Raw genomic sequence first — 72,089 nt, forward strand, 5'->3', positions numbered from 1 at the left:
TTTAAATTCTTCTTGCTTCTCGACTTTGATCTACCATGTTTGTGACTGCTGTTTTGGCCACGTTCTATTGATCTTCCTCTCATCGTTGTCAACGCTTCTGCTTGTTGCAGATTTACTTGTTTGTCTTCCTTGTTCTTGCACCGATTTTCCTCTTGTAGAACATCAGCTGCAACGTCATCGAAGACTAGACTGGTGACATTATTGTTTGTCAAGTTGATGATGAGTTGATCATACGAATCTGGTAGACTTTGAAGTAGAAGTTTAACACGTTATTGTTCTCCTATTTTACAGCTTAATGATGTAAGCTGAGAAAATAAAGTGTTCAGTGTATTTAAGTGTTTCGTCACTGAAGTAGATTCTGGCATACAGAGAGTGTACAATTTCCTTTTAAGGAAAATTTTATTATGCAACGATGTGGCCTTGTACAGTTTGGTAAGATAATCTCATATATCCTTAGCTGTCTTTTTCTCCTTGATGCTTGACAATACTTCATCTGCTAATGCTAGATGAAAGTTTGCCATATCATTCCCATCCATTTCGATCCATTTGTTATCATCTGTGAAATCCACCGGCCTTTCACTGATAGCTGCTAGACAACCGTATTTCGTCAGGATATCATTCATCTTTAATTTCCACAATGAGAAATTTCTCCCATTAAATTTTCCAATATCAAATTTTGTTGTCATAGTTTCTTTTACGGATAGCTCCCACTATTTCACTATCGTGAATAGTTCTCTGGAGCCTTCAAAGAATGAGTAATACCTTCTTACTTTCTTATGTTGGATGATCTACCTTTTGGTGGCAACCACAAAGATGATAAGCATATATTACACACTCAAATCTGGCTCGGATACCAATTGTTGCGGAAGACGGCTATCGGATAGAGCAAAATCGCAACTGATAATTTGAGAAAATAAAAATAAAGATAAAAGAAGACACAAATTTTATGTGGAAAACCCCTAAATAATATAGGGTAAAAAACACAGGCAACGGTAGAATAATTTCACTATGAGAAAATATGAATTACAACTTCTCTCGATCTACCAAGGAGAAAACAATGACAATTCTCTCTTGATAAAAAAATGAGAAAACAACTCTCAAGAAACTCTCTAAATTCTATATTAGAAGAAAGCTAGAATGCTTTGGGATGATTTTGAAGCTAAATGAGCTAGGATATTTATAGTTGAAGCTTAAGGACTAATTTATAAATACCCTAAATTTTAATGACTAAATGTGAATTATCCCATGCCAAATAATTCAACATTTTACAGCTGATTTTGTCTACCCATTCGATGTATTTATTACACCAAAAAAAATCTGATTTTTAAGCCACAAAAACTGACTTTTGACAATTTTTAGTTTAAAAATTAAATACAGAACTAATAAATTGGTATACATTAAATTATTTTTATAAATATTTTACAATTCATTGAATCTATAATATTTTACATCGGTCATTGACCAGACAATAAGTTCAAACCACGTGTAAGAATGTTTTTGATGACTTTTGTTTTGTTTGAAAGAATATTCAATTATGATTGTTAAAATTGGTCTACAATTACATGACTAAATATTATAGTTTCATTGGTAATATTTGTTTAATATTTTTTCAACATTTAACAAGGCACACACCTTACAGATGAATTTGTTTGAACCTGAGATCTTTATAGGATTATTCAATCAGTCAATTCGGTTACATTTTTTCCTCTTAATCGTTAACCAAATTGATTTTTTTTAAATTTTTTAACTGAATCGAATAAAGTTCGATAATCAGTCGGTAACTGAATTAACATAAATTTATAAATAATATATATATATATTATTTAATATTTAATATTTTCGTTTAATCCGGTTGATTCAGTTAGAACTGAAGTTTAAACCCTCTTAAGGTTAAATAATATATAATATTAAATATTTAAAAGTTCAGTTAATTTAGTTAATTAGGTTAATTATCCGATTTCGAACTGAGTTACCCAATAACTGAAGTTAGAAAAAAAATTTAATCGTTAACCGACCGAAAAAAATTAACCAAAAAAACTTCAGTTCGGTTGGTTAATTCAGTTAAAATCGAACTTTGAACACCCCTAAATCTCTAGGGAGAACATTACTCCCTCTAGCCATCGATATCAACTAATAAATTTAAATATTTTAAACTTTAATCTTTATATTAATATTTTTCATATAATATTTAAATTATATCAACTAATAAATTTAAAAATTTTAAATTTTAAATTTTAAATTTTAAATTTTAAATTTTAAATTTTAACTTTAAACTTTATATTATTATTTTTAATATAATATTTAAATTATTTCAATCCTTACGCAATCTCTTAAATCAAACTATGTTGTGAAACTACTCATATATCGTTACTGCTGATATTATATTGAAAAAAAATACTACTACGTCGTGATAAAGGGAAGAATATTGGTTTGAATTTGATGGATTTTGATAAAATCTAATTATATAGAGTTACATATTTTTTTGAAAATCGAGTTTGAATTAAGTCAGGTCAGATTTTTTAAATAATAAGACCGACCAAAATAAATTTATGTTTATGATGAAAAATATCTGACCTGACCCGACCTCAAATAACAATATAATTATTTTTTATATAGTTAAGTATAGTTATTATATTACCTCTGTATCTTTATATTTTTTCAATTGATCATTGTTTTACTTAATAAAAATTAAAATTATATAAAGATCTAATGATTAATTTTATTTTAAAATTGAATCATAAAGCTTATTTAAATTTATATCAAATTCAACCAGACCAGAAACCCGATCAACCTATGAACATTCTTCATCATAAAACAATGAGTTCATGATTTAGTTAGACACAAATTTACATGATTTAATGAGATACGAACTTCTAAAATTTAAAAAGAACTGATAAAAATTATAAATAAAATATTTAAATTATATAATAATTTAAAATTTTCAGCGAAATGAGTACTTATATGTGCTCTTCCTTAATCCAAATATGGGTTCATGATTTAGTTAGACACAAATTTACATGATTTAATGAGACATAAATTTACTTAGAAGTTATATTTAGATAGTATTATTTCACTCATTTAAATTTTTATATTTTAAATAAAATTATTTTAATTTAGTTTTATAATTATCAATGAAATAAATTTCAAATTCATTGTATTTTTTTAAATAACAATTCAAAAAATTTAATCAAAACACAGGTTGGGTTCTTGATGAAAATAATAACTTTATCATTCAAACTTTGACTAAATGTTATATAGATATAATGTAAAGTACTCTCATCTCATGCCATCATATGCTTGAATCATGTTAATTATAAATATAATATAGTAGGTTTAATAGCAATATGTTCAGTAAGTGTCCCAATTACTTTATTTTTTGACCTAATTATAAAAAGGGCGAATTATACCTTTAGTATCTCAATTATCATTTTTGTTCCATTTTGATCGCTAAATTATTTTTTAAATCATGTATGATGTTATATTTTAATTTTATTTCTGTCATCCTCACTAAAAAATAATAAATTATTGACGTGATATTTTTTATTTTTTCAAGGATGACATGACTTTATCTTATTAGTGACATGTCATCATAACCTTTAATTTTTAATGGAGAGTAATCAAAATAAAACCAAAACTAAATGTTATGTATAATTAAGAAAAACAATTGGGTGATCAAAACAGAACAAAAAAAATAATTTAAATACCAGACATGTAATTTACCCTAGAAAGAATTCTCCAATAATTCCCGCTGTTCGAATTTCGACAAACATTTTAAAAGAAAAAATTCCACCAACTAATATATATATATATATATATATATATTACGTGACGTTTACGATACTAGCGTAGATAAGAAAGATGAGTGCCATAGCCAGCCATCGAGCCGCCATCATCTTCTAAGTTTCTCTTGCTTTCCCTCTTAAATCCGCTCTCGAATCCGCTCTTCTTCTTTGCACACTGAACACTATATTCAAGTACCGACCAGGCTCGGTGAATCTATCGCTCTCTGTCCGAGTTTGTTGGTCTCTATATATGTCGTTTAAGATGGAAAATTTCGAGGGATTTTTCTCTGGATCATCATCGTCATCAACCTTGAACCTTACGAACTTCCTTGGTTATGGTGAAGCTCAAGGTGAGAGGGATAACGGGATATTGGGATTAATGGAGGAGATGGGAGTTTCTGCTGTTAAGGACGACGGTTTAGGCGGGACGACAGGTGAAAGTGCAGAGAAAATAGATAAGACGAAGAAGGGAGGAAATAAAAAGACGAGGAAGCCGAGATATGCTTTTCAAACCAGGAGCCAAGTTGATATCCTGGATGATGGTTATCGATGGAGGAAATATGGTCAGAAAGATGTCAAGAACAACAAATTTCCTAGGTATTTCTTATTACTCTTATATATATATATATATATATATATATATATCCAACGTTTCAGGTCGTAAGAAACTACAAACTATAACGCGAATGCTTAACTTCACCTGTGAGAACAAAAAGGATTAATTCATCCCTGCTATCCTTGAATAAACTGTTCCTATGTTAAATTTATTATCTATTTAGTTTATTAGTCTACAAGTAGCTATAAGCTTATAATGACTCTACATTTGACAATAGCATTAAAAGAATCACTATAAAATTTTTCGATTAAGACTAAAAGAGAAAAACTTTCTTCATCCCTTCTATTTCTCTTCTATCTTCTTATGTAGATAAAATAGACCGAGAAAAGGTTGTCTATCCCTTCTATTTCTCTTCTATCTTCTTATGTAGATAAAATAGACCAAGAAAAGGTTGTCTAATTATTGACGGCAATGCCCATCCAATAACAAGTATAGCATGTGATACATCACAAAGCCTCAAAAATGTAGGAGTCCTACACATGAATTTCATTTAGACCCGTCCATGTACAACCTTTACAATCTAACAACATTTCGTTTGAAGGGAAAACACACTTCTTGTTTGATTCTCCGAAAAATAGTAGAGAAAGTTGTAAACAAAATGTTGGGATTGAAGAGGCTCAAATTTACAAACGAAAAATATTTACCAAGAGGAGCAAATTGGCTTTTTGGGAATTTTAGGGAATAAGGAGTAAAAAGAGATAGAAAAATTGATGCACAAGAATTTATAGTGGTTCAACTCCCTCAATGAAGTTTATATTCACTACCTAAGCTCTTCACTCAGGATTTTCCAACAAATCCACTAATTTGTTCTTTTTTTTTTCAAGGACAAAGAGAGAAACTTTACAAACTCCCTAACTTTTCAAAGACTTAGCTAGAATCAAAACCCCTTTTCAAAAAGATAAAATAAGTAAATAATAAAACCTCTATAAGGTAGGATGTTTAGAAATTAAAGCTCACAGAACACTAATATTTGCAAGAGAAAGAGAATAAAGAGTGAAAGAGCTTTTCTATTGTTGATCAATGCTTGGATAGGTGTTCTAACTCTTCTTCAAGTGTCTTGATCTTGTATTTATATGTTGGAATAAGGTTGTGGCCGTTTCTAGCCGTTGGGGATGATTTCTAGCTGTTTGAGGATTTTTTCTCTGCAAAATAAAATTGCTCAGGACAGAGGGTATCGGTACTCCTATAGGAAGTATCGATACTACCTTTATAATATTTAAAAAAACTAGCCGTTGGGCTTGACGGTATCGATACTAAGCCTATGGTATCGATACTACTATGTAAGGTAGTATCGGTACCTATTTTGCGTTCTGGAATTTGAGCAAGCTGGTAGTATCGATACTACCTTGAGAGTATCGATACTTCTCTTACCTTTCCATATGAGCAATATCGGTACTGTTCATATAGTATCGATACTGTAAGAACAGTATCGGTACTACGTACGTGAAAAACTGTTTTTGCTCAAATTCTAAGTTAATTGGACTTTGAATTATTTTTGAAAACTTTGAATAAATTCAATCAAGTCCAAAAATATTTTGCCTTAATTTGTTATATCAAATAATTATAAACATGGTTCAACACAAAGATTTTTACAATATCTTTAATAGATTTCCATGATGAATTTTGATAAAAAGATCTCGTAGATCTTTATAATTTCAAAATTGATAAAATAATATCTATTATAAACTATTTTAACAATCTTATTTTAAAAAGTAGTTCATATCATTTAGGATGGATCTATTGGCTGGCGGTAACTCTTTATCCAAATTAAAAAGAATGATTGTTTACGACCATCATAAATCATTTGTTCTATCAACAAATAACTAAATAAATGATCTCGAACTTGAACTCAACAATCACTGAAATTCCTCCTGAAGTGATCTCGTTTACCTTTTAAATTCAATTGCATGTATGGTACTTGGACAACCATGCTTGCTTCAGCAATGGATGTCGTGAAGTGTATAAATTTATTCAAAGGAGTATGTGTGAATGTGAATCCTTCAAAATGACAGTAATTCACTGTTTCAAAGCCAGCATGCATGAAGTGAAGTAGGAGCTATGTCTTTGTGTATAACCATCGATATCCGATCTATTAATTGACTAATTCGGATCATGTATCTCAGAAGCAAGAGCGACCCTCACAACCCAATTGAACATTAAAACCTCATTGATAATAAGCTAATCACAGCTTGTTAATACTTTGGTTTTGCAGAAGTTATTATCGATGCACACATCAAGGATGCAACGTGAAGAAACAGGTTCAAAGACTAACTAAAGATGAAGGAATTGTTGAGACAACCTACGAAGGCATGCATTCACATCCCATCCAGAAAACTAGCGACAACTTTGAGCATATTTTGAGTCAGATGCAAATCTACACTTCTTCCTTTTAAATCATATTTATGTTATATTATTGTAATACTCTTATAAATTATGAAACAATTACATATCATTGGATTTAAATGATTGAAATAATATATTAAAATTAGATATGGATTGAGTTACTGTTTCTTTTATCAAAGAACAAGTAGCGCAACAAATGCCATCTTATTATATACTATTACAAACATAGAATTTCATATTAAATAAGAGTTTTTAAAAGTTTTAAAAAAAAACTTATAAAGTTTTAAAGAACGAAAATAATTTATTAATAAAAATATTTAAATTAATATAAAAATTAAAAATTTGGACGAAATCAAATTATTATAAATGTAATGAGAGTGGGAAGAGATCAAGGCATTTAGCATTATATAAATCGAGTTCGTCTTTTATTTTGGGTGAGACTGTGAGCATTTGATTTGAATTCGATAAATTTTGATTTGCTACTAGAAGTCATCTCCTGTAGCCATGTGTTAATATAATGTATAATAACTATTTCAGTAGTACTGCAATTAGGTATACAGAGTGCTCTGACCATCTACTTGAATTAGTAAGCACGTGGATGGAGAAATAAAGGGGTCAGGATTAAATATTTGTGAAATAAAATATCATTCTCGGTTGGTGATGTGTGGTTCGAGAGAACACTGATGGTCTCATAGTTAGTCTTCATAGGCCAGGGTTAATCCTTGAATAAAAACCAGACATAATTTCTAGTTTTAATTGGCTTATTTGCGCACCTTCCACCCTATGAAGGTGCCTTTTGAAGAAGTTTCAGAACTTGTAGCTGGTCGCCGGGTGTTTATACATAAAGGGCATGCCTATGTTGCAATGAATCAGGTAATAACTCTATTAATCTTTAAATCTTATCTAAAAATTTGAATATTATGAACACTAATTGGTATTCATACTTACTATCCCCCATTTCCATCTGATTTTTTTCAGGTGGTTTCTCTTGTTGTCACACAATTTCGAAGTTATCTATCAAAAGCTCTCATTTTGAGAAACAGGTTTCTTATTTGTCCATTCAGGTCTCATGAAGGTTGCCTAATATTCATTTTTGAACATCTGCATTGGTCTTTGTCAAGCATTGAATACGTCTGTTATAGGTTGGAACTTGTGTGTCAACTTGATCTGTATAACCTCTTGCATATATCCCAGATTTTACTGGCTGAATTACATATCACGGCACATGTAGTTTGGACAACAATCTGTTACTGCAATGTCAACGAGTTGCATGAAAAAATATCATTACATGTGTTCTTATTTGTTGGTAATATGTTTTCATGAGGATGACTAGAACCATGTTTATTATAATTTCTTGGAACATATCTAAGCTCTGTTATCATGATCTCCACACTCACCAGAAGAGTCGTTAGTATTCTAGCCATCGTCGTCATTTTGATAGGCAGCAGTTATTTTGGTGCTGAGGGGTTACTTCACTCATCCTCGGTCATATTCCCCAAAACGAGGCAAAACATTTGACATTTTCTTTCATCATTTGTCATTATGCTTATTTGTATGTTATGAAAAAGAGGTTTACCCGCATAGAGTTGCTGAAATCCATCATTTAATTAATTTAATCTCTTGTGATGAACATTATATTGATATTCTTAAAAGGTAAAGAAAGATTATTTATCACATCCAGGTGATGAACTTCTTTTCCTTCTCTGTTTTGCGATTTTTGCTTTGTTCATACAAATTTTATGTTGTTTACCAAGTTCCATTCTTTGCAATCTTGCTTGCAGAAACTGGACATCTACTGTCAGAGAACAGGAGAAGGATCGCCTGACTCCAGTAAGAATTGATATGTGAACCTTGTTATTGAAAGATTGTTTTGTTTGATATTGACTGTATGCGTCACTTATTCGAGAAGGTAAGAAATTGGATTTTGAATTAGGGTTAGCGTTTTTTTTCAACTCTCTTCTTTTTTATAGTAAAATAATTCTTCTATATCTTTTACTTTTCTGGTCAGAGAGGACCATCACTTAAAGCATGGTGGAAGGATGCAATTAGGTCTTTTCTTGAAGGTTGTACTTCTCTTACATGATTTGTCTTCAGTATAGTTACCTGTAACGGTAGCATTATAAAGATCTTTCCACCTGAAATCAGACAATGGCACCATACTCCTGTCTCATCGCTGGATATGCATTAATGCTTGTGTTCAGACATCTTGTTTGTGTTTTTGAGTGTATTGTGGAAACCCGAAACTGATTGATAATAGGTGAAGAGGTTCGGCTTCTATTAAATTTCAGTGGGAACTCTAAACTTGTTTGATATGGGGGTCAATAGTAGCAGCTGTAAATATTGCATGCTGATAAATCATGAAACTGTCCTAGTTCTTTCCTCTTTTCTCATATTCTGTAATTGTTCTTCATTCCCTCTGCTTAGAGTGTTGGGCTGAAGCTTGATGATGCCCTCGCATTTTGGAAAGCTGAGTTTGCACCAAAAGTAAGTGGTTTGCTGCACAGGTATTTTTTATTGTATGTATAGTGCTGCAGAAGTATGTTAACCTTTTCATTTTCTCTGACTACTTGGTTTTTATTGTATGTATAGTGCTGCAGAAGTATGTTTACCCCCCCCCTTTTTGGAACCTTAGGTTGGATTGTAATCTCATCTAATCATGTGATAATTTGATGGTTATTGCAGGATTATACACCTTATTCCTGTCAAAAAATTACCTCCTCAACTCCTGGTGTTGGGGATCATCATGGTTGTCCCTATGGGCATTTCAGGTCAATAATATTACTAGCTTTCTTTATTAAGGAGAGTTTCCTAGGCTTGGTTGTGGGCGGTGTTCCTCTTGGAAAACCTCAAATAGTGTCCTTGGATTGAGCTATACCAGTTTGGTTATTCCTAATAAAAATAGACTTGGAAACTACAACATATAACAAAATAAGTTTAGGCATGAATTTATTAAAATTTAATCAATTTATCAGTCCTATTGCAGATGCTTGATTGTTGTTGATGACATAGCTTAAGCAATTACTATATAGGCAGCTTCACTATATTTTACACCTTATATTGCTTACTATTTTTACAAGACAGTGAGGAGAATTAAAGGGCCGCCCTTGTAAGAATGGGAGTAAGCAGTCGTGGAGTAGAGGATGTAATGGACAAAGTGCGCAATAAGCATTATCGGGTCATAAGATTGTCTTTTTAGCCTCAACTCCGACGTGTTTTTATCTAAAATGGTTTATTTTCACGGAAAATCATAATTGTGAGCAATAATGAAACCGTGTGCACTTAGCATGTTAGCATGTACATTAACATTTGAATCTGTTCATGGCTCATCATGCGATGCGGATATCAATCATCCGAACCAATATTTCATTGACAGCCAAAGGATCCTGCAATCAAAGGCAGATGATATCCTGCAGTGAGGTTCTAATTAGTTTTAAGATGGTGGAGCCGTCGATCAAAAAACACGAAGGCGGTCGACCACTTTTCTTATCCTGGTCTTATTATATATTCTAGAGAAGTTGCCACGTGTTCAGCTTTGCAATGAATGAACCTTTATGTTTTATTTTGGTTGGGTGGTCAGATTGAAGGTTAGTTGTGGATAGGTGGTCTCTCATTACACTAAGCTTTTATTGTCATATGTAAGCATTTGGCATAGAGTTCTCCCTTACCTTACCAACTAATTATTTATATCATACTACTTTTTTATTATTATATAGTTAGATTTGATTGTTTTGAATTGTTTATTACCATCCAAATAAAGTATTTTTCGTATATTTTTTTTATGAAATGAGCACATAATCTCATATGTCCTACACAATTTCAAACGAACAAAGTTCATTGGACTACCTATTTCAAACGACTAGACAATTTCATTAAAATTACCTGTAACAAGCCATGATACATCATTGGCTAATAAGTCTAAAGTTAGGAATAAGATTTCAACACTTAATTTAGTAGATTAATCTAATGATCTTAATAAATAGCATTTAATAAGTCTAAAGTTGTGATTTTTTTTCAATATATGAAAGGGGTAGTGGATCAAATTCTTTGGGTTAGGTAAAATGCCTAATTGGGGTTGGCAATTTATTAAGAAAATTATGCTTTTACCTTTCAGGTATAGTACAGAACTTGATTAATCAAAGCGGATTAGGCTTAAGAAATTTCCATGAAGCTAGAAAGAAGAAATCATTTAACTACTTGGAGGGTCCGGTGAGGCAGAGAGTATGTGGTGCAACACGGTTTTAGGCAACGAATATATTCCTATCATTTAACTACTTGAGTCCGATTTTGTGTTTCCTTTTCTAGATTATGGACGGCGACGCCCAACAAGGCTTCTTCATCTCCATATCAATTTCAAAACCCCACCTTTTTTTTTATCATTTCACACACAAAGAACTCCTACTTTTCAATAATAAATTAAGGGTTCATTGTTATTGGTTTCTTTAGTCTATTAAAAGTTGAAACTAGATTCTGACGGTGATGGAGATTGTTGGCCAAACAATTGGATAATCATCATGTTATGCATTACATTACCCACATTGCAATGCTCCCTATATATACATGAGAGTTTGCCCATCCAACATCCAAACTTAACCATCTCCTCTCATCTTGTTCCACTGAAAGAGCTTGGTCCTCCTGTGTTTCATCGTTGTTCACATACCCCAAAATGGAGACAGCTAAGAAGAAGGGTCTTTTCGGCAAGCTATTAACCAAGTCGTTGTCTCGAGTCACAGCCAAGCCACGAGCCACCACCAGCCATCGCCAATCCAGCAAGGTGGTTCCCTTTTCATATGCTAGCTCCAACCAACCTACTGGTTCCTATGAACACACGAGTGTTCCGAATCGGATTCCGTTCTCAACGCAGAGGGTATCGTCCTACGCGAGCTTCGACCCACCGAGTTCTTCCGACCGGATCAATGGGTTTGCGAATAAGGCTTGGGGTCCTGCAGACGAAAATGTGGACCTCAAGGCCGCCAGCTTCATTTCGAACGTCCGAGAACGTCGTTCTAGCCTCGATAGAGTTGATTGAATGAATGATCCCATGGCAACACGTACCAGTAAATGATATAGAGAATGGAGTCTTTCCGTAAATTGTATAAGCCACTTCTTGCATGCGTTAGGATTAGTCGTTCTAGTGATCATATCTTTTCTCTGAGTTTTGATCAATCTTGGATTTATGTTATAGATTCTGCATGTAAACACTCTACTTTATTTATTTATTTATTTATTAATTACTGTCAAATCTCATTAATTACTACTTAATTCAAATTTAATTAGAAAATAAAAGTCGAATTGAAAAAAAAAAAGACAGTGAAGCTTGAATATATTTATGCTGTTAACAAATACACAAGTAATGGAGCTAATTGGAAAAGCGTGAATTGGTGAAAATAAGGAAGAAATGGGGTAATTGTAAATCTAAGAGAAACTTGGATTTCGCCTAAAAGTTACTTATGATGGATGGGCATGGGTCGGGTTTTTGGTCTACCTGACTCGATCCGACCAAAACAAGGTTTCACCCGACCCGAGAATAATAAAAAAATATTTTTATTCAATAAAAACAGTGACTTAATTGAAATAAAATTATATATAGAAGAGTATTATTGTAATTATTCATAAATATATAAGGTAAAATTATATTTTTTCGGGTCGGGCGGATATTTTCACCCTAAACCCAACCCGACCTGACCCGAACCTAATTTTTTTTAAAAATCTGACCTGATCGGATCGAGTCGGAATCCGTTGGGTTCGGGTTGAGTACCCGTCCCTTTATGACCGCAAAATTCTGGTACCTAAAAAAAAGTACTAGAATGATCCTTATTTACTTGGCCTACATTATTCTCGAAGGTACACAAATTTACAAGAAATTTCATGTTTGATTTTTTAATCAGGACGATAGAGATTCTATTTAACTTAGGTTAATCTAGGCCAAAAGCAGACCTAAGTCAAGATAATCATTCATTTCTTTGAATAGATCGTTTGATGAGTGAGAATAGATGATTGAGATTGATTCATTTTTCAATAAATATTTTCACATTTCTTACTTTTAATCTCAGTCATTTGTTTTCACTCGTCCAACGGTCCTAAATTTGTGTAAAACTAAAAGAATTTTATATTATGTAAGGGATCATGCACAAGTTTAGGATTAGGATTCATTTACACAATGTAAAACCCTTTAGTTTTATACGGATTTAGGATCGTTGGATTAATGAAAATAGATGGTTGAAATTGACTTATTATTTTCTTTTCCAGTAAATATTTTCATATTTCTTACTTTTAATCTCAACCGTCTATTTTCACTCATCCAACAGTCCTAAATATGTGTGAAACTAAAAAAAATTATATATTCTTTTTTGATATTTTAAAGATTTTTATATTATATAAGAGAATCATCTCTCTAAAGTTTATGCATAATTTTGATATTTTTATTGTAAGATTATTATTATTTTTTATATAATGAAATTTTGAATCATATTATTTATATTAATATTTAATTCTTTGATTAAGTTTAAAGTTTATGCATAATTTTGATATTTTTATTGTAAGATTCTTATTATTTTTTATATAATGAAATTTTGAATCATATTATTTATATTAATATTTAATTCTTTGATTAAGTTTAACATCAACGATTGATTAGACATCAGTTCCCCTAAAGAAATTATTAAATTATTCTTATTTAAATGTATAACAAATTATCTGAAAAGAGTTTCTATATTTTCAATTTTTAAAATTAATTTTTAAATAAAATTATTAGAAAATATTTATTTGATGTTCAAAAACAAAGAAAAATAGATTTATATATAAAATTTTTATCACTACATTTAGGAGTATTTGAATATACTTAATTTGAAATATTCGAATATTGATTTGCTAATCTGATTAAAATTTATCGAGTACTTTTAAAAAATATTCAAATTTTCGAGTGGGATTTAGGTTTACGAGTGAAACCCGAAACACAAAATTTTTCTCCCCCAATCCAATTGATTTTGTGAATCAAAACATACATATTTTTTTTTAATAATCTGGGACAAGTACAAAACAATATATGTTTAAAGATAATTCTCAATCATTTGATATTGAACGCTCATACCCTCCTGATACTCAAACCCAAAACCTTAAGGAATAACAACGATTCATTTACCAATAAGGTTGCTCGGTTCGTACAAACATACATATTTTATATTTAAAACTACCATGAATTTAAGAGAAAATAACCTCAGTGACCAAAAATCTTAGATAATATACGATTTTAACCAACTTTTTTTGGATTTGCGAAAATGACCAACCCACTATCGCAAATTCGCGTTGCATTTCGCGTTGCGATAGTTGAAAATCGCGTTGCGATAGTTGAAAACCGCGTTGCGATTTTCCATTTCGCGTTGCAATAGTCTACAGTTGTCGTTGCGATTTTCCAAATTCGTTGCGATTTTCCAAATTCGTTGCGATTTTTCAAATTCGTTGCGATAGCGAAAATTCGTTGTGATAGTAAAAAAAAAAGATTTTGTTTCTTAAGAATTTTCTCTAAAAAGATAGTATCCGCGCGGACGTGTCGAAGACACGTATTACCACGACCACGACCACGACCACGACCACGACCACGACCCGAGACGAGACGAGACGAGAAGAGACGGACGGCGGCGATGGCGCGCGAGAGTCCCCCTTGTTCTCTATCACTCAACAAGAAAGTGGGAAAGCCAAGCCTTAAATACCATTCCCAATAGTATTTCCAATACTATGTGGGATTTGAGCATTACCAACACTTGTTCTCAATACTATGTGGGATTAAGCCTTAAATAATGATATTATTTTTGAATGTTTTGCTTAAAATTGCAATAATCGCGATTGATTGTAGATTGACTTTTAATTATGACATATTTAATCGTATAATATTAATGCAATTGGTTGCTGATTCAGTTGTTTTAAGGTACATGATTGTTAATTGTTTCCTGAATAATCACATTGTATTGGAAACAAGTGTTGGTAATGCTCAATCCCACATAGTATTGGAAACACTATTGGGAATGGTATTTAAGGCTTGGCTTTCCCACTTCCTTGTTGAGTGATAGAGAACAAGGGGAACTCTCGCGCGCCGCCGCCGCCGCCGTCCCGTCTCGGGTCGTGGTCGTGGTCGTGGTCGTGGTCGTGGTCGTGGTCATACGTGTCTTTGACACGTCCGCGCGGATACTATTTTTTTAGAGAAAATTCTTAAGAAACAAAATCTTTTTTTTAACTATCACAATGAATTTGGAAAATCGCAACGACAACTGTAGACTATCGCAACGACAATTGTAGACTATCGCAATGCGAAATGGAAAATCGCAACGCGATTTTCAACTATCGCAACGCGAAATAGAAAATCGCAACGCGATTTTCAACTATCGCAACGCGAAATGGAAAAGCGCAACGCGATTTTCAACTATCGCAACGCGAAATGAAAAAGCGCAACGCGATTTTCAACTATCGCAACGCGAAATGGAAAATCGCAACGCGATTTTCAACTATCGCAACGCGATTTTCAATTATCGCAACGCGAAATGCAACGCGAATTTACGATAGTGGAGATCGCAATGCGAATTAGAGATCGCATTGCGATTTTGTTGGTCATTTTCGCAAATCCAAACAAAAAAAATGGTCAAAATCATATATTATCTAGGTTTTTTGGTCACTGAGGTTATTTTCTCTGAATTTAATGCAGAAAATACTGTGACCTTACCCCCACAAAAAAAGAACCCAGCAACAACTAAAACCAGATTAATTGCTTAACCTTAAACAGATCAAAACAAAATGTCCATAATTGAACAAACCTCATTTCCCCTCCTCTCCTTTAAATGCCCAATCAACGAATCTGGCCGTCGGTATTAGATTCACAATCAATAAAACCTTCCTTTCAAGTCTTTAAATAACTCGTTTATATTTTATACATGATCAAACGTTTGGTGCAATGATAAAATATATTATATTCTTTTTAAAAAAATAAATTCAAACTAAGAGTTGTTATTGTTAAAAAATAATAATCACGAACAATAAAACGATCAATTTTCGTGAATAGTCATATCAAAAAATTTAAATTATATTAAAATTTATTTATATTTGTAAATAATTAATCTAAACTCATTTATATTGCACGAACCAAGTAACTTCACTGATTAAGAATTTATTGTTATTATCGTATATACCACGAGTGTAAACGTTTATGGTCAAATAGTTAAAATCTTTGTATATATATTATTTTATATTTATCTCAAATTTATCAAAAGTAATTTATTCACGTTATTTATTTATTTATTTTTATTGATTAATATGGAGTAAATATAAAACAATATATGTTTAAAGATAATCATTTGACATTAAACACTCGCACCCCTAACATTAATGGCGTTTCAATCCGAGAACTTTAAGAAACAACAACAATTATCATCGAGATCACTTAATTCATGCCGTTATTTATTTATTTTCTGAATATTTAGTAATTTAGAATTTTCTGTTAACATGTGCATTCAGAGGTGAAGCATGGCAGGCAGAGTCGCCATGGACCCAAAAGGTAAAAATTACATTCAAATCCTTTATATTTTATGGAATTATAATTTAGTGTAATTGTAAAATTTTAGTTTGATCCCCTCCGAAAATTATAATTTGAAATTGGCCCCTGTTAAAATTTATTCCAGCTTCGCCACTATGTACATTATACTATTATATATTCCATTCCCATAGAACATAAATTACATAATATATAAAAATAAAAGGAAAATATCTTAAAATTTAAAAATGGGTTGGATTGAGCTCAAGCATTGAATATTAGAATTAGAGTTCATAACTGAGGATCTAAGAACTATTTAAACTAAAATATTAAAGTTGATTAATTATAATTTTAATATTTAACTTTCCAATCGTATGATAATTAAAAATTCTTTTATAATAAAAAACTAAAACAAAATTTTAATTATATTAAAAAGATTAAAATGATTTTTTTGGTAAAAATGCATGAGAGCCCATGTACTTAAAAAAATCAATGTGATCATTGTATTACGTTTTCTCTCCTTGTGGCCCTTAAACTCAGAAAACAAACATAATATGATCATTTGACCAACGTTTTTCGATGATGATCGTTACGGTGTTGACATGATAGTTCATGATACTGATGTTACAGTCCATGATATTGATGTGGCAGTTCACGATGACTAATGATGTGGCAAATGCCATGGCAAATGGACTAAATTGATTTTTTTTGTTCGAGGGTAGAATTGGTTTTTTAAGTTTAAGGGCTTATTTTTTTTTAAAAATAATAGAAGTTATTTTAAATTGTAAATATAAAATTATTCAAAATTTTAAATATAAAAATATTAAGAATAAAAATTAAACTACTAAAAAATTGAATATGCAAATAAAAAAAATACTAAACCTATTAACAAATTTTAAAAAAATTGAATATATATAATAGGTTATGAAATATTACTTATAAATTATTAAAATATTAAAAATTGAATATATATATATGTATATGTATGTAATCAATACTTATACAAAGTATTTTTACTAGATTAATCAAGAATTACAAAATTTAAATTAATCGAGACTTATAATTATTGGATTAGTCGAAACTTATTATGTTTTCTAATTATCATTTTATAAGTATCCACTAGTTTAAAATATAATTATATAATAAGTTTCGACATAAAAGATAATTAGAAAACATAGTAACTTTCAATTAATTCAAAATTTGTAAGTTTCGCTTAATTTAAATTTTGTAAGTTTCGATTAATCCAATAAGAATACTTTGTATAAGTGTTGATAATATGCTTGTACACTACATGTATATATTATGTATAATATATTTTAAAAAAAATATTTTTAATAATTTATAAGGTATCATTTTACAACCTATGATATATATTAAACAAAAATAAATTTTTGTAATAGTTTTAGTATTATTAATATGTATTTCAAATTTTAGTAATTTAATTTAATTTTTGGTATTTTTATATTTAATTTTTTTTAAAAATTAAATCATTTTATATTTAGAATTCAAACAACTTTTGTTTTTTTTTTTTAAATATTTAATAACCTGTTGAACTTTAAAAAATATAATTTAACCCTTGAATAAAATCAAAAAATCAATTTAGCTCATATGTCATGTCATCAATTACTGTGGACTATTATGTCAACACCCTGGATCGTCATGTTAATATCATGAACTGCCACATCGTCGTCGTAATGGTCAACGACTAAAAATGTTGGTTAAAGAGACACGTTGGATTTATTTTATGAGTTATATGGTCACATTAAGAGAGAAAAATAATACAAGATATACATTATTTTTTAAAAAATACAAGGATCTCTGATATCTTCTTGCCTAATTTTTCTTATAACAAAAAATTAAATATATTAGAGATTTATAATAGATTTTAACCTTTGCTTGTTTCAAAGATTATACTTTGATGGCACAAATCAAATGCTCTCGTGGTTAAAGGAATAGTTATTTTCCTAGAAGTTCTGGTTTCGAACACCAACGACTATAATAAGGGTGATTGAGCGTTCATTACCACATAATTAAGAGTTTTTAAAATAAATATTATTTTATAATCCAACTCTAACTTAATAAAAAAAATCATACTATGGTGTCAAAGCATTATTTTCGACAAGATAATAAGTAGATTGTTAATTTTTTTTATAAAAAAATTGGCTTAATGATAATAGGTCTTAATGTATATTTTATATTAATTCAACTTTTATCTTTTCAGTTAATTTTAATTCTTAATATTTAAAATAACTAATTTAACTTTTCAATCTTTTTTAAAAAATCAATAAAGTAATTAATTAAAAATGTTAAAGTTTTAGCGTAGTTCACATGATATCTTACATGACAATTTATTTGTTCATGTAATTTTATTTTATTTTTATATTTAAAATGTTAAAGTTTTAATGTAATTCACATGATATCTTACATGACAATTTATTTGTTCATGTAATTTTATTTTATTTTTATATTTTTATAATTTTAAATTATTTATTGACATGGTATATATGATAAATATGTATACTATTTTTTTATTAATTAGAAAGGTATTATATTTTTAAGATAAATGTCAGGATTTAAACTCACACAAAATAAAACATGAATATCATTAATCATTAATATAAATATTACTATGTTAATTTAAAACATGAATATCATTAAACATGAATCCTGTCACCGTCACTCTTGGTGGGTAATCTATAAATTCTTATGTAAATCCTAATTGGGTTTAGGTATACCTTAGTCATGGACTGAGGGAGCCACCCTGACCTAAATTTTTTATATAAAAAAATACTATAAAAGTATATTTATATGGTCTAACTTAATTTACTTCATTTATAATGTCTGAATTAAACCTTTAAATTTTTCTTAAAAAACTAATGTATCATCTCGTTATATCAATAAGTTGTTGATAGTTACTGTTCTGTAAATATAGTTAATTTTATTTTTTTAAAAGGATTTCATGCCAAATTTAGTTAAAAATATAATAGTCAATTTGATCAAATAGGTAAACGTTGAAAGTTAAATTTATTTTTGTTCTCTTTATTTTCTAGGTTTTATCTATTTATCTTACTAAATATGATATAAATAAGTTTATATATAAATCTCTTACCACTCCACTCCATATATAATTAGGGAGGATTATAAGTTAATTAGGTTTTTGTTCACTCGAATTCGATCAAAAAATTATACTCTTTCATCTGCATTCGATCCGACCCAAATTTAGGAGCAACCCAAAATTTCACTTGAAACTCCTAAGGTTAAAACTCGCACTTGACCCGTTGTATATATAATTTATTCTTATTAAGTAAAATAAAAACCTAATTAAAAATAGTATTGTAATTATCTCTAAATATATAAAAGATAATTATAATATTATATTTGATCGAATTTTTTTCACCTTAAATTTAAATTTGAACCGATCATATTCTTCGAAAATCAACCAAAATCTAAAATTTTAAAATAAAGAAGGGCTCGATTAGATCGACCCGAGTCTAAATAAAATGCTTATTCCTATGTATAATTGTTACTTTATTAAATATTTTTTATATATTCTTTAAGAAAATCTAATACGGCTAAACTTGGCAAAATGGTTGAGATAATGTAAGTCGGATTTTTTTAATTCCCAATATAATCCACCCCAGGGATTATTTCCCCATCTAGGGTGAATTGAACGGTACCAACCTAAAGACGCCATGTGCTCACGCGTCTTCAAGCTAAATATAAAGACTTCACGATTGCATGGCCTCTTCAGGCAAATGAAGAAGATCCTACGACTACATGGCGTCTTCAGGCAAATTGAGAAGATTCCCGGGGTGCACGGCGTCTTCAGATCAATAAAAAACCTTAGTTCAGGAAATAATATGGTGGATGACTTATATAAAATAATTATTTTTCCCACAACCCTACCTGATGAAACCGGCTAAACTTTAGGTTAATTTGTGGGCGATACTAAACATAAGTACATGAACATGATACGTATAGTGGCGGCCAATGAAAGTAGGCGAACGTGGTATGCGCAAAATGGCTCAAAGCAGTGCATTAAATTTGGAATGTGCGATCCTTGTTACTTTCTGGCTTTCCCCCCTAACCCATGTGCGGTGGTTGAGAAACAATGTCCAAAAGTAAGCATTATTGAACTAAAAGTGGAACAAGTTTACTATCACCGAATAGTCTGATTCAACCCAAAGACGGTGGGATCGTATACATTTATGTTAAATTTTTAATTTTATCAATTATCTTATCAAGAAGTGATGATAAATTAGGTGATTTAAATAATTTCATAGACAAATCACTTTGATTTCGAAAATATATCAATCTTTAATATATTAATATAATTATATTTATGTAATTATACTCGGATTTAGTTTTATCGAGGCTCCTAAACAATTCAAATTTAAAAGCTCAATCACTGTGTATTTTGATAATCATATGTGAAGATAAAATTAATTCTTATTTAATCCATTAATTTCGTGTTTATTATTATTATTTTCGAAGATGAAGCTTTTTTAGTTGCTAGTATTTTCAGGGATTGTTTAGACACTAACCATAATTCGCAATGATATTGTCTTCAACAAGAAGCAGCTGGAAGAAGGGTGATTAATAGATTTAACCAGGGATTCAAATAGCGGAACGCAACTGTAATAGCGGCCGCTATTTCGCGGTAGTGTCGACGTCCAAAATCGATATTCTGGAAAATCACGGTGGGTAACGAAATCACGTCAATAGCGGTCAGTTATGCCCGCAATTTAACGGGTAACAGTGTATAGCGCCCATAATGGGATGATATTACTGTTATATACCGCTACTGTGAAAAAAAATGTAAAACTGAAACTTTACGTGTACCGTCGAGCTTCTCCGCCGGTGAAAAAATTAAACAGTAACGACGGGCTTCCACGTTGTAAAAGATGAAACTTTAAACTTTTTTTCTTTGTTTCAGAAAATGAAAGGTCGGGAGGAGTTGAAAGTGATAGCAATTTTTATTTTCAAACAATGAAGAGTCGGTGAAAGGGGAGGGGAGTTGACATATTTGTTTTATTTTTTATTTTTTAAATATAATTTTAAAGGATATATTAATTTTACACTTCTCACCTTTTAGAATTTATAATTTAATCCCTAGTTTAAAAAGTAAACTTTAATTTTTTTGTAATTTAGTCTTAAATTCATTAATCTAAATTTTTGCAATTTAAATTTTTATTTTTATTATATTTAATTTAGTCATTTTAAGGCAAGTTGTGCGACATTTAAAAAAAAATTACGACTGCGACATCAGCAATGACTGCAATGGCATCCATTATGTCCGTAAACGTGATAAATATGACGCGACCGAAAACATGACCGCAAACGTTATTTAAATCCCTGGACCTAACTTTATTAAGAATTGGGTTCTGGTGTAAAAACATACGGCCAAATTGTTTTCCTTCAATTCAAGAATTTATTCGACATCCCCAGGCAATTTCTATTAAGTCTATTCCTAAGCAGAGACCTATCATCGGAATCAGCGCTCGTCCTCCTCCCAGGAAGTACAAGTTCAACGCTGATACAACTGTAGAGATAATGTTGGCATTGGTAGGATAGGCGGCGTTCTTCGAGATCATAACAGTGTTATTTTAATCAAATTTTCAAGAAATATTGGTTTGACAGATTCAATGGAGGCTGAATTAACAGTAATTTTGGACCCTTTCGAATTGTTCCCGAGTTCTAAATGGTTTGGTCATTCAATCTTAATCATTGAAACGGATAACGATTCGGTTGCAAAATGGATCGCCAACCCAAGGTCTGTTCCCCCTTTTCTGATCTCGTGTCTAAATGTTACGATTACTGTATGTCATATTCCTGGGCAGTTTGCTTTGAGTTTAGAGAGACAAAAACAGATACCCACAGGTTTGGTCAAAATGGAATTGGAAGAAATCAAGTTCTTATTTGGTTGAGAGAAGTTAGATAGTAATCGTAGTGTGTGGTAGACCTAACCTTGTTCTGTCATGTAATTGTGTTCCAGGTAGTGGTTAGCCTAGTTGCAAGGTTTGGCTAATGTCAAAAATTTTTGTTGCCGCTGTTTAGTCGGTTTGATTGATGTAATTGCCTAGGGATGGTTCTTGTTTTTGTGCCCTTGTTGCCATGCTATTGTTTCCAACAGTGGTTAGTGTAGGAGTAAGGTTTGGCGAATGTCAAAGAGGTGTTTTTTATGATGTCTTGGCATATTAGAGAATAAGAGTTGGTGTAGCTGAAGTTGGTGTGTTGCGTGAGCTGGTGTAGCTGAAGGTGGTATGTTGCATGTAGCTGAAGGTGGTACTAAAAACTTGTGAAGTTTGTTAGAACTGTTATCAAAACTGTTATGCTTGCCAGCTAAGAGTCGGTTATGCCAGTTAGGTTAATAGTTGGTTAAAGTTTTACCTATATAAACTTACCATTGTATCGTTGAAAAAGTGTGAACGAGAATATACACTTGTTATACTTGTTTTGAGTTTCTTAACATGGCAGGGCTATCTGGTGTAATCACTTAGGGATGGTTTCGAGCCTTGAGTCCTTATATTATCGGTTTGAGTTGAGCATCGGTACATTGCACTCTTTTTCTTCTAAATAAACTTAAGGTTTTTTAATAAAACATGTATTGTGACTCTACTTCATAAATAAATCATCACTTATCCTTTTAGGGAAAAAAATTGTATTTATTGAATTGGATTATATATATTTTAGGGTAATTTATGTCAAATACCACTCATCTTTATGCTCGGGATCAAAAATGTCACTGACGTTTCAATTTTGTCAATTTTAGCATAGACGTTTATGTTTCACTGCAATTTTGCCACTCCGCCGTTAATCCGTTAACGGGATGATGACATGGCAATTTTATTCCGTAACGGCGATGACATGACTCCCTCATCAAAACGACGTTGTTTTGGCACGACCGTTTTGATGCTCAAAACGTCGCCGTTTTGTTGATGAAAAAAATGTTTTTCATGGGATTCGAACCGTAGACCTTTAAACTACAAAACTAAATACCCAACCACCAAGCTAACTTAAACTTGGTATAATCTTGACAAAACTATTATAAATGTTCATCACTACCATTGTCACCCTCATTATCTAGATTCAATCTTCTCTCATTGTGCACCATCAACGACCATCACCACCGAGCCATTAGGCTCTTCAGTCTATCTTTGCCAACGAGACCTGCTTCAAAAGTTCAACCAACAAAACAAACGGAACAATTCCTTTTCCGGCAACTCTTTTCCTTTTCTTTCTCCGGTGTCGACGAGCAACTACTCGACTCCTCAAAAGAAGAAGCAATACAGAGGATTGAGGCAAAGACAGTGGGGGAAATGGGTGGCCTAAATTAGACTACTGCAAAATAGAATGCGGATGTGGTTAGGGACTTACGAAACAGCTGAAGCCGTCGCTTATGCATACGATCGTGCTGCTTATAAGCTTAGAGGGGAATACACGAGGTTGAATTTTCAAAACCTCAAGGATCCAAGTAAACTGGGTTTTGATGACGGTGCTCGTTTGAATGCTCTGAAGAACGCGGTGGATTCTAAGATTCAGGTCATTTATGAAAAGCTGAAAAGAGAGAGAGCTTAAAAGAAATCCAAGAAGGTCAACTCCAATAGCCCTCTACTGTTGTTGCTTCCTCCCCTGAAGTTAAGGTAAGTGAATCGTGCTCTTCGTCTTCATCAATATCGTTGGTAGTTTTGAGTGACAGTTTAAGCAACGACTGGCTGTCACCGAGTTTGTCTGAAGGTGGGTCTTGGAGATGTGAGAATTCGGCGTCGAATGATTATCCGATAACGATGGTGGAGGAACAATAATACGATGAGTGTTGGCTTGCAAAGTGAAAATTTTCGGCAGATAAACACCATGAGTGACTTCTTTTTCTTTCTATTTTGTGTTTCAGTATTGTGAAAATGGTAAATTTCGTTGTTGTTTTTAATGTTTTCTGGTAGGAATAAAATTTCATCAACAAAACGACGTCGTTTTGAGCATCAAAATGGTAGTGCCAAAACGACGCGAAATAAAATTGTCATGTCATCATCTAGTGGAGTGGCAAAATTGAAGTGAAACATAAACGTCCGTGTTAAAATTGACAAAATTAAAACGTCAGTGGCATTTTTATTCTCGACCATAAAGATAAGTGATATTTTACTAGATTACCCTATTTTTTTTTATCATTTATACGTAAAGTAAAAATATAGGATTGATCAGACGTATGTAGTTGGTGATAAAGACGTCCAATATATGGAGAAAGCCGAGTAGACGTGACTTCCATGATGAGAAGCATCCGAGAAAGGAAAAGCATCCACGTGTCATGCTGTTGACGTTGACAGTGTCTTCCTTAAAACGGAAATAAAAATCTGACATTTGCTCACCCCATCCCTCTACCTTCAATTATTTTACCTTTACCCTTTGGATTTTTCAATTCACACCTCCGATTCCTTTTAAAATGGTCCCCCCAACCCAACTCACACACCCTTCCTTTCTATGTCTCCAATTTGCAACTCCGATTGTTCGAATCGACGATCATAAAGTAATCGTCGATTCGGATGAAAAAAACATTTATGTCGGGTTGGAATACGGTGACCATCCAGCTCAGTTGGTAGAGCACAAGGTTCTTAACCTTGAGGTCGTGGGATCGAGTCCCATGGAAGGCATTTCATAATTTGGAGGTCTCCTACGGAGGATGCTCTCAACCTAATGTTGGGGGCAGCCTACTATCTTCCCTCCCCTTATCTCATTATATATGGGAACACAACCATTTTTTTCCACTATCAATGGGCCATCGGGGTTGATGATTGAGGCGATGTAATGAAGGCACGGAGAGATTGGTTAGATGTCGCTTTCAAATGGGGGAACTCTTTTTTCTCTCTCTTAAAAATAACTTAGAGAATAAAGTACATAAATAGTCGCTCGATTATAATATTTTATTTTGTTTAGTCATTTAATTATTAAAAGTTATAAAATAATTCTTTAATTATTGGATGTTGCTTTGTTGAGTCCATCGATAATTAAAAGTTACAAAATGGTCATTTCGACTATTTATATGTTCCAATCTCATCATTTTCCATTAAAAAATTGATGGTAGTCTGATATGAACATTAACAAGTTTTTATAGGAATATGATAATCACTTGAGATTCTGATTAAATTGTATCATATCATAGTTCGTGAGTTAACATCCAGTTCAAACTGTCATCAATTTTTTAATCGGAAAGGACGAGTTTGGAGCATATGAATAATTAGGTGATCATTTTGTAATTTTTAATAGTTGGAGGACTCAACAAAGTAATGCCATATAATTAAAGGATCATTTTATAACTTTTAATAGTCAGAAGACTCAATAGAGTAGCACTCTATAGCCGAGGATTACTTGTGTACTTTACCCTAACTTATATATCTTAAAATTTAATATATATATATATATATATATATATATATATATATATATATATATAACTGATGGATAAAAATAATTAATTAATGGGTGTATTAATATTTGTGTGAGACATAAGCCACATCCCCATTGAACATTGATGGCAGCAAGCCAATATAGTGGCTGGTCGTGTAGGGGTGCATGATTGCAGCCATGGAAACTTGGCTTCACTTTAGAATACAAAGAGGAACCCGCATAGTTTTCGACTCTTGATTTTGTCTCTATGCTCTACCCTTTCAAAATCCACTCTCTCATGGTCCCTTTGCCTTTATAATCCCCTTTAAATGCAATTCAATCAAGGGTGCATAATTTTATGGCTTATACCAGTACCAAAATATATCATCTTTTTCATTTAAGTATTTAAAGTATTTTTTTGTCAAAATAAGTACATAAAGTATTTAATCTTTTTAATCTAAGTATTTAAAGTATTCTTTAATTAATATCACACTTTAACTTTTTTAGAACTTAGATGAGAAAAGATAAATGCTTTAGGCACCTATTTTGATAAAAAAAAAATAAGTTTAAATACTTATAAATTATGCATAATACAAATACTAATATTAACTTTAACTTAACGAATATTATTATTATTGTTCGGATAATGATAAAATTTTAAAATGTAGAAAATAAAAAGAAAATAAAACATATCAGATTAAAATATAGATTTTAAATCTATAATTTTAAAATAATATAAGCACTAAAAAAATTTAATCATTTTAATGATAACAGTTCATATATATATATAGAATAATAATGGAAGGAAAATTATCTAATACATCAATAATATAAAATATGAACTCCATCAACTTATCTTTTCTTTTAATAGTTATCGAATAATATTTGTTCATAATCTTTCTTAGCATTAGAAACACACACCCTACAAGCGTAACGTATCGAATCCAAAACTTTTAGAGAGAACAACTATCCCTTTAACCATTGAGATCATTTGACGGATTCATCATCATATCTATTTTAATCCTGAACTCTAACGTTATAAGCCTCAAACAAATTATACGACATTTTTTTAAAATAGTTTAAATTAATTATAAGATAATAATTATTCATAATTTCCAAATCATTGTTAAAAAAAAGTTTTTTACATGAATAATTATTCATATGTGAAGTGCATTTATTAACATAAGTTGATAACCCTAGATAGTTTTCCAATAAAAAAAAACATGGAGCATATGGAATCGGATGCCATAATGAATAAAGATAGGGAAAAAAAATTGCAATTCGAGTACAAAATCACGGTATATACCTATTATCTTGTCTACCAATTTTAAAATTAATAAATTAGACCCCAATTCTCATTTTTGTTTAAATACTTTCTAAGTCCTTGTTAATTTTAAAGTTAAACAATTTAATCCCATGATATCATCCTAGTTTTATCCTTTGAGTCAAGCAAGTAATTCTCATATATGTTTTGAATTAATCACATATGCATCAACTAACGCAAGTAATCCTTTCAACAAAACTTTCTTAATCGCTTGCAAAATGTACAAAGCAGATTAAGAAACTAATGTGAGCAGCATTTAGCAATATTAATCTTCCTTAATTCTTTCAAAACTCCCCAACCAACTACTCGATATTTATATATTTCCTTCTTCAGATTTTCTTATCTCACTCAGTAATATTTGCATGCGTTCTAATCATGCAATTCTTGTCATTATTATTAAAGATACCCATTTGACTCAGTAAATAATCTCACCATACACAGACCTCTGTAAAACAATACCAAGTTAAACTCGTTATAGTAAAATTCAAGGTTTTTTTTTATTACTTGTTTATTTTTAAGAGCGTAAGTATTAGGTTTTGTTTTATCTAACCAAATTATAATTACGTTGTCTGGATTTGTTGCAAAGAATATCTTAGGAAAAATATAAGAAACAACAACCTAGACCAAGGTTAAAAACCAAAGGAAATAGACGCAGTTGAAAGTGTGATAAAAAAAATAACATTTTAAATTATACTCGACCTAAAATATTAGGTCTTTTGTCTTATTTTCACAACTTCTTAATCTTAAATTAAATTATCGTACAACGTAACTATAGAATCTCAATGGTTTGGATAGGCAAACCATGCAGCGGATTCTGATTCGCAGGTGGTCTTGAATTGGATTTCAATCTTGATGATGAGATCACGGCGATGGTGTAATTTCTTTGTCGAGTAGTTAGATTGATTCAGTCGATTGCATGAGTGATTTTCATGTTTGCGCCTAGAAGCCTTATCGGATTGGCGGATCATCTAGCCAAAGAAGGGATGCGCTAGTGTGAGCTATTTAAAGCATGATGGTGAGGGTTAATTGTCAGCGTCGGTTAGTTTTGTATCTGCGTTCTGCTGAAAATTATATGTATTGTCCTAACGCTTTTGTTAATGGTTGTCCGTTTTTAAAGTTGTAGAGTTGTATTTTTTACTAAGTTATCTTGTACTTTTTTTTTTCAAATTAGGTTTAAAGAGGTTTTTAATGAGAACACATAATTTCGATTTTCAGTTTGTTTCTTTAAATTCTTAATAAAATTATATTTTGACAAAAAAAATAACTATAGAATATCTTAAGACAACGATTTGTCTTAAAAACCAAAATACCAAAGACAGATTCCGACATGGAAAGCCGAGCCGGAGAGAACACCGAGAAGGGTAATATCGCAAAACATATTACGAAAGGTTCACCTTCTTAAGGTTAGGTCACACGATTGCCCGAACCCTAAATTGATCAGTTGAGTCATTACCAAGCCTGTCTGCTTCTCCTGTCGACACGTAGCACTGTCACAGTTCGCTTTGCATTTATTGGTTAAGGTTTTCCAGCTTCTTCGTCTTTGGCTGCTCTCCTTTCCTCTACCGTTGGATCAACCATCTAACGGTTGAACGTACAAAAAAAAATAGGTACCTTTGGGGAGAGAGATATAAAGAGAAAATAAAACTCCTTTTGTTTAGGGATGTCTTATCATTTTGTTTAGTGTGTAAAACAAAGCAAAAGATTCTGGTTTTGATTAGAATTAGATTAGAAAATGATGATAAGAGAATAAAAAGGGTAGAAAGAAGAAGAAGAAGAAGAAGAAGAAGAAGAAGAAGAAGAAGAAGAAGAAGAAGAAGAAGAAAAGAAACATAGTGTCATTTACAGCGTTTGGGTTTTGTTGAAAAAAATGGGGAGAGGTAGGGTTGAGTTGAAGAGGATAGAGAACAAGATTAACAGGCAGGTGACTTTTGCTAAGAGAAGGAATGGGCTTTTGAAGAAAGCGTATGAGCTTTCGGTTCTTTGTGATGCCGAGGTTGCTCTCATCATCTTCTCCAATAGAGGAAAACTGTACGAGTTTTGCAGTAGTTCAAGGTATATCACCAAAACAACTAAACCCATCCTTTCTCTCCCTCTCTGTTGGAAATAAAACACTCACACAAACAACTTTTATTGAAACTCAAACAAATATTACAAGAGTACTCTCACTCAAAAACAAGAACTACAACTCACTCTTATAAGACTTTGCTTCTTCACTCACTTAGAAGCTCTTAATTTTTCTTGATGCTTAAAACTAAAATGGGAAGGGGTATTTATACTACTCAAGAACAATCCTACACCACACAAATAAACTAATTTAAACCATTACAAATTCAACAAATATCTAACTCTCACCTAACTAAATTGATGTAAGCAATGACATCATTAATTAAATGATGTAAGCAATGACATCTTTAATTAAATGATGTAAGTAATGACATCAATTTAGTTTGGGTTTGGGTTTAGGCTCCCATAATGGATCAAGTTTATGATCCAACACCCTCCCTTAAACTTGATCTCGTGACCCCTAGTAGGTTCCTTAATCTTAAGAAGTCTTCGCTGGTCAGTGGCTTGGTAAAAATATCAGCAACTTGATCTTGTGACTTCACATATTCAACTTCCACATCTTTTCTTGCAACACACTCCCTTATATAGTGGTAGCGAATATCAATGTGCTTGCTTCGATCATGGAATACTGGATTCTTTGCTAAGGCAATGGCTGACTTGTTGTCGACACAAACCTTGGTAGGCTCTTCTTGTATCAAACCAATCTCCTTCAATAGATTTCTAAGCCAAATTGCATGACAAACACATGAGGTAGCAGCAACATATTCCGCTTCACAAGTGGATAATGTGACAATCGGTTGTTTCTTTGACATCCATGTGAATGCAATATCTCCCATGAAAAATACGAATCCAGTAGTGCTCCTTCGATTATCTATGTCTCCACCCCAATCACTGTCGCTATATCCAACAAGCTTGTAATCATTAGAAACTGAATAGAACAAGCCAAAGTCAATTGTACCTTTCAGATAGCGAAGAATTCTCTTTGCGGCTTTAAAATGGGTGGTTGTTGGGGATTCCATGTAGCGACTAACCAATCCAACTGCGTGAAGAATATCGGGTCTCGTGCAAGTTAGATAGCGTAGACTTCCTACCAAACTTTTGAAGAATGTTGGATCTACACTTTCGCCTTCTTTATGTTTGGTCATCTTGATCCCGTATTCTGCTGGTGTGCTTATTGGCTTACAGTTCTCCATCTTGAACTTCTTCAGTATCTCCTTTGCATAGCTTTCCTGTGAAATGAAAATTCCATCATTTTGTTGCTTAACTTCAATGCCAAGGTAGTACGCCATGAGCCCCATGTCTGTCATCTCGAATTCTTTCATCATCACATCCTTGAATTCATTAAACATGCTTGGGTTGCTTCCAGTGAAGATCAAATCGTCCACGTAGAGGCACACGATCAAAATATCTTCATCTTTGATCTTGATATATAGAGCATGCTCGTAGGGACATTTGTTGAAGCCATTCTCTTGGAAGTACTTGTCGATTCGGCTATTCCATGCCCTTGGTGCTTGTTTTAGCCCGTAAAGAGCCTTCTTCAACTTCAACACCTTGTCTTCATGCCCTTTGACTTCATAGCCTGATGGTTGCTGAATGTAAAGTTCCTCTTCAAGAACTCCATTTAGGAAGGCGGACTTTACATCCATCTGTTGTATCTTCCACTTGTTTTGAGCTGCCAAAGAAATGATTAGTCTGATAGTCTCCAATCGAGCAACAGGAGCAAATACCTCATCATAGTCAATTCTAGCCTTTTGACTATAGCCTTTAGCAACTAGCCTCGCCTTGTGCCTTTCAATCTCTCCTTTGGTGTTTTGCTTTGTTTTATACACCCATTTGACACCTATCGCCTTATGTCCCTTGGGAAGTGAGGTAAGTTCCCATGTGTCATTCTTCTCGATGGCCTTGATTTCTTCGTCCATCGCATCTCTCCATTTCTTTTCTTGTACCGCTTCTTGAAAGCTCACTGGTTCACAATCGGCAAACAGACAAAATAATGTAAGATTATCTTGTCGTTCAGTTACCTCATAGAGATCTCTAAGGCTTCTTGTGCGTTGCACAACTCTTTCACTTTGACTCCCACTTGACGATGATGAAGGTGATGAGTCTCCTTGAGTGGTTGATGTTGGTGAAGTGGGTGGAGTTGCAAGCTCTTGTTGAGATTCATCTAGTTGCTCCCTCATTGTCTGCTCATCATCTTCAAACAGAGGAAAGAAATTGAAGTCATCTGTATGAGAGTTAAAATCCCATTCTCCTTCTTCGTTGAAGACCACATCTCGACTAATCACAAACTTCTTATTGTCTGGATTGTACAACTTGTAGCCCTTCGAATTAGCATCATAGCCGATGAAGATAAAACTCTCGCTTTTATCATCAAGCTTCGTTCTTCTCTCGTCTGGTACGTGAACATGGGCTATACTTCCAAAGGTTCTCAAGTGGGAAATGCCAGGCTTTCTTCCACTCCATGCCTCTTGCGGTGTCTTTCCCCATACACTTCTTGTTGGAGATCGATTTGACAAGTAGACTGCACACGATACTGCTTCCGCCCAAAATTCTTTGGGTAGTTTCTTGCTTTTGAGCATGCTTCGTGCCATGTCGAGAATTGTTCTATTCTTTCTTTCTGCCACACCATTTTGCTGGGGGGATCTAGGAACTGTCATTGGTCGACGAATTCCATTTGCTTCACAGAACTCTTGAAACTCCTTGGAAGTAAATTCTCCACCTCGATCGGATCTCATGGCTTTGATCTTTCTACCGCTTTCTCTCTCCACTGCTGCTTTGAACTTCTTGAAGACTTCAAAAACTTCTGACTTCTGTTTCAAGAAATATACCCAGGTTTTTCTTGAAAAATCATCAATGAAGAGAAGAAAATAGTTATTGTTACCGAGAGAGCTTGGCTTGATCGGTCCACACACATCGGTATGGATGAGCTCAAGTGGCTTCTTAGCTCTTGTCTCTGACTCCTTTGGAAAGCTTTTCCTGAATTGTTTCCCGACTAGACACCCTTCACAGAGCTGGTCAGGATGGTTGATGTGAGGTAGTCCTTTCACCATCTCCTTCTTAGATAATAGCTCTAGACCTCCAAAATTGAGATGCCCAAATCGAAGATGCCAAAGCCATGATGCATCTTTGTAGCAAGCTTTCAGGCACTTTGCAACATCATTTTGTATGTTGATCAAGAACATTCTATTCTTTGACATCGGCACTTTAGCAATGAAGTTATTCTTATCATCTTTTATAGAAAGATTATAATTATTCATATGAATATCATAACCTTTCTCTACCAATTGCCCTAAACTTAAAATGTTACTTTTCATATTGGGCACATAGTAGACATTTGAAATAAATTGATGTCTCCCATCTTTCAAACGGATAAGAATGTTACCTCTCCCTTTCACTGCTATTGTGGAATCATCTCCAAACGAAACATTTCCACTTACTGACTCGTCTAGCTCCACAAACATGTCTTTCCTTCCACACATGTGATTGCTTGCACCACTGTCAAGATACCAGGAATTTGCTTGGCCACCATCAGTTTCCTTTCGTGCTAGAAGAAGAGTTTCTTTGCCATCTGTCTTTTCCTCCACGTAATTGGCCTTCTCCTCAATTTTGTTGTTGGGAGCTCTACATTCTGAAGCATAATGCCCAAATTTTTGACAATTATAACATCGAATTTGAGATTTGTCATACTTTGAGTTTGGATTAATTCTTCCACGGCCTCGTGTTGAGCTTTCTCCTTTCTCATAGTTGTTGTTGGAATTGTTATTGTTGTAATTCCAGCCTTGTCCACGACCTCGACTTCCACCTCGTCCATGGCCTCTACCTCTGCCTTGGCCACGTTGGTTTCTATCATTGCGTTGGCTCTCATGCATATCCTTGAGTTGCAGCTTGAGGAGTTGCTCAGTAAACTCATGCTTCTTTTTATGCTTCTCTTCGTATGCTTGCAATGATCCTTGGAGCTGTTCGATCTTCATTTCTTCCAAGTCTTTAGTTTCTTCAATCGTCACGACGATGTGCTCAAATTTGGGATCCAACGAACGGAGTATCTTCTCTATTATCCTCACATCGTCTAACTTTTCACCATTTCTTTTTAATTGATTAGAAACAGCTACTACTCTTGAGAAATAATCTGAAATAGACTCAGATGCTTTCATGTTTAAGGATTCGAATTCACCTCTTAATGTTTGGAGACGAACCTTCTTCACTTGCTCGGATCATTTGTAAGAGGTTTGCAGCTTCTCCCACGCTTCCTTGCTAGAGCTTGCACTTGAAATCTTTTCAAAACCATCATCATCTAATGCTTGATAGATGAGGTAGAGAGCCTTCTTGTCTCTCTTTCTTGAATCCTTCAAAGTTGTCTTTTGATTTGGTGTAAGAGTAGCAAAAGCATCATCATCCGCAGGCTCATTATAGCCTTTCTCTATGATATCCCACACATCTTGTGATCCAAGAAGTGCCTTCATTTTGATACTCCAATTGTCGTAGTTGTTGTTGTTGAGTGTCGGAACTTGGAATGGTGCCATACCATTTGCCATATCTCTCAATATAATGAGATTTTGTAAAATCCGATTGCACGGATGAATCCGGAATGATGAAAAAAAAAACTTTGGAGGGACTTGGACAACTCGGTCAAGGGCTCCAACTCGGCTGAATCGGCTCAACTCGGTGAGTCAACTCGATTTTCTAGCAGCAGTCTTCCGGCGGTGCGTGGCGGTGCGTCAGAACTCAGATTGAGAAAATTCTGGCGGCGTCGTATTCCTCTCGTCGAGACCTTCGATCTTTCCAACTCGCTCTGATACCACTTTGTTGGAAATAAAACACTCACACAAACAACTTTTATTGAAACTCAAACAAATATTACAAGAGTACTCTCACTCAAAAACAAGAACTACAACTCACTCTTATAAGACTTTGCTTCTTCACTCACTTAGAAGCTCTTAATTTTTCTTGATGCTTAAAACTAAAATGGGAAGGGGTATTTATACTACTCAAGAACAATCCTACACCACACAAATAAACTAATTTAAACCATTACAAATTCAACAAATATCTAACTCTCACCTAACTAAATTGATGTAAGCAATGACATCATTAATTAAATGATGTAAGCAATGACATCTTTAATTAAATGATGTAAGTAATGACATCAATTTAGTTTGGGTTTGGGTTTAGGCTCCCATAATGGATCAAGTTTATGATCCAACACTCTCTCTCCCTCTAAAGTTGAAGGGTTTGTTTTTTAAGGTCATAAAACGAAGCCCCCCTCTTTCTCTTTCTTTATAGCTGGCTTTGAATTCTGACCTTGAAACGGTGGGATTTTTGCTGTTTTTAGGTGTTGAGAGTTTTGAGAGAAAATAAAGAGGAAAAAGAGTGAAAATTTATGAAATAAAGTGATGCTTGAGTTTTGCCGTTTCGGTGAATGTCTTGGCGTTTATGGCAGTGCCTGTGTGGTTTTCCCCTTCTTGCCGATGTTAATTCTTTAGCATCTAAACCAAGACAACTGTTATATTGATTACCCTAATCCCATCTCTTTCTTCTTTCATCTTTCGTCATCTGATTTTCTTCAATCTCTGATCTAACTTGAAGAAACTCGAAGATCTGCTGAGGATTAGCTTTGAATTTCAGGAATCAATTCTTTTCTTCCATGTCAAGTTTAGATCTTCATCTTTCCCTTGAATTATTATAAATTATGTTTGATCAGTGTGTTCAGCTCATGAGTAGGGTTTTATTTCGGAGTTCGATGATTGATTTTCATTTGCTTTTTAAGAAGAAACAAAACAGATAAAGAACCAATGGATACCTGTTAGAGATGTTTACGACCAAATCAAAACAGGAAAGACAAACAAGAGACTTCACCACTGTCATGTCTGTTTTTCAGATCCGTCTTTTCTTTTTCTTACAAAAGAACTTCCTTTGTTTCCAATGGATTATATTGTATTTCTCTCTTTCTTTGTTTCTGGGAATTTTAATTACTGCTTCAATCACTTGAAAGTGGATGGAGACATCTCCATGGATGGTTCTGAGTCTTTCTAGGGTTTTTGATTTCTCCAAAGCTGCTTCCCCCCCCCCCACAGGTTAGGGTTTTCGATTTTCAATTATTTCAGGTTAAACGAAACTCTAAACACCCAGGTTTCTCTCAGATCTATATTTTTTAGGAAACTGAAAAAATTTATGTTTTTTTCCCATCTTTTTCCATTGATGCATCTTGCATTGTGAGAAAATTACTAAATTTTATGGCTATGCAGCATGATGAAAACATTGGAGAGGTACCAGAAGTGCAGCCATGGAGCTCCCGAGACAAATGTTTCAGCTAGGGAGGCTCTGGTAATATGCTCATCTCTGCAACTTTTTTAAATAAAATTAATTATTTATTAAGTAAATTTCAACCAAATTAATTATAGATTAGAATTTAGATTTATATCTAATACAGTTAAACTTCTTATTATTTATATCTACAACATCTATGATATATTCATATTGAAACGTAAATTCGAGATTCAGAATTTCAAATATATGAAGAATTTTAAAAAAAATTAAATCAATTTGTGTCAAATTAATATTATCATTTGTTTGTGTGATAGTCTAGATAATATTAGGAATCTGTAATCAGAAAATAAATAAAACAAGATTAAAATAAAATAAGATAGTAGACGGGTTTTGATGCGATTTAATCTTATCTATCTTAATCGATGATAAAAATAATAATTCACTATAAGTGTAGTGATGATGAAGGCTAGAATTATGTTGAAATCCGGTGTATCTCTAATTAATTTTTTATATCCCTACAAAATTCATATATGCAATATAAACCTCAAAAGTTGCATGGACTAAAAAAATTACAGTTCTTGAAAAATATTCTCTCATAACTCTAAAAGCTATAGGACCTACCAAATATTTATAGGGAAAACAAACTTTATTCCATAAGAATTCTTAACTAAACGAACTTAATCATTAGGTGATTTTTAATTAATAAAATTACAAGAAAATCCATCTTAATTTCTAACTCAAATTTGAGTCAATATCCATTATTAACAGCTTCATACAGTAGTAGGAACAGGCGTGGTTGCCTGTACGATTGTGCATATGTTTTTCAATGCTTAAGTTTTCTTCAAATCTGGTGTTTAGTGGCAAACGAATCCATGCTTTAAATTCATCATTTTCATGGTGTCTATGTAGGAGTTGAGCAGTCAGCAGGAATATCTGAAGTTCAAAGCACGATATGAAGCCTTACAGAGGTCCCAAAGGAATTTACTAGGAGAAGATCTTGGCCCTTTGAGCAGCAAAGAGCTCGAGTCGCTTGAGAGGCAGCTCGATTCATCGTTAAAGCTGATCCGATCGACTCGGGTATGCTGATCAGATTGCTTTCTTATCCTTTTAGGAAATTGCAGTGAAAGAACTTTGCTAATTGTTTGTGTTTCTAAATAATAATCAATCTGATCTTTGAGTATATCTGTTGTAGACTCAATACATGTTGGATCAGCTCACTGACCTCCAACGAAATGTATACCCTTAACTTATTTACTTTCAAAATGATTGAATTCCTGGGTATTGCAACTATGTGTCATTCTCTTTGATGCAGGAACATCTACTTAATGAGGCCAACAGGACCCTAAAACAAAGGGTAAGTTCCTTTTTTAACTTCTAAGATTACCAAAGACCATATTCAATGACTTGAGAGAACCAATTGTTTTTGCAGTTGATGGAAGGGTATCAAGTAAATTCACTTCAGTTGAATCCAAACGTCGAGGATGTCGGCTACGGCCGACAACCAGCTAATCAGCCTCAGGCCGGCGACGTCTTCTTCCATCCATTGGACTGCGAGCCGACATTGCATATCGGGTATCACATATATTCATATCTGAATACGTAGCTATAACAATCTACGGCTTAACTAACTGTACCGATTGTGTTGGATTGCAGATATCAGCCGGACACGATATCGGCCGTCACCGGGGGTCCGAGTGTGAATAATTACATGACGGGATGGCTACCATGACTCTGATGATACATGGAATAAATATAAGAAAGCATGCATGCAAAGGTATCAGCGCATTTTATCATCTGTGTTTGCATGGTTATTTGTGTGTAATGTGGTGGATTTAATTGTATTAACTTTGGTGACTTCTTTTTAATTAGGATGCCACTGCGCATCTCTCTCTCTCTCTGACAACTTTGATTCCTTTTTAAATAATGTGTTGTTGTTTGCCTGTAAGAAGATTCCAACTTTGAGCTTCATCTACATAAATTAGTTTTTTTTTATCACAGTACAAGGAACTATGTCCTTTTAGGAGAATTATTTTAACCCAAAATGATGTTGTTTTAGCTTGAATCTAATTTGAGTATGTTTTCTTATTATTGAGGTTAATTATGATTTGATTATTTCTCCTTTTCAATTTATTTAATTTAATATTTTTTCACTTGAATTGATTGTTTTAAACCTAATTTTATTTCTATTTTTACACAATTTAACCATCAACATGTTTAGTTATTTATTTAATTATTATTAATACATGTTTTCTTGTTTCATTTATTTTTAAAGCGTACATGATATAAAAAGTTTTTTTTTTTTATTTTGAGAAATAAAAATTTGTTGTTTTGCTGTGATAAGTAAAGAGATAATGTCCAAAGCTGTTGGATTGTGATATTTATGATTATTCATAACAAAGAGATATTCATTTTAAAACCAAAAGAACTTTTTTTAATTCAAAAATTAATGTAAATATTTTTTATTTCCAAATAAATATCGTAACCCTTAGATATGGTCTAGGAGCTACAACTGAATCAAATACGAGATCTTAATAAATCAATGCCACAGATTAAAGAGGTTGAAAGCAAAATGTTAGCACGGTATAAAATGATAGCTAAACCAATTATGCATCTGGATAATCTGAAAATAGAAACAGAAACAAAGTGAGCTGCTAAGCTCAGTGTGCCCTCTAAATATAAATAATAATTTAGATATTTCATGCATGATATAAAAAAAATCAAGTAATAGTAAAACCAAATATTTATTATCATAAAATCATACAAAGTTCTTCACAACCTTACCTCTTGTCATAGACGAACAAAACAGAAAACATTAACTGTTGAAAGGAACATGAGACCTCCAAAGTGGACCCAAACCATAAAACAGAAATCAGGATGGATGTTACACTCCGAGAGGAGCTCGAGTTAACCTTCAAGGAGGAACTCATCAGAAATCAGAAACGGGGATGTTGCCCTCCGTAGAGGATCCCATGTAAAAATAGAACGGGGATAAAATATCATGCAGAATCAGGATGGGGATACAATCTCATGCAAAATTAGGACGGGGATACAATCCCATGTAGAATCAGGATGGGGATATAATCTCATGCATAATCATAACGGGGATTATGCCCTCCATAAAGAATCCCATGTAGAAACAGGAATGCATCAATGCACAGATTTAAAATGATGCAATAGTAATCAGAAATCAGTCATAACTCAAATACATATAATCATAATACGTACATATCATATCACACGACATAATATCAAACAATATTAAAGGTATCAAACATGTCAAATGGATACACTTATAATAACTAATCGATGATGCCTAATCCTTACGCTTCACACGATCAGTAGTACTAGGTCCTACGGCCTGGAAACTAGGGGTGAGCAAAACTCGACTAAAAAAATTGATTTTTTTTTCAATTTCGAGTTATTCGATTCAAGTTATTCGAGTCAATTTCGTTTCCAAGTTCGAGTCGAGTTGAAATTTTGAACTTTCAGATTACTCGCAAAATACAAAATTTGACTAAGTATTTTGACAATTTTACGATTTAGTCCCTGATTTCATTATTTATTCAATTCCTCCTTCATTTTAAGTCCATTTTTACCGAATTTGAACCACATGCTCCTAAAACATAGTATAATACATGTGTACTTTCAATTCCTCTTTTTGATAACAAATTTTTTATTTTTCAATTTAGTCCTTCAAATTTTCATTCTCCTAATTTATTTTAACAATATCATGCAGAATAAGGACGGGGATATAATCTCATACATAATCATGACGGGGATTATGCCCTCCATAGAGAATCCCATGTAGAAACATGAATGCATCAATGCACAGATTTAAAATGATGCAATAGTAATAAGAAACCAGTCATAACTCAAATACACGTAGCCATAATACGTACATGCGTACATATCATATCACACGACATAATATCAAACAATATTAAAGGTATCAAACATGTCAAATGGATATACTTATAATAACTAATTGATGATACCTAAGCCTTACGCTTCCCACGATCAGTAATACTAGGTCCTATGGCCTGGAAACTAGGGGTAAGCAAAACTCGACTAAAAAAATTGATTTTTTCAATTTCGAGTTATTCGATTCAAGTTATTCGAGTCAATTTTGTTTCCAAGTTCGAGTCGAGTTGAAATTTTGAACTTTCGAGTTACTCAAAAAATAAAAAATTTGACTAAGTATTTTGATAATTTTACGATTTAGTCCCTGATTTCATTATTTCTTCAATTCCTCCATTTTAAGTTCATTTTTTATCGAATTTGAACCACATGCTCTTAAAACATAGTATAATACATGTGTACTTTCAATTCCTCTTTTTCTATAACAAAATTTTTATTTTTCAATTTAGTCCTTCAAATTTTCATTATCTCCTCATTTATTCAATTCATCATTTATTTTAAGTCTTTTTTTACCAAATTTGAACAGCATGCTCATATACCACAATAGAATACCTTGTAACTTCAATTGTTATATTGTTATTTTTTTACTAAATATGTAGTCTCTTTTTTATTTAGTCCCTTAACTTTACATTTTATTCAATTTGATCTTTTGAATACAATTGTTTGCAAATTCCTTCTTCCCATCAATTTCTTGACTCATTTGTACTATTATCAATATTTTATCCTCAAACTAATTTCTTTAAAATATAATATTATCAATATATTTCATAATTTTAGATTGTATTTGATTTATTAAATAACATTATAATATGAAAAGAATATATATATTATATGGTTAGATAGTAAAAAAATGGAACAAATCCTAGCCATAATACTATAAATAATTATAATAAAATTAGTATAGAAACTCGAATAACTCGACTCGAATTTCTTAAACTCGACTTCACTCGAAATTTTTTTAAGTTAAGTTCGAGTTGTAAAATATGACTCATCAACTCGAATAACTTGAAATATTTGACTCCACTCGACTCGATCGAATGCTCACCCCTACTGGGAACCTAATAGTGACATAGCACTAAGTGATTACCAAATAATACCTCTAAGACTTTTAACCTAGTAATTAATATTTATGCGCATCTCGAGACAGGCAAGTGAAATCAAACTGTCGAACGAGGAGGTCAAGATCTACCAGAGAGTGATACGGAGATACATGATCAACTTCTGGAAATAACACCAAAAAGTGAGTTCAAAAATCTCATAATTTACTTAACAAAATTACGACTATAAACGATAAATGATGCAAAAAGGGCTTTTGGATCATAAATTGGCAAAACGGACTACATAAACGGATTTAGGACGTTGAAAAAATGAAGATAATGGTCTTTAGAAAAAGTCAATGTGTCAAAGTCAAAGTCGATAGTCAACGGTCAAAGTCAACAGTATATAAAAAAATCAATGGTTAATGGGTCGGGTCAACGTGTTTGATTTGATCAAAGGGGTTTGTCGTTTAAATGGGTTGGTTCAAGCAGACCTGTCCAAAACTGCTTCAGTCTTTCAGTCAGACCGGTTCAATAGCTTGAACCGACAGTTACAAAACAACTCCCACACGTGCAGTGGCGGCACGTATGGAGTGGCGGCACGTGTGGCGTGGAAGATGCCCTCTGGTGGCGGGAACTATGGTGGGATGGGTTTAAAAGCATGATCGGGGTAAGTCATTGAGGGCTGTTATAGTTCACTTAGCTTGGTGCGCTTATCTCTAATATATTTGGCATGAACGAAATGGGACGTTGCCTGGTGCTAAGTGATGTGAGCACACCAACACCATCTTCAAAGGATATGGAAGTAATGCCACATGGACCAATAACTCGATCAAGAGCCAAACTATTCAGGGAAGCTCTTACTACCAAATACATTAAAACCTTTAAATCATTTAAGAATGCATCCCCAAACAATAGATTATATAATATGTTTTATGTTGACATATAATATAATCTATGAACCATATATTTATATATTTATATTTTATATTACTTAGCTTATAAAAGCTTTCTTTTGTAGGTACATGTTCGGCCACATGATAGGAGCTGATTTAAAGCTAGTATGGGAGTCAATGAGCTAGGAAAACTTCCATAAGATGACTCGGGAGATCATGAAGAACAAATGATGAAAAGTTGTCAGCTGACCTCCGAGCTCATAGCTCACTTGAGCTGGACTTTTGAGCTAGCTAGAGACTTCTTTTCAGCTGGAGAGTTACACCATCATCTTCACCATACAGAGCACTACAAATATGGTCTAGGTCGAATTTTGTGAATTCGTACCTTTGCGCGAAGAGTTGCCAATCCGAGAAGTGCCCTTTCACAAGGAGCTGTCCTAAGACTCATTGACATGTATTGCATCTATGGCCAGCTCATATTCAGCTCAAACACATGGGAAGTAGCTCAAATGATGAAAGGTTGCCTTCCACAAATGTGACCTTTCATAAATAGTTGCTGCCCCATTGACGCCATGTCATCTAGAAGCAAGTTGGATGCAAAGTCACACCTAAGTTGCTGCTCAACTTCACGCCAAGTAGGAGACACACCATAAGACTCCAAGCCACCCATGTGAGTGTCTTATGACCAGCCCACACATGTTCCATGCGTGTGGATGAAATGGGCGCCAAAATGAAGAGGGTTTTCTCTATTCGGCCTAAGCATCCTTTTGATTCAAAATTGGCGCCAAGATGAAGAGCAAGGAGACCATTCAGCCAAGGACATCTTCATTCATTAAAACATCATGTATTTCTATTTAATAGTCATGTATTTAGCCGAATGGACACCTATTTATTCGGCCAAACCTATGCTAGCCTATAAATAGGCTTGGATATTTCATTTGTAAAATAACCCTTTGATAATTATAAATCCTTTGTGAGATTATTCTCTCTTCAAGTTCTTTTTAGAACTATATCGATTAAACAAGCCTTTCTAAAGCTTGTGGCGTCATTCCTTCACCTTGATACTTCTGGTTCCTAGTTTTTATAACTAGCGGGTCAAAGTCCTTACTACCATCCCTTATAAAACTTATAAGAAACGGGTCCTTGCTCTTTTATAGCATTGGTTCATTCTTAGTTTTATAAGATACAATCTGTCCATCACCATTATCACGCCTATATCATCACCATATTTCATCACCATTATCACGCCTATATCATCACCATAGTCCATCACCATATCACGTCTATATTATCACCAACTTCTAAATTTCCATTTCTTCATCTTTGAATTATCCTTCATCCTCAACAAGGCATTCGTCCATCACCACCATTGGAGGCCGAATCCATCATCACTTGAAGGATCATTCTACAACACTTCCGCAGCCCTTCTTTGATAACTATTATATCTATTTCAATTCTTTCCATTTCCTTTCTTAATTACTCATTTACTTAACCAATCATTCTTCTTTGTGCTGATTACTTTTCAGTTCAAGGTGTAGCATTTGGTGTCTCTCCTAGATCGGGAAATAACAAGGTTGCCATCTTCTCCATTATTGAAGAAGCCTGGTTAGCCTTACATCAAGCGGTAATCAGAGCTTTGGTGGATTGACATTCAAAGTGCTACAACAAAAAAAAAGCAATGAGAAAGAAGAAAAGAAAAAGAAAAGACTCCTACAACAAAATTGGAGTGCAAAAGAAAGAAAAGAAGAAAATCAAAAGCAAAGAAAAAGTGAAGAAAGTTGCAAATACACTCAAAGAGAAGCATATTACAATCTGCCCCAACAACAAACTTGACGGTGGTATCCTTGTTGTTTCTTGTGAAAGAAGATAGTAAGTGTTGCAACTTGAGTTGTAAGTTATCTTTATTTTTTATCATTTCATTTCTTTATTCTTTCATCTTTTCTTATTTCATTATCATATCTTTTTCTAAACCTTTTTCTATACTACCTTTATCATAACCATTTTCTATTCCTAACCATTCTAAACCGACGCACAAACTAAAGAAACTTGCTTAATCTTGAGTTAGTTCTTAAAAAGGACCCACAAGATAGAATTGAGCGGTAAAAGGCAAACGAGAGGGTGAGATCAGAAGGGGGATCAAGAAAAAGCCAAGGAACATATCCCCGAGTATAAACACGAGAGTGAGTGGAGTGCAATCTGAAATTTTCTTTGGAGTGATCAAGTGAGGTTTTGTGAGTGTGCTGGTAAGGTTTTCAATTCATTTTACTAACCATGTCACAAGAATTGTTTGATTTCCATTCAGTTTCAAGACAAGCTTTTGTCATTAAAAAGGCTTTGAGCACTCAAATCATAAAAGATGATCAAAGAGAAAACATATTCCATACTCGTTGTCATGTAAACAACAAATTTTGTTTTATGATCATCAATGGAGGAAGTTGTACGAATGTTGCAAGCACTCTTATGGTGGAAAAACTTGGCCTGAAGACTTCCAAGCATCCAAATCCATATAAACTTCAATGGTTAAATGACGGTGGAGAAGTAAGAATCACAAAGCAAGTTGTCATTCCATTTTCAATTAGTAAATATCAAGATGAAGTTCTATGTGATGTTGTACCAATGGATACTGGACATATACTTTTGGGAAGACCATGGCAATCCAACCGAAGAGCAATCCATGATGGTTTTACCAACAGATATACTATCATTCATAATGATAAGAAATTCACTTTGACGCCACTATCTCTTAGTCAAGTGAATGAAGATCAGATTCATTTGAAGAAAAGCATGGATTCATTCAAAAACAATGAAAAGAGATGGCTAAAGCATTGAACATCTATGCTGGAAGAAAGGAGATTCGGAAACACTTGTTGTCACATAAGGCTTTAATTGTACTAATGAACAAGGAAAGTCTATTTTTAACTAATCTCCAAGAAGGTTTGCCTTCTTTTGTTGTTTCTCTTTTACAAGAATTCGAAGCCATGTTTCCAGAAGATATACCAAGAGGACTTCCACCCCTTTGAGGAATTGAACATCAAATCGATTTCATTCCCGGTGCAACCATCCCAAACAAACCAGCCTATAGAAGTAATCCGGAGGAAACAAAGGAACTTCAAAAACAGGTTGGTGAGTTAATGGAAAAGGGGTATATTCAAGAAAGCCTAAGTTCATACGCTGTTCCCGTTTTTCTTGTACCAAAGAATGATGGATCATGGAGAATGTCTGTAGATTGCCGAGCAATTAATCAAATTACCATCAAATATCGTCATCCAATTCCAAGGCTTGATGATATGCTGGACGAATTAAGTGGTGCCACCATCTTCTCCAAAATTGACCTTAAAAGTGGATATCATCAGATTAGGATGCGAGAAGGAGATGAATGGAAAACCGCTTTCAAGACAAAGCAAGGATTGTACGAATGGTTGGTTATGCCCTTTGGACTAACCAATGCACCTAGTACTTTCATGAGGTTAATGAACCATGTACTCCGGGCCTTTATTGGTAAGTTTTGTGCGGTATATTTCGATGATATTTTGATTTATAGTCATACTTTGGATGATCATGTGCAACATTTGAGGTCAGTACTTGAAACTCTCCAAAAAGAGAAACTTTATGCCAACCTTCAAAAATGTTCTTTTTGCACTAACAAGCTTACATTCTTAGGATTTATTGTAAGTTCACAGGGACTTAAAGTAGATTCGGAAAAGATTAAAGCAATTCAAGACTGGCCGAGACCTATATCAATAAGCCAAGTCAGAAGTTTCCATGGACTTGCAAGCTTTTACCTGAGATTTGTGCCCAACTTTAGTTCTATTGCCTCTCCCTTAACTGGGGTAATTAAAAAGAATTCCACCTTTGAATGGGGCAAAGAACAAGAAGAAGCATTCACGGCCATCAAGGAATGCTTGACTAAAGCACCACTTTTGGTACTTCCTAATTTTGATAAAACTTTTGAAATAGAATATGATGATTCTGGAATTGGTATAGGTGCTGTTTTGACTCAAGAAGGACGACCAGTTGCATACTTTAGTGAAAAGTTAAGTGGTGCTTCACTAAACTATCCCATTTATGATAAAGAGGTGTATTCTCTTATAAGGGCTTTAGAAATGTGGCAACACTATCTATGGCCCAAGGAGTTTGTCATCTATACTGATCATGAAGCATTGAAGCATATTAAAGGCCAACACAAACTCAACAAATGACATGCCAAGTGGGTAGAATTTCTTGAATCCTTTCCATACGTCATTCATTACAAGAAAGGAAAAGAGAATGTTGTTGCAGATGCCCTTTCGCGAAGGTATGTTCTTCTTAACACCTTGAACTCTAAATTACTTGGTTTTTCTTTCCTTAAAGATTGTTATGCTAATGACCATGATTTTGGAGAGAAATACAAGTCTTGTGAAAAAGGTGCAGTGGAGAAATTCTATAGACATGATGGGTACCTATTCAAAGAAGAAAGGTTGTGTATTCCACAAGGTTCCTTTCGAGAAGTATTGATACGAGAAGCACATGAAGGAGGACTTATGGGGCATTTTGGAATCGGTAAGACATTGGAAATCTTGAAAGAGCATCTCTATTGGCCTAAGATGAAAAGGGATGTTGAACGGGTTTGTGATAGATGCATCGTTTGTAAAAAAGCTAAGTCAAAGGTCATGCCTCATGGACTTTACACACCTCTTCCATTCCTATAGTACCATGGGTTGATATTTCCATGGATTTTGTTATGGGTCTGCCAAAAACAAGAAATGGACGAGGTTCTATATTTGTGGTGGTTGATTGGTTCTCCAAAATGGCCCATTTTATAACATGTCACAAAACTGATGATGCAACTCATGCGGCTAATCTATTCTTCAAAGAAGTTGTGAGATTACACGGCATACCAAGGACCATTGTTTCTGATCGAGATGTTAAGTTCCTTAGCCATTTCTGGAGGACATTATGGAACAAACTTGGAACTAAATTGTTGTTTTCAACAACCTGTCACCCCCAAACTGATGGGAAAACGGAGGTAGTCAATAGAGTACTATCAACATTGTTGAGAGCCATCATTAAGAAAAACATAAAGACTTGGGAAGACTGCCTACCACATATTGAATTTGCTTACAATCGGTTAGTTCATTCAGCCACAAAAACTTCACCATTCGAGGTAGTGTATGGATTCAATCCCTTAACTCCTTTGGACCTTCTTCCTCTACCCCCAAGAACAAATGGTTAACAAGGATGGCAAGAACAAGGCTGAGTTCATCAAGAAATTACATGAACAAGTTCGGTACAATATTGAGAGAAGAACAAAACAGTATGAGCAACAAGCCAATAAGGGACGTAAACCACTCTATTTGGAAGTTGGAGATTGGGTATGGGTGCATTTGCGAAAAGAAAGGTTTTCTGCTAAAAGGAAATCTAGCTTTTACCAAGAGGAGACGGTCCCTTTCAAATCATTGAGAAAATTAATGACAATGCATACAAGTTAGATCTTCCCAGAGAATACAATGTAAGTGCCACCTTCAATATAGCATATCTATCTCCAATCAAGGATGATGACAATTTGGGGACAAATCGCATAAAAGAAGGGGGGGGTGATGTGAGCACACCAACACCATCTTCAAAGGATATGGAAGTAATGCCACATGGACCAATAACTCGATCAAGAGCCAAACTATTCAGGGAAGCTCTTACTACCAAATGCATTAAAACCTTTGAATCATTTAAGAATGCATCCCCAAACAATAGATTATATAATATGTTTTATGTTGACATATAATATAATCTATGAACCATATATTTATATATTTATATTTTATATTACTTAGCTTATAAAAGCTTTCTTTTGTAGGTACATGTTCGGCCACATGATAGGAGCTGATTTAAAGCTAGTATGGGAGTCAATGAGCTAGGAAAACTTCCATAAGATGACTCGGGAGATCATGAAGAACAAATGATGAAAAGTTGTCAGCTGACCTTCGAGCTCATAGCTCACTTGAGCTGGACTTTTGAGCTAGCTAGAGACTTCTTTTCAGTTGGAGAGTTTCACCATCATCTTCACCACACAGAGCACTACAAATACGGTCTAGGTCGAATTTTGTGAATTCGTACCTTTTCGCGAAGAGTTGCCAATCCGAGAAGTGCCCTTTCACAAGGAGCTGTCCTAAGACTCATTGACATTTATTGCATCTATGGCCAGCTCATATTCAGCTCAAACACATGGGAAGTAGCTCAAATGATGAAAGGTTGCCTTCCACAAATGCGAACTTTCATAAATAGTTGCTGCCCCATTGATGCCATGTCATCTAGAAGCAAGTTGGATGCAAAGTCACACCTAAGTTGCTGCTCAACTTTACGCCAAGTAGAAGACACACCATAAGACCCCAAGCCACCCATGTGAGTGTCTCATGACCATCCCACACATGTGCCATGCGTGTGGATAAAATGGACGCCAAAATGAAGAGGGTTCTCTCTATTCGGCCTAAGCATCCTTTTAATTCAAAATTGGCGCCAAGATGAAGAGCAAGGAGACCATTCGGCCAAGGACATCTTCATTCATTAAAACATCATGTATTTCTATTTAATAGTCATGTATTTAGCCGAATGGACACCTATTTATTCGGCCAAACCTATGCTAGCCTATAAATAGGCTTGGATATTTCATTTGTAAAATAACCCTTTGATAATTATAAATCCTTTGTGAGATTATTCTCTCTTCAAGTTCTTTTTAGAACTATATCGATTAAACAAGCCTTTCTAAAGCTTGTGGCGTCATTCCTTCACCTTGATACTTCTGGTTCCTAGTTTTTATAACTAGCGGGTCAAAGTTCTTACTACCATCCCTTATAAAACTTATAAGAAACGGGTCTTTGCTCTTTTATAGCATTGGTTCCTTCTTAGTTTTATAAGATACAATCTGTCCATCGCCATTATCACGCCTATATCATCACCATATTCCATCACCATTATCACGCCTATATCATCACCATAGTCCATCACCATATCACACCTATATTATCACCAACTTCTAAATTTCCATTTCTTCATCTTTGAATTATCCTTCATCCTCAACAAGGCATTCGTCCATCACCACCATTGGAGGTCGAATCCATCATCACTTGAAGGATCATTCTACAACACTTCCGCAGCCCTTCTTTGATAACTATTTTATCCATTTCAATTCTTTCCATTTCCTTTCTTAATTACTCATTTACTTAACCAATCATTCTTCTTTGTGCAGATTACTTTTCAGTTCAAGGTGTAGCATTTGGTGTCTCTCCTAAATCGGGAAATAACAAGGTTGCCATCTTCTCCATTATTGAAGAAGCCTGGTTAGCCTTACATCACTAAGCCTCGGCAGGTAGTTGAGATGTTTGCTCATATCAAAGAGGTAGTAGGTGGAAGGCTTAGGGGTTGTGGTAAAATTACGTCTGTTTATACTACTTTTCCTACTACATATGGGCTGATTTAATTGCTTTCTATAGTTTTTATATGTTTTTTTAAATGTTTCCTATTTGTTTATTGTGATGGGTTGTATAGGTTCGTGTGAAAGTATAACATACGGCAGCCTTACAGCTAAGAAAATATGCACCGGTTTTGTTATTATTTTTAACAAAATCAGTAAAAAAATTATCGGAAATATTATTATTTCTACCGGTTTTATTATTATTGGGTGTTTTATCGGTTTTGTTAACATATCCGATAAAATGCTACCGGTTTTATTATTTTTTCTACCGATTTTGTTATTATTAGACACTTTACCGGAAATGTTAAAAAATATTAATATTTTAAGTAATTTTTTACTGATTTTATTAAAAAAATTAATAACAAAATCGATAGTACATTTTTTTATATTAAAACTACCGTACGGTTTCCTTCCTTATTTGTTGGGTTGTACAGGTTGGTTACTTTTGGATGAATAAAACTTCTCGTTTATCCAAAAGAAAGAAACAAATAAAGAAAGATAAAAACTATATTGGTATTTGAATATTTTGAACTTGGGCTAATTAATATAGAAGCCCTTATACTTTTATAGAACTCTCACGACACTGAAACTTCAAGTGCTTAACTTTTAACCCTCACTTTGGGGTGCGACAAAGTTCATTACATATATTTAGATTTGCATTCATGTTCTAAAAATAAAAATTAAAGTTAAATTTATCTTCATAATTTTTCAAAAAAGAGCATCACATACTTTATTAGAAAGTTAATCCTGAGAGTTGTGAGGATAAATTAACGTTCATCGGACATTCGATTCTTAAATTTAAATTTTATACAGATTTTAAAGAAGAAGTTTTAAACTATCTTTTTCAAAGAGAACTTTATTTTTTTAAATAAAAAAAGATAATTTAATAGTTATTTATTTATACCTAGTTCAAAATAATATATGTCAACTTACTTTTTAAAAAATAAATTCTAAAAAGATGTTAATTTATTTTTTAAAAATATACATTTATTAACAAAATATTCTTAAACCCTAAAAATAATTTTAACAATAAAACTTAATCTAAGGTCTCGTTTGGTTCACGGTATAATTTATTCCTAGGAGGAATGTTTTTTTCCTTGAGGGATATATCCACGTTTGGATGGATATAATTACCGAGTGCCAGTAATAAATTAGTACCAATAGTGTTTTTCTTACCGTTCTCCCGGGAATATCTATTCCCCCGCTTCCCTTAGGTATTTAATTATTCCCATCATCGTTGTCTAAAATAGCCTTCTCTCTGTAAGCTTGCTTCTGCAAAGGGAAGAAGTCTTCTTCTTCGATTTGGCGAGAGATAATTTCACTCACCAAAAGAGATATTCAACTGGAGGCGGCGGAGGTTTACCTGTAAATAACTACGATGCCGCCGGTGGCGGAAGGAACCGTGGATTTCTCGGAATGCCTCGTGGGAGGCAGATGCACAAGTGGATTTCCCGGAATGCGTCGTGGATTTCCCCGAATTCTCGGTGGCGGAAGATCATAATTCTTTGTGGCTTGGTTACGATCCTCGTCTTGCGCGGCATAATCGGCGTCGGGAATTTGGGGAGCTCAGAAGCGCAAGCCATAAACCAAAACCTGATCGAAGAAACCAACCGGATCCTTGCTGAAATCCGCTCCTACTCCGACCCTACCGATCCGGATGAACCTGAGTTCAATCCTAATGTTACATACACTCTCGGACCTAAATTCCGGACTGGGATCAGCAGCGAAAGGTTTGGCTTTCTGAATTCCCTAATTTTGTTAATGGAAAAGCTCGAATGTTGCTCGTCATTGGTTCACCCCCAAAACCTTGTGATAATCCTATCGGGGACCATTATTTGTTCAAGGCCACTTATTATTAGGTTAATGTTTTCTCATATTGAACTCGAGTGGATTTGGTGGATGCATAGTGATTTTTTTTACGGATATGGTGTTTGAGATTCCATTGTACAAGTACGATAAGCATAATATGGCTACTCCGATTTACTGTTTGAGCAGAAGTCATGGATTGCATTGAATACAGGGAGTTTTATGTTTAGAAATTGCCAGTGGTCATTAGATTTGCTTGATGCGTGGCAGCCGATGGGGCCTAAGGGTCCAATTCGTGATGAGGTTGGGAAGGTTTTGATTGTAAATTTGAAAGGGAGGCCGACATTTGAAGCCGATGATCAGTCGGCTTTGATTTACTTGTTGCTTTCACAAAAGGATCAATGGATAGACAAAGTTCTCATTGAAAATCAATAGTATTTGCATGGTTATTGGGCAGGGTTGGTTGATAGGTACGAAAAGATGTTGAAGAAATATCATCCGGGATTGGGAGAAGAGAGGTGGCCAGTTGTGACTCATTTTGTTGGCTGCAAGCGCTGTGGGAGTTACGGAGATTACTCTGTAGACAGGTGCCTGCGCATCATACAAAGGGCTTTCAATTTTGCCGATAACCAGGTGCTTAAGCTTTACAGATTTAGACATAGGGGATTGTTAGGCCCCAACATTAAGAGGATCAGGGACGACACGACGTCTCCTTTGGAGATTGTTGATCAGCTCGACAACCGTCGTTCATTGAATGGAAAAACCGAATCAAATAGCTAGTGATTGAAACAGGTATTAATCACATCATATAGGTAATGTAGTTCCTCAGGTGACAAGCAACTTCAGTTGCCATACATTTCATCTTGGTTGGTATAATCATATTGAATTCAATGAAGAGTTATTGTGTTCATGTCTTATTCGTCGAGATGCGAAAAAGGGGTAATAACGAAGAGGGAAGCATAATTTATGCCAATAACTAGTCGTTTAGAATGTTTAGTTTGTTATTATCATTTACTCTGATCGAATCATGTACATTTCTTCAGGTTCTCGAGTTCTACAACGTAGTGAGATTTAGTGTCTTTTATTAGTACCTCACTATGTTGGGATGAACAACGCATTCCTGGCTCTGGTATGCATTTGTTATATTCTTGCAATGTTCTTTTATCAGTTCATAGCTTATATATACTGAAATGGTGCCATTGTTAACTGTAATGCTAGAGCCATACAAGGTTTCAAATTTCGTTTTATTTCTCGGGTTTAGTTTCAAAAAATCGAAAGACTTCTCATTTAGCTGCAAAAGTTCCTCGAATATTGATTCGAACTTGTCACTTTAGAGGTTAAGAGCCACTACCTGAGGTTTCATCTATTTGTTCATTCTGATGTATAGCAAGCGCTAAATAAAAATGAATTTTATCAGATTTAAATTTCCCATATTTAAATTTTTCTCGAGTTCAATTTTTCTCAAACTCGAATCAACACTTACAAACTATTGGGTTCAAGGTTGCTTTGCCGGCTCTAGTTATATTTAAATAAAAATGAATTAACATTAGCGTAAATTAGTTTTATATGCTTGTATATTTGATCTTTGCATTCAGCAAATATGACATAATCACTCTTATAAAAGTTTAAATCATTCAACAATGATCATATCAATCAAGGAAAGTATTACTATTTTTCTAAACATATATTGAATGATGAATTATTTTCACTTATTAGTTGAAGATGCTTAAATTAATCAAAACTCGAAATACATGATTTATGTAAAAAATAAAAATAAAAAGAATATATGCTATATTTATCTTCGGTAAATTACAATTGCATAAATTTACAGCAGTGAAAATCATTGATTTTGTTTATTTCTTTCTTTTGGTACAAAGCTATGAATGTGTGAGATCAATTTATGCCTATGAGTTAAACTATAACATAAACAAGGACAATTTTATAAAATATACATTACAGTAATTTTTATTCCTTCAACCAAACACTGTAATCTTACATTCCTGCCAAATAAACCAAACACAGTAATATAACATTCCCAGTAATGTGTTAGGTAATGTTACATTCCGGTAATCCTATTCCCAGAGGTAATCTTACATTCCGTAAACCAAACGCACCCTAAAAGTTCAACTTAAAAAAAAAAATCAATTAACCAAACAATGTCACATTACATCTACCATCGTCTCTGCCATGGGCATTTCTATGTTCATAGCTGTTCATCAATCAATTACCATTAATGACGTTGACTACAATAATGCTTACGTACCAATTTGCGACCTCCAAGAGAAGAGCTAATATTTTCAACGCTTTAATTATTAATTAACAACCATTGACTTTGATTAAAAATCATTTATTTATCGTTCTAAAATCTGTATTTTATATATTATTTTTCAAATATTGTTTTTTACTATTATAATATCAACTAGTCCCCTAGTTGTCAATTTTTTTAATGTGTTCCTTTTCCCTGTATTATTAAAGTGTAAATTTTCTCGTATCATTTCTTTGATGAAGTTTCGTATTAAATTTTTCTTAATATAACATTTTCAATATATATATATACACACGCTCTGTTTTAAAAATCAGACCGGATCGGCCGGTTCAACCGAGAATCGTTGCATAGTCCGATTCAATCTAAACCGGTTGAACCGCTACTAATGAACCGGCCAGAACCGCTGAACCGTTCGAACTGGACCGGCTGAAAACCGGAAAAAACCAGAAATTTTTTTAAAAAAAAAAAATTAAACCAAACGTTGTTTGTTAAACGAGCCAAGTCGAACTCGAGTATTGCTGAGCTATACTCGAACTTGAAAACTTTAAAAGTAAGCTCAACTCCACTCAAACTCACAAGTTAAAAATTATCAAGTTCAACTCGAACTCGAAATATAATATTAAAACTTGAACTCAAAAAGGCTTGAACTAAAAAAAATTTAGAAGTTCAATTGAAGCCTAAAATTCGAGCTTGATTGAAGTGAAAGAATAGTACACTCAGTGCTCACCAAAAGGCTCCATGATTTTGAATGTCAAATTACCTCTATTATTTATAGAAGTTAATTGTGATGCTCTTCTATGTTTCTTAGCAATGTAGGATTGTTTTGTTCTCATATATTTACTCTTTAGATTTTTGGGATGCTCTTCTATGTTTTTTAGCCATGTGGGATTGTTTTTTAAAAAAAAATAAACCAAACAATATCATTTGTTATGATTTTTTAGCCCCAAATTTATTTTTAATTATAGTTATATAATTATATTATTATATATATGTTTTACCTTAAATATTATGTTGTAATTAATTTGAATCATTTTGTTTCACTTGATTTTATGGTTTTTAATTTATATATGTTATGACTTGCTTTGAATATGACTTGTGATATAAAAAATTATTTTTTATTAAATATTTTTGGTATTTTTATTTAATTTTTTAAATAATTATGACGTCGTCCGGTTCTTCCGACCGATCGGACCGATTCGACCGGTTGAACCAGTGAACCGGTAGTATGGCCGGTTCGCTAACCGGTCCGGTTCTGAAAACCATGCACACACGTGATAAGATTTAATTATTTTGTGGAATTTTTTTAACTTTACATAAATTTAATTATGATAATTAGATGAGTGAAATTAAATAGTTGAGATTAATGGTAGAAGATAAAAAGATATCCACTTAAAAAACAAATCAAAAAGTTAATCTCAGCAATAAGTGTTAAAAAATACTTGACCTAAATTATCTAACCCGTTGGCCCACCGACTCAGTCTAAAATTACTGGGTATTTTAAAGGTTAATAACCGATTTTGCGGGCAGGGTGCCTGACTTATTATTTTTGGCGGGTTTCCGGGTCGGGTTCGGACCACAAATTTTTCCTTAACTAAGTACCCGCCTACTCGGCTCCTTTTTCTAATTTTATTATATTTCTGTTTTAAATTAGATTTTTCATTTTAATTTTAAAAATTATTTTACCATAACATTCTAAATCTTAATGTTTTTCAAATTATTTCACCTTAGTACTTAAATTATTTATTTTAGTCTTATTATTTTAAATTTAATTGTAACTTTATAATTTTAATTTATATTTTTATATTTTATTTTTAGATTATATAATTTGAATTTATAAATTTTATGTTTATGTTATGTATTCTAAACTTTTTAATTTATAAATTTTTATGTGAAATTTTCTTTAAAAAATAATATAAATTAATAAATTAAAAATAAATATTAATCGAGTATTCGTGAAACGAAAATGCGGGTATCCGACTTACAGATACCCGTCTCTTACGGGTCGGGTCATGGGCCGAATTTTCGTGACCGACATTCGGGTACCCGAAAATGCGGCTACCCGAATTTGAACACCCCTAATCTTCGTCATCTATTTTCACTTATCCATCCATCAATAATATGTATAAAACTACTTAAAGTAAAAATACATTTTCATATTAAATTTTATTTTTCTTATTTTAAAATAAATTATCTATTAAAAATACTTGGCACAAACCAATTTATATTAGTAGTTAAAGGAATAGTAGTTATTCCTACAGGTCTCAGATTTAAACACTAACGATTATATAATATTTAAACGTTTATTATTAAATAATTAAAAATATCTATAAATATATTATCACTTTTAAGCCCCCTATATTAATAATAAAAGAACACTTGCAGTTGCAAAATTAAGATAATTGCGTAAGATTGTCCCCAGACTATGATTTGTAATCATCCCCATATTATGAGCCTCATTCAAATCTGATACCTAAACTTCAATGCATGGTATATTAATCCTTTTTCTGTATTATAGAGTAAAAACAAAACAAAATATTAATAAATAGGGTAAACTACAAGTTTAGTACTTAAACTATATATTTTTTTGTTTTGATACTTAAACTTATATTTTTTTCAAAATCATACATGCCATTTAATTTAAATTTCAATTTGGTATCCTAATATTAAAAGATAAACATAACTACTGATGTGATATTCTTTAATTTTTTCAATAGTTCACAGCATTACCTTCTGGTGTCATTTCAGTATCGTCGTTAAGTTTTTAATGCTGGGATATCAAATTGAAACTTAAATTGAACGTTAGATATGATTTTGAAAAAAAAAATGTTAGACATCAAAATAGAATAAAAGTAATAATTTAGGTACTAAACGTGTAGTTTACTACCCTAATAATATTTGGCGCGTGGATTAAACCACGTGGAAGTTTTAGGCAGAGGCAGATGACGTCACGCATTAACCTTATTCCTTTCGTATCGGGCACAACCTCTGTTCTTTTTCCTCTTTTCCTTTTTAAAATTATATATCATTCCTCAAAGTCTAAAATAAAAGAGAAGTGCAATCCCAACCGGAGTTACAGCACCGCCTGCGTCACTTTCTCTCTTAGTTACCCTCCAAATTTTCCCGAGAAACAAACACAGTCTTGGCTAGAACTCTCCGATTGTTTATTTGTTTCTTCCATACCATCCCGTGTTTATCCATTTGCTTCGCTTTAGCATAAGGAAAAGAAAAAAAAAATTCTGATCAAATCTTTTTTCGTTCTTCGTTGGATTATAGATTTCAAGGCATTTTCATTTACGAATTTGTTTGGGATAAAGAATATGACAATACAACAGCAAAATCAGGGCCAGCAATCGAGAGTTTTCCAGGACCTGTCGGCGCTGGTTCTGAATCTTCTACGAGTGCCTACCACGGCGGCGGAGATGTTTTTCTCGGAGCAATCACCGGCATCGGAGATGAGGCGTTATCCCCGGACGATAACGCCGGCGGGAGTCGGATGGCTGATGCTGGGGATATCTGTTTCGATGATGTTTTGTGGATCGATTGCTTTCTTGATAGGGTTGATGTTGATGCCTTGGGTTGTAGGCTTGGCCATTGTTCTTTACCTTGCTGGATTGGTTTCAACTGTTTCCACATTGGGCCGTTCGATTCTTTGTTATGCCATTGCCCCTCTTTTGCCGCCAAAGGACATTCCTGGTAATTTTTGTTGGTTTGTTTCGATTAATTCTTTTTGAATATTATGATGGTGCAGGTTTGGGTTGATGATTATATTGAATTACACATCAAATTTCCCCTCTATTTTCATCATCTCCTTCACGATTCCATGGATTGTTATACTGCACATCTCTGAATTTCAGCAGTCGTTTATCCTCATCTGCATTGCAGCATGACAAAACAGGGTTTAGTCAGAGAGTTGAAATAGCCTGGACAATGGAACAGCATTTGATTTCTTGTGGGTCTGTCTGCTTACTGAGATATGTAGCTTCTTTTTATAATATTTCTTTTTACATTTTATATCTTCTAAAATTCTATTTTTTTTATGTGAATAGGAATTTAAATGAGATTAGCCGTCATAAATTATTCAAGTTCGATTTGATTAAAATTCAATTAACATTTAATTTAGATAGACTTACCTTGACTCGAATTATTGAAATAAACTATTCACTACTCAACTCAAAAAACTCATAAATAATTTAAAGAATTAAAAATTAAACATTTATATATTATTTAAAAAATACAATATAAAGTTTCATGTATTTAAAGTTTAAATTTGAATTTAAATTTAAATTGAGTTTATGTGAGACTGTTTCAAACTCAAATCAAACATTAATTTTTAGTTTTGTTTTCGAGCATGAATCGATAATTTTAAACTTTTAAACTTTTGAATCGAATTTAATTTTATATTTTTTGAGTTAAATTAAACTCCACATTACTTAGTGATTGAGTGACTCGATTCTTTACCGTCCTAATGGTGAACTCAACTTAATTAAGAAACTATTTGTTTCACTGTAATTGATTTTTCAAAAAATAAATTTTGAAAATTGAGGATTTTTTACCAAAAAATCATCCTATAAATAAAATATTACCTGTCAGGAATTGTTTTCCAAATATGACTCAATCTAACACCCTAGAGAAGGAGGCACGTTCAATGAAACACGCTTTAGGAGGATCGGAGGGTAAGGTACGATTGGTGGGAAGTACCTTAGCTGAAAATTGTCTGACACGATGATATCCCTGTAAGGCGCATCCCATGTGACGCACCTTCCCATTCCTGCCCTGAACTCCCATCAAATTCTCCTACCTATTTCCCCCAAACGGTTGTCTATATAAACCCTTTTCCCCAACTCAAATAAATCATAATTAAATATCTCTCATTTCTATATATTTTCAATCTAGTAAGGTATAATTGTTTTTATAATTTATTTTTTATTCATTAAAATTTTTATAATTTAAGTAATTAATTATTTTATTATAGTATTTATTTTTTATTTAATTATTTAATTCTAAACTTATTTAGTTAATTGATATTTATTAATTGTAGTTAAAAAATGGAAGGCACGTTGTTGCGATTGGATACTGATCATATTTCGAGTCATTTTACCGATACGATAAGAATACAAAACTGTATTGTTTTTAAATTTATGAATATTATGAAATTGATTATATATTATTTAAATTATTAGAATTTATTTATTTGAATTTATTTAAATAATTTTGAAATCGTAATTCAAATTTTAATGGTTAGAATTTATTTGTTAGAAAAATGATCGTATATTAGAAGTTTTTATTCGCCATATTTGTCTATGGTTAGATTCGGTTACTTAGCAAAAATTGAAGGAGGGTGTAAACTTGAACCCGCTCTGATTTTTGCACTAATTGAGAGATGGAGGCCAGAGATACACACATTTCATCTACTATGTGGGGAGTGTACCATTATGCTAGAGGATGTTTTAATGTAACTAGGGCTCCTGGTCGATGAAATTGTCATTTGTGGTGTGGCATATGATGATTAAGGGTTTTATATAGGGAATATCTTGGAAGTTGTCCGTCCAATTTCAACGGTGGTCGAATAACATTACGGTGGCTAAAAAGTGAATTTAAAGAGTTGCGCGAAAATTGTTCGGAGGACGAGGCAAAAGCATTTGTCCGGACATATTTACTACAACTCATTGGAGGTATATTGATGCTTAACAAATCTTGGAACCAAATCCATTGCATGTGGTTGAGGCACCTAATCGATTTTGAAGTAGTCGATATATTGAATTGGGGGTCTGCAATGTTAGCATTTTTGTTTAGAGAAATGTGTTGGGCTACGAATTATAAGAAGACTGCTATTGGCGGTTGTCTCATGTTTCTCCAATTGTGGGCATAGTACCGTATGCCTTTTTTGTGTTCGATCGTGAATGAGCCATATGTCTTTTTGTTAATTTCAAGGTATCAATAGTAAATTTATTTTAAATAATATTTTCGATTATTATATAATGATATATAGGTGGTCAAGTAATAGGAAAAATCATTGTGATATCCCACAAGAATTACAAGATATCCTATTACTCATTTATCAGAAAGCTAGTGTAGAGGTACATTTTTTAATTTTTATTTTTATTTATTTGTATTTATATAATTTGAATCTCATTTTAATTTTGACAAGAAATCTATATTTTTTAGTTCAAATGGTTGTCATATTTGGACGACGAATTAAGGGTTTGAATCTTACCTAACTTGAGTGGGATATTGGATGTATGGGTGGCGATTGCGCCCTTTATTTGTTATGCTATTGTTGAGTGCCATTCGACTGATCGCGTGCTTCGTCAGTTTGTGTTTACACAATTTATTCCAAAAGCAACAAGGAACCTCTACAATATGTATAATATCGATAGATGGGGCAAGAAAGAGGTGAATTGGTTGGTGAAGCATAGAGAGTGGTTGGCGATATGAGAGAATCGGAATCAACGCTTGCATTATTGACATTATATAACAAAAACTGATTTGATGGTTTTAGTTGGCTATATTGAATGGTTCAACGCAAACGAGAACTCATTCTTAATAGTGAAAGCATGAAGGGCGATAATTCTTCGTCACCGATAAAAACGTTACGTTACAACTTCGTTCCCCCACTACTGGACTAAGAGCAGGTGCTTCTGGATCATCGTTAACTATGCCAATGAAACCATCACACCAGAAACCAACAACACCGTTTTACATCCCTAGCCCTCTAATTCACATAGGGATACCACTTAACTTCCAGACGCCACCGCAACCGGTTCAGATACCACATCCGCAAGTTTAAATATCATATATGTCGGTTCAGATGCCATCACAGTTTGGTTACGTACAGAGCCTGCAGGGTTATAAGACAGCCAGTGGCATATATTTTTGACTATGTTTACGGATCCAACATTTAGTTCCTACGCGAATTATACTATGGGTGGTCATCCGCCTCAAACACCTCAACCGCAGTATGCATCATAAACATCGATGTCTGATTTTTCACAATTTTCGTAGTTCTCAACGAGTGGTGGGATCGTCCGTCATACACCTCCAGGGTCTTTATCCTATAGAGGTCATATATCGACATTCAATCCTTATCGAGGCAATGTTGTTGAGAGTGATGATGATGACAATGAGGAGGAGGAGGAGGAGGATGAGGATGATGGTGATGATGACGACGAAGATGAGGATGAGGTTGAAGATGATGAGGACGATGAGGAGAAGTATACAAGAAGAAATTCTCCTAGAAGTAGATGACCACCACCCTGTGGAACACATTCCAAGAGACATCGATGAATCTGACAACTATGTCAATCTTTTTATTTATTGTGTGTTTATTATGTATTTGCCTTTTATTTTTTTCTTATATATTTATATATGAATTAAGATTTTTCCTTTTAATTGGTTTTTTTCTCTTATTTTGTTTTGTTATTATGTATTTATATAAAGTGCGTTTTTGTATGATGTTTAATATCTTTTTGCGAACAAGGACAAACAAGACACAATAATTTGGGTAGGCTCGTTTTTAGGACCCTTCCTAAGGCCTATATATATGTGTGCGAGGTGAAAGCTAATTTTAATCTATTCAGGCAAAATCTTTAGTTGTTTAGTTAGGATGACTACTATTCAGACAAATGTTTTTCTATTGCAAATATTTAAGCATGTCTTTTAATAAAAAAAAAATCAATTGAGGAGTTGAAGCTTAAAATAGGAAGAAAGGTTAAACTCGGGAGAAAAAGAAGAATCTCTTTATTATATTATAGATTGTCAGTATCACTTAAGAGGTTTCTTCTAAGCGATGATGTCAACTTTTATGGTATAATTGAGACATACTACTATCATTTTGTATCTCATGTAGATTTTTTTTGTAGAGTTTGAGGATGTTGACGTTGATGGTTTGAGTTTGACTACCTAACAAATTAAGCAGAATGAGTTCGAGAACACATAAATATATTATGAACACCCTGAAGCATGATTCAAACGTAATTGGGCATCGTAACATCATTAAGAAAAATCTAGTTTAGGTGTATGGGTATGCTTTCATTTACTGTTTTAGGTGTATGTGTTTATTTACAGTTTAAGGTCTGTGAAAGATATGTGGTATTTCTGGTTCGTTGGTTTGGTATGCTTCATGTCATATTTAATAGTTCGTTGTTTAATATAATGTTTATGATTTGTTTTTTTACAATTCATATTTATAACAAATCTCATATTGAATTTAACTAGTCCTACTAAGAATAAAATCCATTACATTATTGCTTTCACGATTTCAGAAACAATAAAATCAACCTCTAAATCTATCATTACATGAGCACTATGTTTGTGGAATCTTTTCGATGTACGAAACCGAGAAAATTTTGGCAATAGTTGATATAGTCATGCTTTTGCAGATGAAAAGCTCTTTTTGCTTCATCTTTGTATGCTTTGGGTTTAGGCTGGACAACACTTGATATCATTCTTGCAACCTATCTTTTATGTTATACAATCGTATGCCTAAAGTGTAAGTTGCTTCGATGACAGCCATGGTAAAGATGTGCTTCAATATATGACAACCAACTTTAACATTGGCATAATATTTGGAAAAACACTCAACTATACATTCCCTGAACAATGCATCTGGATTTTTGGAAACATAAGCCTTTCGTACGAGCAATCATTCAGAACAATCCAAAGGTTTAAAGGCATACCAATGAAGTCGAACATTTGTAAATATGAATGTGTAATTTGATGCCAACCAAAAGTCCCAGCAAGTTAAACAAAGGTAAAGAAAGTCCTCAATAGAATTAGAAGCAACGCAACTTAAAATATCAGCTAATATATCATTTAGGAGATAAGATGATGAATATTTAGCTGCCATTGAAAATGATGGAAAAATCTATAAAAATGATAAATAACATAATTAGAAAGATACACGGAAGACAAAGTATCGAGGACCACTTGCTTCATCTCCCATATATATAGTGTCTAAAGCTGGATAAGATAAAATATGTAGAAAAAGAAATGCGCTTTTTAATGGAAGTGTTTTCCCCATTTTCAGAGAATCTATGTCATGTCCTAGATTTTTCCATTATTATTTAGAGAATCTCTGTTATGTCATAGTGTTTCACCTCATTCGAAATGAAAGGCTCATTCCAGGTGAAGCATTTTCCATTATTATTCAAAAATCTCTGACATATCATAGTTTTCCATCCCATCTGAAATGAAAAGCGTGTTATAGGGGAAATGTTTTCCATTATTATTAAGAGAATTTTTGGCATTTCACATAATTGACATGAATTGTTCCCCTACCCTCAATATCTTAAACTCTTCAATTTTAAAACTATGTATATTTGAAATCTCAAACTCAGAAACGTTCAAACTTTAAAACTCTCAAACTAAGAAAATGACACCTATTTCAGATGTTGTTTACTATGATATAGAAATTGGGAAAGATGAATACGAGGTTGTTTTTCGACCAGATCACTATATCATTCTATCCTTAAGGAGAAACATCATTCTTCGCGATTTAATCACAAAAATCTCAAGGAATGCTCGTGTTGGAAACAATAGAAGACTGGCTACACTTCAGTACATATTTTTTATTGAAATTTTTTCGTTAATATATACATCGTTCAATCTCTCAAACGACGACGATGTTACTATAATGGTTGATGCTTCCAGTCAAATTTGAACTCTATTATAGAAATGTATGCCATTTTTGTTGATGTGCATCCAGTTTGGGGTATATTCTTCTCCTCCCCCTATGGCTTGCCTGAACTAGTTGATCAAGTTGACAGTCCAACTCAAACAATATGTAATGATTTCACGTCATTAATGGCTAACCCACCTCCTATTAGCATACCATCAAGTTTTAGGGGGAGACATTCATCTATCACTTTTTTCGACATCAATATAGAGATGTCTTCCATTTCTAGGGGGAGACATTCATCTGTCAGTACCTTCGACCTCGATATGGAAATATCTTCCACACAACACTTAATTTATAACCCATATGGCGGCATCCCTTCAAGTTCCAAAGATATTCATTAATCTGCGAACTTGTTCGAACTAAACGTCAGAGTCACAGAAGAACCCTCATCTCCTCCAAAAGAACCTCTTCGTGAGCCAAGAGCATATGATGTTGAAACTGGATTGTTCCTTGAACCCAAGTCATCACAATTCAACATTAACTCTAATGATGATGCGGATGAAGTTCCTATAAATATGGTACAATACGAACCTTCAGCACATATGTATGAAACTGACTATTATGCGATGTACTGGCCATAATTTCCTTATATGCCTCATCTTAAAACCTACGGGAGGCATTCATTAGTTAATGATGGTGATTTATATCGTGGAATGGAGTTCACATCTAAAGAAAAAGCAATGATGACAATTAAGAATTACAATATTCGTAATTTAGTTCAGTCTAGAGTCGACCGATCTACCACCGAAAAATATATGTTATTATGTCCAACGTGATAGCGGCTGCAACTGGATGGTTCGTGTTAAAAGAGGAAGTAGACCGACAAATGAGAACTAACAAAATATAGTGGTCCTCATACATGTTGTGCACAGAGGATCATCCAGGACCATCCAAAATTAGACTCCAACGTGAATTGCCAAGCCATTGGTCAGAACAAGCTCCCACATACCTATTGCAGTGTTGATTTCTACAATACAATCTCAATATGGCTACACCGTCTCCTATAAAAAAATATGAAAGGAAAAACATAATGTCATTATAAAACTACACGACGAATGAGATTCATCTTACAACGAACTACCCAATTGGTTTAACGTGGTTCAACGACTGAATCCTGAGACAGTAGTTGAGTTCAAAACTCGCCATGCCTACCATAATGATCGAGTTCTTCGAGATCGATGCCAATTCCACCGTGTTTTTTGGACTTACCCACAATGCATTAATGCAGTGAAATACTGTGAACTCATTGTCGAAATTGATGATACATTCTTGTGATTTCATTTTCTTTTAATTTCAATTAATGTGATTTCAACTTGTTTATTTTACAAGATGCCCTTTTCGAATATCTATATTTTTTTAATTAAATGTTTAACGTTTTTTTCTTACAATCTAACATAGAATCAACTTTAACCGAAACCCTACTTTAAAAACACTAACATTCTAACATACAATCAATTTTAACCCTAAACCATACAAATATAATACCTTAAAACACTAAAAACCCTAAAACCAATTACGAAAACCCTAAAATCACTTTAACGTAAAACCCTAAACATAAAACCACCCTACACAAAAGGCGCGTTCCCTTAGATGTGTCATTCATAAAACCAATGGAAGGCGCGTTTCATGCGACGCACATTCCCTCCCCTCCCCTCGGCTAAGGCATGTCTACTACTGTACGCCTCCTTTTTCTCTCCTAAAAAAAGGTGTTAGATCGATAAATAGTTAAAAAAAAGTATTTGATAGATATTATTTTTTTAATAGGGAAATTTTTTGAGTGAAAAATCCGAAAAATGAATTACAATTTCTAAAGAATGCATTCTAGAAAGTATTTTCTGATCAAATTATGTCGTGTAATTCATTTTCCGTTGTTTGATAATATTTACAGAAAATATTTTATGAAATTTGTTTCATAATAGTTTTTTTTATCTTTTATTTGTAATTGAATTAATTTTATTATTATAAAATTATTATTGTTAAATTTTTATATATAATATTTTATTTTTATAAATACATTAAACTAAAATTTAATATGGTTCATTCTTTTCCATAAATGTAGAAAAAATGAATAGCTTATGTAAAATTTAAAATTTTTAATCTCAATCACTAAACTTAATTAATTCGGTAATCCAAAAAACATGTAAAATTTGAAAATATTATATTATATAAGCGGATTCATAACCTGAAAAGTTTCGAATGAAATTGAACCTCTATATCCTATTGATGAAGAAATAATAAAATCAACTTTGGACCCGAAAGAAATCATACAGTGACAAATAAACTATTAAATTTTATTACCAAACCTCAATCTTAAAACTTTAACCCCAAATACAAACTCCAAATCTCAAACCATCGTCGGCAGTTTTCTCCCCTCCTTTAAACCAAAATTCTAAATCTCAAATTACAGACTCCTTTCATTCTTATCCTGCCACAAAGATAGAAGACATGTAAAATAAATAAATAAAAAGCTTTAGATTATTCGAAATTTAGGGTTTGAGGTGTATTCTTGTTAAAAGAATGACAAATTTGAGAGTCATTGATCTCCGACAAAATCGACAGGTAATGATTAGAACAACAATTGACATGGTAACCAGAATCTGATTTTATTGAAGTTGGGGAGAAAAATAGAGAGAAAATGAGAGAATAAGGAAGAAGAAGAAGGAATGAAAAATGGAAAACTTTTAATTATTGAGGAATGAGCCCATGACCTTACCAAAACACATAAGGGTAGTTTGGTTCACGACATGTAATATTATTAGGGGAATGAAATTTTTATTTCCTGTTTAGTTGGTCGAACATTTTATTTTCGATAATATTTTATTATCAACAGTATATTTTTTTAGATATATTACTAAAAACGTGATTACTTCTTCTCTTAAATATTATTAGATTATCGATATTTTAGACTAAAATATCTTTATTTTTTTTAAATTATTCATCTTCTATTATTAAATAATAAAAATTTTAAAAATATTAAATTATAAATATATCCTTAAACTATTTTAACTTTACAAAAAAAATCTATAATTATAATTTTATATAAAGTTTAAGAATTAAAATAAAATTTTACCCTTCTATTAAACTCATTTATCTTTTTAATTTTATAAAAAATATATATATAAATTTTATGAATTTAAATTTTTTAAAAAATATATATAAATTAATTATAATAATATTATAATAAAATTTAACTTATTAAAAAATAAATATATAATAAAGATAATTTGATAAAATATATATTCTAATAATATTTTATTCCTTTAACCTAACACGTAATCATACATTTCTACTAAATCAACTAAACACAAAAATACAACATCCTAACCTATTCTCTAGTAAATTTTTATTTCCGCTTATAATCTTACATTCCTTTATTTTCACTTATAATCTTACTTCATTTAATCAAAGGCTAAGTCGTTTTACCGTGTAAGTCGGAGGAATGAGCCCATGATCTTACCAAAGCACATACGGTAAGTTATTTTACCGTGTTTTAACATTTTTTTTTACTTTGACCGTAATTGATTTTCCTTCAAACAAAAGGGGAAAGTGTTTTGAGGAAAATGTATTCTTCAAACAAATGGGTTATTTTCACCAATCATTTCTATTAACTTGATTACAAACATAAACCCCCCAGGGTTAAAAATAACATTAACCAATCAAAAGGGTATTTAAAGCCAAAACAAAGAAGAAGAAGAAGAAACCAACATTAAAAGCGACCAAATCTTATAAAACAAAAGTGTAAAGAGTGTGGTTATCCAGTGTAGATGTGGACACCAATGGCGACGAGGAAGATAGTGATGAGTCCGAAGAAGATGACAGTATGGACGAGAATCGAAACCCCACTGGTTTGCATGTTCCCAAACTCTACCACTTTGTTTCTACCCGGCAACTGAAACAACAGTCCCGGGCTTAAAAGCACAAACAGCACCACCGCTATCACCACCGGTCCCCAATCCGCCATGGAAGAAAGGAAGGGAAAGAATGAGAGAAAGATGAATGAATTTGATATTAGTTCAAAAGGCCAATATGGTAATGAAAATAAATACATGAATGTGTGTGCGTGTCTACATCGACATCGTGCTTTCTGGAAAATGGTGGCAGTATTATGGCGACGTGGCATCATTATGGATCGTCCGTCGCTTTCCAGTGACTGTGAATTCCGATGCTATATCTTTTGCTAATATAACACTCCTTCCCTTACATGATTGATGTTAGTAAGGGTTAATTGCATAAATACTCTTTTACTTTTTCATTCTTGCCAATATAGCCACCTAAGCTTCTGGTTTGATTTCCTCCGAACCAACGATTCAACTTTCAACTCCTCAACCAAGACATGTTGTTTTATTCCCTCTAAACCAACCATTCAACTTTTGGCCACCTAAGCTTCCCTTTCCGAAACTTCACACCTCATATGCTGGAGGAGAAAATGGAAATCATGGGATTAGGGGTACTCAACAATGGAACGAGAGGTGGGTGGAGACAGTCGTTTCCCTAAAAATTTCACTCGTATGTATATTTTGGCATCAACAATCTCAGCATCTTCTTCTTCAAGTTTTCCTACTTATATTTACAAAATTTCCATCAAACCATATGTATGAACCAAGAGCTTGTACACCAACGAATTGTTTCGAGACTTTTATCTACATAGGAGTTGTATTTAATGATGTTGGATTTGTTGCAAGCCTGTAACGAGAATTGTAATTCTAATGTGACGTTCTACAAAAATGATCTAGAAAAATAAATTTTATGGATTAAATCACTATTGTGAGTCTTTGATAATGAATCTGGCAAAAAAATAATTTGAATCGAATATGATTTAATTCAAAATTTGAAAGACAAACGTACCAAAAAGAAAGTTTGACAGCTAACATATGAAGATGAAAGTTGAAGAGTAGAGTGCAAACAAGGACAGTTTTCACGATCATTCCATTGATCACCGTGCTTAAAATTTTATGACTAAAAATTTTAAAATCTAAATTACGATTAATTATATCTCTTTTAATAAACAATAAATTAATATTTCTATTTCCATTACTTTACGGAGGGCATTTCATAATTCGGAGGTCTCTTACGGAAGTTGTTCTCAATCTGATGTTGGGGTAGCTTACTATCTTACCTCCTCCTTACCCTATATATATATGGGAAAAATGGATAGTCATTTTTTTTACATATTTTTTTATTAAGCTAATTATAAGAAACTGATCAGTTAGTTGCGTTCTGCAGCTTCTTTATGTAACAAAAAAATATATATTATAAAATAATATTTGTTCTAACTACTCTCAATTATTTAATAATAAACATTTACTCATCTTACTACAGTCGTTGACGTTTGGACTCGTGATGTCTAGAAATAACTTGTCATTACCAATTTCTAATACACACAACATAAAATCGTGGAAAATTCTCTCCTTAAGCAACTTTTGCTTGCATGCATATGAAATTTTCTTTTAGCAAAAGATTAAATAATACAAACGATTTAATGTAGGGACTTCGTCTAGTGGAATATTTTAGGATTAAAAGTTAACATCAACATTAACAACTTCATTTAAAAAAACTTCATATATAAAAATAGGGTAAATTATTTAAATTATTATATTCTAAATAAAAATATAAATAAAACATTAAATTGAAAATTATAAAAAACAATTAATTAATGTAAACAATATTTATTTTAAATAATTAATTTATATTTTTAAAATTTTAATAAATTTTTATAATCAAGTTACTTATGATATAATCTAGGGTAAAATACACGTTTAGTACCAAAACTATTAATTTTAGTTTGTTTTTTAAATTTTTTAAAATTATATTTAAAGTTTAATTTTTATTTTATTTTAATAAATATTTGATTCTTGTTCTATTTTAGTACTTCTCTTTAATATTTAACAATTAGTTTTAATAAATTAAAGATTTAGGTATTAAAAATGATAAAAATTATTATTTTAAATACTTAGTAATGAGGTATTCAAATAAAATGAAACTAAATATTAAATATATTTTTAAAAAAATATAAATATAAATATTAAAACAGGCTCAAATTATATTAAATACACAATTTACCCTATAATTTACATTAAAGAAAATCCACCGCTAGGATTAGACCTTTTCGAAAACTACAACATGAGCCAGTGGATCAGAGAAGCTCAGATCATTGCCGACTGACCTCAACTTCCCTTGCTTTATTGTCTTCCCTTCTTTTCATATAGCTTTATTGAGTTTTGACTTCCGACTGCGGAACTCTCTAATCCAAATAAATATCATTAACCATAACTTTCATCCACCAAAAGTAGTGAAATTTCCATTTCTCAACCTTATCCAATGGAATCCGGTGAAGATATCGAACTGATCAACATGGCAATCCAGAAACTCTTAGAAGAAACCAGAATGACAGATATCTCTGGTGAAAAACCCCTTGGAAACGACGACAATCAGCTCCTCTCCAGATTATTCTCTCAGGTGATAAAATCTGAACTTTTTCATCCACTCACCAAACCCATAGTTTCAAATCCCCAGAAAAAAATGGGTTTTTCTTGTTCTTGATGAAAACGAAAAGAAACTAATGTTTGCTTACGGATGTTGAACAGTTAGAATCATTAAAAGAAGATGGCAAGCTGAAGCAATCCGAACCAGGGGAGGTTAATTCTCAAAAGGGTGATGGTGATAAAGCCGAGGCAAAAAGTGAAAACGGCACTGCATGTGGGGGAATCGGTGTCGAAGAATTAAGGAAAGAGATTAAAGAGTTAAAGAAGCAGAATTTTATAACCCATTGCCTTGTTTCGGCCATGATCGTCATCGCTTTGTTCTGGCAAGTGTCAGAGGCATCCCTCCTCCTCAAGGTTAAAGATGGCTTCTCTCACCCTTTTAGTTCATTTGGAAGTTGGCTTGTTAACAAGGTTAAAAGACCTGCAAACCAACAACATAATCACCTTATTGAACATTCGGGCCACTCTGTTCAAATTCCCGAGCTTCCCCATGTTGAGTTTCCTCACCTGGGATCGAGTGGTGAAGGATACTGAGCCATTGAAGGTTTCAACAATGGCAGCTTTTGTCTTCTTCTTGTAAGTCTTTGTTTATCATCTTTTTATTCTGTTAATCCTGTTGGAATGTAAGTAGAGAAGTATGGTGATATAACACAATTTCAACTATGATATAATCAGATAATGACTTTCATCAACTCAACCAATCACAACTAGGAAGTCACTGAAATATGGAGAGACATAGAAACCATAATGAACCATGAAGAACATAAAATTTTCAAATTTTGATTTAAGATGCCTAAAACAAGCAAAAGTGTTTTAAATCCTCGACATTGTATTACCGTCCATTGATTACTCGTAGTGATTATGTCTACATACGAAGTTCAACCTGAATATGTCATTCAACACATCGAAGCTTCCTTGTGTTGACATCAAATGAAACATCTGAAAGCGGAATGCAAGACAAGGATACATAGGTTAGTGAAGTTGATAATGAAAAGTTATCCAATGCTCTTACAAACAAAACGAATAATATCTCTGCAACAAAAAACGGTTAACTATAAACACAGATGAAACATGTACAAGTAAGTAATAAGTTGGCTTCAAACAGGGACCGAGGTGGTTGGCGGGTGGACCCTTTCATGGTATAAAATCACTCTCTTTCCAGTTCCAAATGGAAGACATAAGCCACAACGGAAATCGTCAATGCCTGTCGATGAAGAGAGAGGTCGAAGTGGATTGTCTTTCATATCCTACAGAGTCCCAAGAAACAACGTCGAGAGAGATGGCGGATAACTGTTTAGGGTGAGCAATGAGAGCACCCTCCATCACTTAATCATGCGAAAAACGTGAGTGAAGAAAATGAAAAGAATACTAGCAAATGATGCTTGTCCTGGGATAAAAAACACACCATGAAACGGAATAAAGCTCTCGAATGCAGTCTATACAGTAGTCATCATATTGCTTGCGCATTTTATACAACTAAGACTCGAGGAATGCTCAAGGCAAGAGGATAGCAATACCGAACAGCGATAGGGTACAGAAAAAAAAATGCAGCAGGTTCATTGGATCGGTGGTAGATCCAAAAACAAAATCCATATCTTCCAAAACGTATTCATGGCACATCAATTGAAATCAGGTATATCGCCTAAATAACTCTTTTTACCCTTCTTAAACTAATTAATATAGACTGAAAATGAATGAAAAACGTATAATTCCTGAAAATGTAATCATAAGCATGTCAGATGAGCATTAAGGGCTATAGACATCACAGTTTTAAATTCCCACTCCAACTTGCGTCAGATCGAAACATCAATTTACAGGACCCATTAATAATTGCATGCGAAATTAAAACCGATGGTATAATCGATGAAATCAACAGCATAGATTAACCATAGATCGATCATCTACGTAAGCATTCAAGTCCTAAAAATAGAAAAGAGAAACGAATAGAAGACTAGGAAAAATTACCTGGCTGAACTCGAGAGCATGCTGTTCGCCTGCGAGTTGGAGGTTACCACTGACGAAGGCGAGCATGCCGCCGGAGCCGGAAGGTTGGCAGTCGACGGTGGTGATGTAGCTGGAAAGGAAGGCTGGTGAGCTTAGCAACGATGTTATGAGAGCCCTGGATCTTTTGACCTTGGAAGGTCAACGTGGAACATTCCTGGTAGAGATTGGCTAAACCGGCCCGGTCCGCATCGACACCTAAAAGTGTAACGAATAAAATGTTAGGTATCTATTTTTAACAAATAATTCTTTAAGCATCAAAAGTCAATTTGAGATATAATTTAAGCACCTAAAAGTGTATTAAACCAAAAAAATAAACGAATGTTGATATTTTGCTATTTATAGGGTTTTCTTGTTTTTTTTCTATTAATCTAGATTAAGTATAAATCAATATATGTTCAGAGATAACATTCAACCTTCTTTTAACGTAGAGGCCACTTGATTCGTACAATCTTAAATAAAATTAAAAATTATTATTCAATGGGTGTAAACATAGAATTAGTATTTTATATAAAAAAGAATTATCACTCGTGATCATTTATTGAATATATCATTTTATAAAATAATTTTTCACGCACACAATGAGTATAACAAAATCAATTATCTATTAATATTAACCTTGTGTGTAGCATGTTACATGTTAATTAATATATTTAAAATATTATAAAATATATTTATTATATAAACAATTATATGTTTGATTTTGAATTCATATTTTTCAATTAGAGAAAAATGTGTAGATGTGTTACTTCTTTATTTTTTTTAATTAAAATATTTTGGTTTGTGTGCGTCATGTAAGATAAAAGTATACTATCAATTTTATTTTTAAAAAACGTCTTTGTATTAAGTGAGATTAATTGATATTATTTTAAAAATTAATAAAAGAACAATTAAATTGAGAAATTGTGTTTTAAGAATTTTTTTGAATAAAAAATGTCAAACGAAATTCATTTCTTTTAAATTAATTTTTTCTATTAGTATTTTTTTTGACAAAAAGACCACTGGGTAAATATTATTAAATTAAATACAACAACAACAACAAAACTCTATTCTCATATGCAATGGGGTAAGGGGGAGGTAGGTTAGTAGGCTGCCCCCAACACCAGGTTGAGAGCAGCTTCCGTGGAAGACCTCCGGCAATTCAGAAAATTAAAAAAATACAAATTAAATACAATGCATGTATAAATAAATAAATAAATACATAGTTGAACAGTCTTCATATGCAGTTATTCATATGCGCGTCGGTAATGGGAAGTAATCCCTGCAAATAAACCCTGC

The 72,089-nt window shown here is 33.0% G+C and overlaps 5 protein-coding genes and 4 pseudogenes across 6 annotated transcripts; 7 read left to right on the top strand and 2 right to left on the bottom strand.

Moving 5' to 3' along the window:
- The first annotated feature begins 3,885 nt into the window (after positions 1-3,885).
- On the top strand, positions 3,886-16,433 carry LOC120210836 (probable WRKY transcription factor 75). The gene is made up of 3 exons (XM_039209502.1): positions 3,886-4,379; positions 6,611-6,794; positions 16,415-16,433. The coding sequence occupies exons 1-2, from the start codon at positions 4,033-4,035 to the stop codon at positions 6,789-6,791; spliced, it is 528 nt and encodes a 175-aa protein (XP_039065433.1). The 5' UTR covers positions 3,886-4,032; the 3' UTR covers positions 6,792-6,794; positions 16,415-16,433.
- Positions 7,525-10,157, top strand: LOC120210799 (annotated as a pseudogene).
- A 5,093-nt stretch (positions 16,434-21,526) lies between the features above and the next one.
- LOC120210800 lies at positions 21,527-24,060 on the top strand (annotated as a pseudogene).
- Positions 24,061-28,779: 4,719 nt separating this feature from the next.
- Positions 28,780-37,029, top strand: LOC120210837 (agamous-like MADS-box protein MADS4). The gene is made up of 7 exons (XM_039209503.1): positions 28,780-29,009; positions 35,264-35,342; positions 36,195-36,362; positions 36,478-36,519; positions 36,598-36,639; positions 36,715-36,857; positions 36,939-37,029. The coding sequence occupies exons 1-7, from the start codon at positions 28,825-28,827 to the stop codon at positions 37,012-37,014; spliced, it is 735 nt and encodes a 244-aa protein (XP_039065434.1). The 5' UTR covers positions 28,780-28,824; the 3' UTR covers positions 37,015-37,029.
- Positions 37,030-49,700: 12,671 nt separating this feature from the next.
- On the top strand, positions 49,701-51,233 carry LOC120210801 (annotated as a pseudogene).
- A 4,478-nt stretch (positions 51,234-55,711) lies between these two features.
- Positions 55,712-56,713, top strand: LOC120210810. 2 transcript variants are annotated; one of them, XM_039209474.1, is made up of 2 exons: positions 55,712-56,345; positions 56,510-56,713. In XM_039209474.1, the coding sequence occupies exons 1-2, from the start codon at positions 55,970-55,972 to the stop codon at positions 56,569-56,571; spliced, it is 438 nt and encodes a 145-aa protein (XP_039065405.1). In that variant the 5' UTR covers positions 55,712-55,969; the 3' UTR covers positions 56,572-56,713. The 2 variants fall into 2 exon arrangements, with proteins under 2 accessions (XP_039065405.1, XP_039065406.1); XM_039209475.1 differs by having other exon boundaries at positions 56,535-56,713.
- A 9,194-nt stretch (positions 56,714-65,907) lies between these two features.
- On the bottom strand, positions 65,908-66,334 carry LOC120210840. Its single transcript, XM_039209506.1, has one exon. The coding sequence runs from the start codon at positions 66,287-66,289 to the stop codon at positions 66,080-66,082; it is 210 nt and encodes a 69-aa protein (XP_039065437.1). The 5' UTR covers positions 66,290-66,334; the 3' UTR covers positions 65,908-66,079.
- Positions 66,335-68,556: 2,222 nt separating this feature from the next.
- LOC120210839 lies at positions 68,557-69,359 on the top strand. Its single transcript, XM_039209505.1, has 2 exons — positions 68,557-68,784; positions 68,913-69,359. Exons 1-2 carry the CDS (start codon positions 68,647-68,649, stop codon positions 69,342-69,344), a joined length of 570 nt encoding a protein of 189 aa, XP_039065436.1. The 5' UTR covers positions 68,557-68,646; the 3' UTR covers positions 69,345-69,359.
- A 297-nt stretch (positions 69,360-69,656) lies between these two features.
- LOC120210802 overlaps positions 69,657-72,089 on the bottom strand; it is a 4,574-nt pseudogene continuing 2,141 nt past the window's right edge.

Source organism: Hibiscus syriacus, unplaced genomic scaffold (assembly GCF_006381635.1).
Source record: "Hibiscus syriacus cultivar Baekdansim isolate YM2019G1 unplaced genomic scaffold, ASM638163v2 tig00109936_pilon, whole genome shotgun sequence".
In the NCBI taxonomy this organism is placed as follows: Eukaryota; Viridiplantae; Streptophyta; class Magnoliopsida; order Malvales; family Malvaceae; genus Hibiscus; species Hibiscus syriacus.

Bases quoted from the DNA above. Each gene is read 5' to 3' on its own strand.
- LOC120210840 (XM_039209506.1), bottom strand. From the start codon at position 66,289: ATGGCGGATTGGGGACCGGTGGTGATAGCGGTGGTGCTGTTTGTGCTT.
- LOC120210839 (XM_039209505.1), top strand. From the start codon at position 68,647: ATGGAATCCGGTGAAGATATCGAACTGATCAACATGGCAATCCAGAAA. The intron at 68,785-68,912 runs GTGATAAAATCT...GATGTTGAACAG, and splicing joins TCTCCAGATTATTCTCTCAG to TTAGAATCATTAAAAGAAGA.
- LOC120210837 (XM_039209503.1), top strand. From the start codon at position 28,825: ATGGGGAGAGGTAGGGTTGAGTTGAAGAGGATAGAGAACAAGATTAAC. The intron at 29,010-35,263 runs GTATATCACCAA...ATGGCTATGCAG, and splicing joins GAGTTTTGCAGTAGTTCAAG to CATGATGAAAACATTGGAGA. The intron at 36,363-36,477 runs GTATGCTGATCA...TATCTGTTGTAG, and splicing joins AGCTGATCCGATCGACTCGG to ACTCAATACATGTTGGATCA.
- LOC120210810 (XM_039209474.1), top strand. From the start codon at position 55,970: ATGACAATACAACAGCAAAATCAGGGCCAGCAATCGAGAGTTTTCCAG. The intron at 56,346-56,509 runs GTAATTTTTGTT...GAATTTCAGCAG, and splicing joins GCCGCCAAAGGACATTCCTG to TCGTTTATCCTCATCTGCAT.
- LOC120210836 (XM_039209502.1), top strand. From the start codon at position 4,033: ATGTCGTTTAAGATGGAAAATTTCGAGGGATTTTTCTCTGGATCATCA. The intron at 4,380-6,610 runs GTATTTCTTATT...TTGGTTTTGCAG, and splicing joins AAGAACAACAAATTTCCTAG to AAGTTATTATCGATGCACAC.